Below are 72089 nucleotides of genomic sequence, written 5' to 3'. Positions count from 1 at the left end.
GTCTCTCTCTTTGAGTGTGTGTGTATGTGTATGTGTATGTGTGTGTGTGTGTGTGTGTGTGTGTGTGTGTGTGTGTGTGTGTGTGTGTTAGCCATGGAGGCACAGGAGTGGTCCATCGGAGGTGGCTGGGGAGGTGCTGAGTTAAAGGTTTCTGTTATTATTTCCTCTGCTGTCCTCAACTCTGAAGCAGGCAGCACCACTATGACTTTCAGAACAGCCAGCACACGAATACCCCGTATAAAGGAGACCACATCATTAGGTGCTAAATATATGTTTATAGTGAAATAAAAACAATTTTTATCTCTGGCCTTGTTTTACAAGCGGATGCGAGCAAGAGGAAAATACTGACAGCCAGTCTTCCAGGAGTGTGGATTAATGAGAGTGCCGTAATTGCTATATGTTTGCTTGGTGTGGATTCAAAGGTAAATCACAGCAGAAGTAATTAGATAATTATTAAAGTGTGCATTTAATCTGCAAGCCCCAGGGAATATTACACATGAATTCATTGGAGCCTGTTCTGCTTCCTGTTAAGAGCACGTGCTGCCTCCAGGGTCCTCTGCCAGGCTGCTTCGGAGAGAGCAGCAGCTTGGGATAGTGCCTCTGCCTCAGGTCATGTCTGGCTGTGCTGCTCTCCACCAGGCTTTGTGAGGGCACCTTCCCAGGAAAGCCGACACTCATCAGAGGGCACACCAGTCTGTCCATCATCATCTCCTTTGGCGTTTGGGATAACTCTCTGTTTCCTAGAAATTTGCTCTGAGGCTAGAAAGCCACTTCCCATGAGAGGCTCCTCTCTCGACTCTCTCCTTCCTGGTCTGTCAGAGCCAAAAGCCCTCCAAGACAGGATAGCGTGGAGTGGTGGGATTTAATAACTATACTGAGAGCCCATGCTCACTTCTAGGCTTGTCTTGAGAATAGCCAGTAAAAGGGAAAACACTCGCAAGCACAGACAGCTTTGATTTGTTTGTGGCTCACGGAGTTCTGACCCTCTAGTTTCCCTTCGGGTGCCGTTCTCATCTCCAGAGGCCAAGGGCAGTGGGGTCGAGGTCAGTGGTCCATAACTAATGTGTTTTGAAAAGACCACCCCCACATCCCACTCCTAAGTCCTGTACTGAGATGCGATCACTAATCACGTGGAAAGACACTGGTTTAACAGCACATGGAGAACAGACTTAAGTAAGGGGTCAGTGGATTCACTCATTGTGTGTGTGGAGACTTGGTAGAAACGCTCCCTAAGCCTAAATGTGTGAGGACCACGCGAGAGCTGACGTAATATCCTGCCTTGAAGGCTGGAATTCTCCTTTTCCTATATCCAGCCCTGTGGTGATAAACAGGCCCATGGCCCCCCTGAACCTCTTCTTCTCACCTGTAGCACCATGTGGTTAGGAGGAGTCAACCGTTAACTAATGGAGTAAGTTGCAGGCCCTGTGCCTAGAAAATCCATAATAACGGTGAGCCAGAAAGACCTATGAAAACACCTCAGCTAGAATCCAGCTATCAACTGCCAGAACCGAGTCATTCTCTTCCTCCCAGGGAGAAGCCTCTGGAGAGGCTGAGCAAGGAGAGGGGCTGACAGGCACCCCACAGTCCACTCCAGAGTCCATGGTGACAACGTCATGCACAGTGGCAGTCAGTCCCAGCTGTCTGAACCTTTCTAGGAACATCCTGCCATGAAACCCAGGCTCCTAAGCCATCCTTAGCAGCTCCCCGGATCCACCTTACCTTCTAAGAAGTTAATTATATATTCAATGGGTACCAGGGCTTCTGTGGGCTGGTTTCACTATGACCCAGTAGTCCCCGAAAGAGCCATGAAGCTGGTAGCAAAACTACCAGCCATAAGCTACTGGGACAAAAAACTATAATAAAAGGTTAGCATGAGGATGGCCACTAACTCTTACTGTCACACTCTTTTTTTTTAACATCACCTAACCAAGGCAAGTTTCTAAGCATAAGACCCAGGTTTTCCCGTCCTCTCCAGACTGATATTCTAGATGATACTTTAGACACTTGCTCCAGACTTTCTCCGTGTGAATCTCAGACTTGTTGACTTAATGAGCTCTGCATTTATCTTGCAGGAAGGCCAGCTTGACCCCCCAGGCTTATGTCTCAACTAGGACATAGATATTTGCCTTCCTTCACATACAAACTGTGTTCGAAAATTAAACATCTGCTTCTAGTTCCTGGAGTGTGCTGAACCTACAAGGGAATTAGAAATCAGGAATAGACCCGGAGTCTAGCAGCTACTAAAAGCAAATATGGCAGGCTCATGTAAGTGAACTCCAGGATAGAAGAGTTGGTCCTATGTGAATGACTGTCCCCTGAGCACGTGTTCTTGCAGCAAGCACTAGGTATAGGTCGGAAACAGTGACCTCGCTGCCTGGCGAATGTCCACAGCAAGTAGCAAACCAGTTCTTGAAGCTCCCACTTTGCCTCTAACAGTAAACCTTATATCCCCAACTATCACTACTGCAAGAGATAAAGTCATCCTATAAGCTCCTGGGAGGTATGTCTACTTCTGTATCCCTTTCACCACCTCCATGTGTATCTTCAGGAGCACTGGAGAGAATGTAACACCGAGCTAGAACTCACGACTATGTTCTGTCCTGTAGGAACATGTCAAAACCGGATCCTCCTGAGAGCCATGCTGGATGCCCTAACCGACACACAAGTGGGGCAAGGGAGGGAGGCTGGACCAATGGAGTCCCTGGCAGAATGACCCAAAGGACCTGCCATGCAAGTTGCCACAGGGTGAAAGGACATCCTGTAGTGTGGTGTCCTCCCCTTCTCACCTTTCTTTCCCTTCAAATGGATGACAGAGAAGCTACACTTTCCTGCATACCCAGAACATGCTGGGGTACAAAGCAGAGAAGCAGGGAACTGTGGCCATCTTGAAATCAAGGCATGAGGCTGTGTATGGAGCGCACACCTTAAGCCCAAAGGAAACACCATCAGCTTGCCCTCCACTTCCTGGTTATCCACCCGAGCTCTGTAGTCTGCAGACAGTTGTTGTTGGTATGAGATTCTAACAGAGCCTCTGGCGGTAATATAGTGAGGTCTGCTTTATGGGCAAGCACATGCTCTCCTTCCACGTTCTCCCAACAGCCGCTTTCTCATTACCATTGCATATCAATATAGACATGGGATCCAGATTTAACCAGAAAGTGGGAAGCGCATGCATCCATTTGGGGAAGGAAAGAAAAGCCTGTGGAGATGGATTTCTCCTCCTCTTCGTAATATGATATGTCCCACAGCAAGTTCAGGCGTCACTCCCAAAAGAACAGTTTAAACTTACAAAATTAAGCGTCTTAGAGAGCTGTGTGCCTAATGAAGATGTGGGCTCAGGGTATCTTTCAGGTGGGCACAGGAGGCAGAAGACACTGTCCCCACTTCACATCATATACCCTATCTGCCTGACATGGGAGGGCAGAGAGATTTTTTTCACCTCTGCTTCAAGCTGCCTATCCCATGGAGACCAGCTCTTTATCTCTTCTCTGCAGCAGGGAAGTGGCCCCTGAAGGGTTAAAAGAGACTCGGAATAAGGCCTTCTTTATGGTCATTTAATTATGAAATATTTAGGTCAAAAAGAGACCTTAAAATGTAATGAACAACATCTATCTGTTGTTTGAACTTCTGCAGACATGGCATAGTTGGTAAGAATGGAGAGAAACTCCATATGGTTCCTGCCCCTGAGCAGCTTGCCCCTCAGCCTTGGTGGGATGGGAGATAATATGGCATGAGGGAGCAGGAGATGGCTGCTGACCTAATTATTGGGTATAGGTAGAGAGGGCTCTGCTCTTCACTCTGCCTAGAAATCTGGTCTACATTCCCCAAGGTGAACCAACAGAGCCGGTGACGATCCACCCATAAGTCGCAGCATGGTCTCCTCCACCTGTGAGCTCTCTCCTATGGACATATGAGGTCAACATGTGTCTCCTGGCCATGGACCTTTGGCAACAGGCACAGGGATTGGGTATCTGCGTCATCCTGATGAAGCTTCTGGTTGAAGAATCGCGTTATTTTCCTTTTAGACAGACTGGCCCATTGAAGGATGGATATTTGTAGAGATGAGGTAGACTTGGGGATGTGTATACCTCAGAACCACCGGGAACATGTCAACATTGGGCAGAGGGAGATGACAATCTTGCTAGGTCAGTCAGAAGTGAGAAATAAGAATAGGCCAACGGGAAGCCAAAAATACAAACCGACCAACAAGAGATCAGAAGTGTGTATGGACAAGCTGGAGGTTAGAGCTGTGAATAGCCCAACAAGGAAATAAGTAACATGAGTCCATGTGAGGTTAGAGATGCACGTGTACCAATGGGAGGTCAGAAACAGGAGTGGGCCAGTTTGAAGTCAGAAATATGAATAAACCAATGTGATGTCAGAAACATGAATGGCCAATGGGAGATCAGAAACATGAGTGGGCCAATGAGAGATCAGAAACATGAGTGGGCCAATGTTAAGTCAAAAACATGAATGGCCAATGGGAGATCAGAAACACAAGTGGGCTAATAGGTTAGGGAAGTGACTAGTAAGCCAGTGAGAAGCCGTGGGAATACAACATGAGACTAAGCACCTAGGCGAAGCATGTTCCTCTCTTGCCTGGGGTCCTGAAGGAAGGTGTATGTGGAGAGAATAAGCCTTAGAGAGAGAGAGAGCTGTCTTGATCCCCAAGGCTAGCCTTGCCTGGATCTCCCTTCACCTACTTTTTTTTTTAAGACACTGAGTATAACCTTGTGAGATCTGCCTTGGAACTCCAGACAAGGGCTGGATCTTGCTGGGCAAGGCCACTTCCCACTTCACTGGGGCCAAGAAGGCCCTCATGCCAACCAATGTGGAGGAGTACTGGCTAAAGAGTCTGGGATTCTCCCTTGGGGAAGGTGGAGCCCAGGCGTCCCCGCACAGATGAGTTCGGGGAGTGGGTGGGAGGATGCAAGCTAAGCGTCAGGACTATACCCAAGTCACCTCAGAAGTCTGTTTACACGGCCAGTGAGCTGTGTTGAGAAGAGCTAGTGTTGAAATGAGGCTATTGATCACCCTTCTAAATACTAGATAATGTCCTTTTAAATATGAGCAAGTAGAGCTGGGTGTGACCACATGCACCTTTAACCTCAGCACTTGGAGGACAGAGGCAGACTGATCTCTATGAGCTCAGAGCTAGCCTGGTCTACATAGGAAAACCAGTTCAACCAGGGTTAAGTAATGGGGAAACCCTTTTGTTAAAAAGTTTTTTTAAAAAGTATGCAAATAAACCTCATATCTATTGTTTCAATGAGCAAATTTCTGTGACTTCCCACCCAACACACCCAACAGACCCTCCCCAGTCCACAGCCCCGCGACCCTCTAGCCACAGACCTTCCCCAGTCCGGTGACCCTCTAGCCTCACCCACAACCCATTTTATAAAACCTTAGAAGCTCAGGCTTCCTGCGAACCCTAACGACTCTCTTCACTCTGCATCACGAAGCTATGCCTCAGTGTGCATGGGCCACTCGGCCTCCCAACAGAACTACAAGCTGCTTCCCCCAACACACACACACACACCCTTCACTCTCAGCCCCTCACCTCAGGCAATTAACAGCCGATGAAGGAAATCTTGATGCCTTTTAATTTCCATCCCGGTTGATTTGACATCCAAGTTTATGCTGTTATTTTGTGGTACGAGCAACAGGGGCAATTTAAATTCAGGAAATTTCATCCATAGGTGCCCGCATTTACATTTCATGAGTTGCTCATGGTGAATAGAGTTTATACACTCCCTCTGAATGAGAACAGCGGTGGCTGAGGGGGCAGGAAGGAGCCCGTGAGGATGCCCGGGCCACCGCATAGCAACCGCCAGGTTTCCAAGGGCAGATCGCTCTCCGACCCTAAGCAACTGAATGAGAACATCAAAACATGCCTGCTTCGAGACGGCTAATGCCCATTAGTGTTGGGGACTGTTACCTCGATCAGGAGTGACAGAGCCCTAATTATTAAGGTAATTAGAAGTTATAACACTGGCAACATGAAAGGGAGAAGTTCCAGAGCCCATTAACAATGTTACTTTAAGTGATCTGGCTGTGAGCTGTTCAAGTCTCTAATTACATTACACGTCCATCTTCAAGGGTGATGTGATTAACCGACGGGCGAGGGATTAATGTATAGTGACTACTGTGTAAGCGCTGTAAGTACTATTTTCACAGGAATGGGCTTCACGCATGTCATTGAGTTTTCTTCCACTAAACTGTACACATTATGTCACCTCCCCCCCAAAAAAAACCCCTGACCTTGATGCATTCATATGCTTTATGCACAAATATTCTGTGCTCTCCTGTCCCAATGAACTTGCTTCTTTATGTTGAGGGCACAGTCACAGGAGTGTAGCTAAAGGTAAGCCCAGCCGTCTTTCACTCATGAACAAATGCAGGTGCGATTTATTGATACACACAGAAGGTTAGCAATGCAACTCCCCTCTCCCCTCCCTCCTTCCCCAGGCATGTAAGTTACGAAGGACATCTTTAAACAGTAAATACGCCCTTGAGTGTTTGTACTGAGTACTAAACGTTATATAGCGTTTATCACTGTGGCTCTCCAGAACACTTTGTCACACTATCCAAACTACTTTTCGTAAGACACAGTAAGAGGGTCAGTGAGAGGGCTCAACAAGTAAAGGTGCTTGTCACTAAGCCTGTTGGCCTGAGTTCGATTCCTAATATTAACAAAATAGAAGGAAAACATTAACTCCAGAAAATTGTTCTCCAGCCTCCACATAAATGCTTTGGCATACACACATACACACACAAACAAATATACACATACACACATGAACACATACATACACATTCACACACACATACACACACACACAGGCTTGCACATTTAAATAAAATAATTAATTTAATGTAATGTAATAAAAATTTAAAGACTCAATAAAATTTACTAGTCATTTCTATGATAATTTTTAATTAAATTTTATTTAAAAAAAAAAAAAGATTAGACTCCCAGAAAGGACAGTTTCTTGAACTGCTTTTTAATTTAACATTTAATTTAACTGTGCTTGTATGTGTGTACATGCAGGCACATGCTACCATGTGTGTGTGCAGGTCAAAGGACAGGTTGTGCGAGTGGGTTCTCTGCTTCCACTTGTTTCTGAGCTAGAGTCTCTCCTATCCCTAGTCTGCATACTCCAGGCTAGCTTGCCTACAAACTTCAAGTCAGTTCTCTAGGCTGCCACCTGTCTTACCATATGCACAGTGGGGTTGCAGATGCACACTGCCACATCCATCTTCTCTATGCACATGCTGAAGGCTGAACTCTGGTCATCATGCTTATGTAGCGAGCACTTTTACCTGCTGAGCCATTTCTCTAGCCCTCAATTTGCTTTTCCTGAGAGCTTGGCTTTTAGTTTTACACATCATTAGTCTTTCTGAAAATCATCTACTGGTGCATGCTAACGCATGAAATGTGTGGCTATGGAAAACCATTTCCTTCATTCAAAACTGGGCTGTCTCTATGCTGTCCCCAATATGCTGAGATGCAAGGCCCACTCTGTGGCTCCCACAAGCAAGATGATCTCATCCTCTGAAGTCTGACTAATGTTTGGTGTTTTCTGCAGCCAGTGCTGGGACATGAGTGGCATTGGGGTGGCCTCTCCTCCCTTGCAGCTAATAGGCAGCTCCTCGCCTCTCCTAGGGTCCTCTTTGCTGCATGTGTGAGTGGTAGGAAGGTCTCAGAATTTGGGGGAGATACCATGTACCCAGGCTCTTACTATGCCCTGACTGACACTGTTCACTGGGAAGGGATCTATAAAAAGCCATAAGAAAAAGCACAGAGCCTCCTGTGGGCATCCTGCTGCTACTCACAAAGTCCCCCCACCCCCAGGAGCATCTGTCTGATCCCCACTTCCCTCACGGATTCCTGAGGCTCTGGGAATGACACATAACTAGTGAGAAAGGACACAGGTCCACCAGGGTCTGGTGATGATAAACAGATGTGGCCATAGACTCCACTCAAGGCTTTGGATTCCCTCTCACCTGTGAGCCTGAAAAGTGGTTATCTGCATTTGGGTCTTTTTCCTCACATAAAAGAGCTATTTGATACCATCCCACACCACTATACTACAGTACAGTTAGTTAGTTAGTTAGTTAGTTAGTTAGTTAGTTAGTTAGTTAGTTCTTTGCTAGTTTTATAATGTGTTTGACCAGATTCACCCCTCCCCAGCGACTTGAAGACCTAGCCTTCCCTACCACCCAACTTTGTATTTTTTTTTTCTGGATATGTGGCCCTTCTCTGGATCATGGTCACCCAACCAGGGGCAACACTCTTAAGGAACACTAGCTGTCTCCCAGCAAATGGTGACGCTCTTCCATTCCAGGTGGGATTTCATGTCCACTTTCCATCTTCATGCAGGGGAGTCTCATGCAAGACTTGAGCTTGCGCGAGTCTTGTGCGTGTCATCATGACTTCTGTAAGCTTGTGTGTGCAGCTTCCCTGTTGTGTCTGGAAGACATTGCTTCCACCTCTGGTTCTTGGTCTTCCTGCCCCTCTTCCACAATGATATCTGAGGCACCCCAACCCATGTTCTCTACCTCCATCCAGACATGGCCCAGCACAGTTCCAAGAAGGCTTCTAGATGGTCAACCACAGCCATCTGCTTGTTGAGAGAACAAGCAGAAATACAGGCAGGAAGCAAACACAGCCACACAAAGAGAGGATCCATCTGTGGAGGCTGAGTGTGTCTGCAAAGGCCACTCTGTCTGTCACTTTGCTTAGGAGATAGGCATATATCTGGTCCTGTGTGTCTAGGACACCTGTGACTGGCCCCAGGGACTTGCCTGTGCCTAGCGCTAGACAGCTCTGGGTCCTACCAGGAATTGCAGCTTGCCCAAGTGCAGTCCTGGATCCAGATGTTCAGGCTCTTGTTTCACCTAAAATGAAATTTCTGAGCTTTGAAAGTCTTACCATGAAAAAGTGGGAAGTTGGTGAGGTGTGCTAAAGGAAAGTTTGGGTGCACAGGGATCCATGTATTATATTGCACAGTCCCATCCCCCCCCAAAAAATGTACCCTTGTTATTTGTCAGCTACAAGAGTGATTTATGAAAGGCAATCTTAAAAATCCCCACTCCCTACCCAGATGCACAGTTGATGCAATGGACTATATATGCATCCAATCTCAAGAATAGTGTGCATGACTCCATGAGCAGGCCTGCGGTACATCACACACACACACACACACACACACACACACACACAGAGAGAGAGAGAGAGAGAGAGAGAGACAGAGACAGAGACAGACACAGAGACAGAGAGACAGAGAGAGACAGACACAGAGACAGACAGACACAGAGACAGAGACAGACAGACAGAGACAGACACAGAGAGAGACAGAGACACAGTGAGAGACAGAGACACAGAGACAGAGACAAAGGGGCAGAGACAGAGATAAATCACTCAAGTGTGACTGATCCTGAGACCTTGCCCGTCTCACCACTTGGCAGCTGTTCATGCATGGATGAATCTACATAGGCCAAGAGGGTGGAAGTCACTCCACAAGCACACTTCAGCTACACACAGATGTTCTGGTTTCTCCTCAGTGGCCAAAACTGCCCCATGTGGACCCCCAAGAGTCTCTGTATTAGAGCTTCCTGCCTTCCTGTGTTTAGAGGCAAGTCCATTTCTCTGTTTCCAGTTAATCGAAGGCATGAGAACAGCATCTCCATGAGCGGAGTGGAAGGGAGTTGGTGAGCATCATGCTTGCCCATGACCTCTGACCTCTGCTTATGTTGCCTCTCCATAAATGCAGACAAGGTTTGTCTAATGTGACAAAGTGTTAAACTTTGTCACTAGAGCATTCACTTGGAACCCATGGGAAGACCTGGGTCATAGACAACCCTGTGAGGTGTATAGAATTTCTTAACTAAAAATCATTGACATTAACATTCAGCACAAAAGTGCTAAAAACATCTTCATTTTTGAGAATATTCTGTGGGTAGCACACAGAAAACACTCGGCGCTCAGGGACAGAGGGAATGGATGCAAGCTATGCGCTGGCGAGGACACCCTTGGTACCTCTCCCCTTGCTTCTTTTGCAGCCAAGTATTGACTAAGATAAGATCACAGACTGAGCCCTGAGGGACTTCCACAATGACCATGTACGTGGAGGTGACTCACATGGAGGGGAAGAACAGACTCCAGGTTGTCCTCTGACCTCTGTGTGTGCACCATGGCATAGGCCCTGGGCATTCATCTCTCCACACCACTTGAACTGTTTTTTGAGGCAGGTTCTTGTGTAGCTCACTCTTGCCTCAGACGGACTCTCTCTATAGCTGGAGATGCCCTTGAACTCTTGATCCTCCTGCCTCTGCCTCCTACATGCTAGGATTTCAGATCTGCATCACCACACCCTGGTGTGTGTGTGTGTGTGTGTGTGTGTGTGTGTGTGTGTGTGTGTGTGTATGTATGCGTGTGTCTGTATTCATGTGGCACATTAGCAGCACAGATTGCATCAGCCCTCACAATTGCCCTTTGTTTGAGATAGATGTGTCACTGCTAAGCTAAAGTAGACGGCCCCCAAGCTTTTAGACACTCTCCTGTCTTCACTCCCCATCTCCCCACAAACATTTGTGGTACTCTGTCTGGCTTTGACAAGGGCTCTGGGAATTGGGACAGGCCTGAGTTGATACCCAGCACGCCGTCTCTCCACCCCTCAGCCATTCTCAAACACTCCAGTCATGGCTGCAAAGCACACGCCCATCATTTTGCAGCTATGAACCCTGTGCTAAGTCAACATTCTCCCCGGCCCAGCACCTAACATCCACCATTTTGCTCTCTGTCTCTATGAAGTTGACAACTCCTTCACACAGCCTGTGTGCTTCTGTAACTGGCTTATCTCATTTGCTGTAACACCTTTGAGGCTCATCTTGGTTTTCAGCTCTGCTGGCCCTCATCTGTCTTTGAGCTGGGTAGCATTTCTAGTGACAGGTGGTGTCTTCCTCTGTCTAGTAGCTGTTGTGAATCTGGGAGCATGGACACTACTTCAAGACCCTGCTTCCTGTGGTTTAGGGGTCTGGCCCTCACAGGAAGCTAGCTAACATGTAGTTACTTTATTCTTGATGTCCCTGTGTGCTGCCCTAGTGTGTGCCGAGCTCTGGGTGACGTTCCACCCATGGCACACAGGTGACCATTTCTCTCTACTCTTGTCTACACTCCTCTCCTGGCTGATAACCATCCTAGTGGATGGGAAAACATGTCTCACTGTGGTTCTGGTTCGCAATTCATGATGAACGGCTAGCGATGCTGCACCTCTTTGTATAATGTGTTTAGTGGCTATTTGTAGCTCATTTGGGAAGAAATGCCTCTTCAAGTCCTTTGCCCATGTTTTAAATGAGTTTTTCTGGTTGCTCTTGCGCTGTGGGAGTGCTTTATATATTCTGGGTATTAACCGTGATCCCATTGTGCATGTGAAGAGCATTTTCCATGCCTTTCAGAAGGTTGTCCTTTTTACCCTGTTGACAGTGTTCCTTGGTGTACAGTATTTTTAATTTGTTGCTATTTAGATTATTTGTTTTTATTTCTGTTGCTGCCTGTGGTTTTTGTGTATGACATATCTGAATAGTTATTAGTGAATTCTGATGATTTCAGGTATAATAATGATGTCACTCATATCTTCTACAACTCCTCATCTCTTGGAAGATGCACGCTGAAATGCTGTTGGTGGACAGTAAGGTCCTGGGTTGGCTTTATACCCCTGAGGGGTATGGGATGGAGGGCAATGTGCAGGATGTGACTCAGGGGCTGCACTGGGCTTTGGGGTTATGTTCCTCCATGAAGAGGTTAGGAAGTCCGAAGGACCCTGAGCACGTGAACATCCTCCCCAGCTGCACGATGTTGAGAGAAGAGTCACAGATCCACACAGGACTGGTCGCACAGGCAGGAGCTAGACCAGTCCCCACTGTGCTCTGAGCACATGCTTTAGCATCAAAGTTGTCATCTCCCCGGGGAACCAGTTCTGTAAGGTCAGTCTCCCAGCTGCCCTTGCTCTACAGGGCAGGAAATGGAAGCTCAGAAAGAGTCACTTTACCAAGGTCACAAAGCTGGGAGTGTCAGGGCAAAGGTCAGAATTCAGAAGTGACTGGACACAGAACTACTCACTCGGGGCTAGGCTCCCGGGTTCCCTGCTGACAATTTTCACTTCCCCTCCCCTCTGGCTCCTGTTATAAGACAAATCTATGAGGTTGGACCAGTCAGTCTTCCTAAGTGTGTGACACAGGACTAGCTCCTCAGAAAGCCATAGAGCCCTAAGGACACACGTTGAGTCCTTGATGAGTCCCTTGTGCCCACACACCCCTGGCTAGCACAGGACAGCCATATGGGGATGCCACTCACCTGGGGCCAGTTCCTATGGCAACACATGTGGATGCTTCTCACCAGCAACTTTGATATGAAATGACTGCCCAGACTTCAAATGTGAGCCGGCTCCATGTCCCTTCCGGAGCAAGGGGTAAGGAATCAGGCAGGGAGTGACCAGGTGGGTGGAGCCTTGTGGTAGGGGCTGGGTTTATTTTTATTTGGGGGCTATCTCTATTCTAATTAGATTTAGCACATTTATAAAACAACCACCCTTATGGGATGAAGTATGGAGCCACCACACACACAATTTGTGGCGCACCGACGACATAAACCCACATTTTAAACACATTATAATTACTAGTTAAGATAAAGCCAAGGCAGTCCCTGCTCTAAGTGTTCATTTCATTGAAAGCTTCGATAAACACTATATTGTGGTTCTGGAGTCGCTGGCGTGGCTTATCACACAGTGATGACGTGACCAACCACTGTACAAACAGGATTTAAAACATCTTGCAAGTAATATGCAAGGATTCTCCAGATACACCAGTTACACAATGTCGGCATCTTTCAAAATATCAGTACACATTAGCAATGCATTCACTTCCTGGTTTTAGGCCTTACTCCTTTCTGTTAAAAAAAAAAAAAAAAAAAAGCTTATAGAAGACACCCATAATCATATGCACAGCCTCCAAAACAAATGAATGGAGAGTCGCTCCTCGACGCCTTTGGCACGGATCTGAGAGAGAGCCTCACGATATTGTGCATTTTCAACCCAGCTCTGCTTTTTGCTGGAATTGAAGCCAAAAAGCTTTCAAAACGCTGCGCTCACCAGAACTGGAGGAAACAGCCAAGGCAGGAATTAAATTCTGAAGATGCGCTGTGGCTCCAGCCACCCCTCTCTTTTATTGTCTCTGTTTTCATTAAAAATACAAATAAAAAATGTGTACGTCCTAAAATGAGGACGCTGAACGCTGATATATTACAAACGAGCTCGTCTTCACAAGTGTGATGGCTCCTTATTTTCTAGGATTTTACTATTATTATTATTATTATTATTATTATTATTATTATTATTAAACAAGTGTGTTTTCTGCAAGACTGGAAGTTTATATTCCTAGTGGGTTTTCTTTTCTCTTCTTTTTAATTGAATTGTGGTTTGAAGGAAGGAAAACTAGTTATAAATCTAAATTTCCTAAATTGCAATTTTGTGGTTTCTTTCCTATGCTTCCCTGAGAATCCAAAGATTCGGGAGGTTGTAGGGACTCTGAGTGTCCAACCAGCTCCTTGAAAACTAGAGCAAAGCGTTGCTTCACCCGAAACTGAGCTCAGTGCCCTGGGCGAACCCTGGTTCTGTCTGGATGTGGCTGGAAGCTCAGGAACTATTTAGTCAATGTCCAGTTCTTTCTGGCCAGGCCCTGAGAGACTATCACACACTTGAGGCTTCCGTGGTGAAGGAATCTGCTGCCCCCAGGACCTGCTCGAGTCAGTTCATTGTTCCCGAAGTTCTGAACGATTTTAGTGAAATCACTACATTTTCTTTTCCTTCTTTCTCTCTTCCTCTCTTTCTCCCTTTCTCCCTCTCTTTCTCCCTTTCTCCCTTCCTTTCTCCCTTTCTCCCTTCCTTTCTCCCTTTCTTTCTCCCTTTCTTTCTTTCTTTCTTTCTTTCTTTCTTTCTTTCTTTCTTTCTTTCTTTCTTTCTTTCTTTCTTTCCTTCCTTCCTTCCTTCCTTCCTTCCTTCCTTCCTTCCTTCCTTCTTTCTTTCTTTCTTTCTTCCTTTCTGTCTTTCTGTCTTTCTTTCTTTTAATTTCTGATCAGCAGTTCTTGAACTGTGGCAAGCCACATAGACACCCAGGGGCCTCAAATCTCCAGAAAGATCCTTGCTGATGAACTGCATTCAGAATGATGCCAAGATGACCTTTGCCCTGTCCCATGTGCTGACACTCTGGGTGATGCAGCACACATAGGGTGAACCACTGGGACCAGGGCCACATCCAGACAGAGGCACCCACCAGCATAGTCCTCGCTACCCATGTTCATGATGGAAAAGAAGACAGAGGTGCTTGGAGCTGAGAGTGCCATCAATGTGGCTCCTCTTTTTGTGTGTTTTCTGGCAGAGTCTCGTGTATCCCAGGGTGGCCTGGGACTTGCTATGTAGATGAGATGGCTTTGAAATCTTGATCCTCCTGCCTCTGCCTACTAAGTTCTTGTGCTATCACCTCTGGTTTATACAACGCTGAGAATTGAACCCTGTGTCTTGCATGTGCCTGGCAGGCATTCTACATGCTAAAGTGCATCCCCGTCCCCAAACTACCAACCTCATGTGCATGCCTGTATGCCTATGAAGGCCAGAAGTTGACACTGCAGGTCTTTCTCTTCTACTCTCCACCTTATTTTTGGACACAGGGCCTCTCATTGAACATGGAGTTCACTGTTTCAGCTATGCTGGCTGGCTTGGGGGGCCCTGGGATTCTCCTGTCTCCCATGCGCACACGCGCGCGCGCGCGCGCGCGCGCGCGCGCGCACACACACACACACACACAGTGCTGTGGTCACAGATGTCTTCTGTCGCTCCCATTTTTTCATGCGGATGCTGGAGAGCTGGAATCCGGTTGATCCTTGTGTTTTTGAAACAAGCACTTTTGCCATTTTGTGCTGATATGCTTCCTCACCAGGAAGGGGACAGTCAAGACATGGCGATTTGACAGAGTTTCTGCTGAAAATGAGAACCATGGATGTTGTTTATGGAAAGTGGCCTTATCTGTGGCCAGTGACAGTCTTCGATTCACCACTGGAGGATCCGGAGTCTTGAAAACTTATCTCCGCCACAGTGAGACCAGTAAGACCCTTAATCTATTCTGATGAAGCTGGTGGGGTCATCAGAGAATCTATCCTTGGGATGTTGTGCAGTGACATGTGTGGATGACAGGATTTGTACCTACTTTTCAAATGACTAATGTATAATGTCACAAAGTCACAAATGGGTGAAGGATCCATTCAAAATGGAGGACGGATCACCACGGACATGCGATATGCTTCAATGTGGCCTCAGGTTTCACAAGCTGATGCCCTTCAAGGCCCTAGCACCCACCACCCTGCAGAAGTGATGTGTCTGCAGTTATCAAGAAGACAGAATGCACACACAGCAAGGGACTGCATGGTATTGTAGAAGACTCTACTCTCCTCATTTCAACCAAAACAATATATTGCAATAAGCAACATTTGTTTGGGGTGTGTGTGTGTGTGTGTGTGTGTGTGTGTGTGTGTGTTCATATTTTAAAACAAGATTCAACAAGAGTTGAAGATATGCCTCTTTTGACAAAATGTTTAAGCAAGGATGAGGACCTGAGTTCAACCCTGGGCATCCACATGAAAAGCTTGCATCTGCTCTTAGAACCTGCGTTCTGGAAAGACAAAGACAGGTAGATACCAAGAGCTCCCAGGACAGCCAGCCTAGACTCATCTGTGCTTCGTAAATGTGTACTGTTGATGTTTACCTCCCAATTGATAAAAAGCCTGGCAACCAGACAGGACTAACTAGGCTGATAGCCAGCAAGGCTGGCTTCTACCCTGCAGGGACCATGCCACTCTCAGCAGAAGCCAAGCCCTCTGCTTATCTCCTCTGCCCCCGTGACCCTACCAGGGGCAGAACCCTACTATAGGGTTTGACTGAGCTCTGGGTCAACTCAGGAGATCTGTGGTTACAAGGAGCCCCTCCCAGCTGCCAAGGACTTTTGTTTGTTTGTTTGTTTGTTTGTCTGTAGGTAGCATCAATCTTGGAAAAGAGCACACATGGCCAAGACAGATAATGTAGAGGAAAGGCCATTAAGCCAGCAGTTCAAAGACACTGTGTACTGAGTCTCCAGCACAGTAGTGTTGTGTGGAACTGTCCCCCTCACAAGCAGCTTGAGTGTTTACCCTCTCTTCTTCCCAAACAGTCACCCCATCCACAAGACACTCTTTGATCTAGTACCTGCGGCTCTGTTCCTTCATGCACCAGAGGAAAAATGAAAACTTTTTTAAGGTTCGGAGGGAAGAAGGAAGCTTGGAAATTATATCAAGTGCAGATCTGTGTGCAAATAAAGTACCTGTGTCCAAGCCTTTCCTTGAGAGATAGTCCGGTGTCCTTGACCAAGCCTGGAAGAAACTGAGGGCATGCCCCTGTCCCGTGGGTGTCTGGCTCTGCTGTTGTCTAATGCAGTGTGTTCCTGTGACTCTCAGCCTTCGATCAGTGCAGCTAGCTATGTGTCACATGACATAGACTCCTTATTTCCCACCCAACTCTGCCTCTGTTCCCTCTGCTCCCCTCCTCCCTATGTGAGTAAGAACGGGTAGTATTTTTCTCTCTGTGCCTGGCTTATTTTACATCCTATAATGTCCTCTTGGGTTGTCCATGCTGTCACAAGCGACATCACTGCCTTTTGTCATTTTTTAACATTGAATAGTACTCCACCACGTGTGGTACCATTACATCCTTATCCTTCATCTGCCGAGGGACACCTGGAGAAGTCACTTCTCCAGGTAGCAATTGTGAACAGAGCCGCAGTTGAAATGCTAATCCCTTAGAGATAGTGGGTTTATACCCCTTATATCTAGTGGTTATGCAATTATTCATTTGCTATTTCTTTGGGAAACTCTATGGTGGTTTTTTTTTTCATAATGGCCATGTGCAGTCATATTCCCACCAACAGAATTATGGGAGTTTATATCTTCCCAAATCCAGCTTCCCAATGGTGACTATGGAGATCATATTCCTATTCATCTTACGGGCAGACAGCAAGGAGCGAACAAATGAAGGAGCCTTTGCATTGCTGTATGGAAATAACACTAAAGATTGGAAAGCTGAAATTCTCAATGGAGGCAGACTGCCAACAGAGAGAGGCCACTGGCCAATGTCAAATCTCTGTGTCCTCCGCAGGTCTTCCAGGCCCTAAACAGGAGGCTGAAGCTTTGTGCTCCCAGAGGAGTCTATTTCTGCCCACTCTCAAAGCAAGGAGCAGAGTTCTCTCTCCTCTTTCCTCTCTAATGAGAGGTCCAGTCTTTCTCCCCCAAAGAGCATCTGGGACTCAGGCCCTGAGCAGAGCTGTGAGCTGGCAGAGAGCCAAATTAGTGGTTTTATATAGACTACTCAGGATGGCTCTGATTGGCTGGATGCATTTATCCAAATGCAATTGTCCAATAAGGACCAATCAAAAGAAAGCCTGTTGGCCAAGAGAGGGAAGCAAACACCCACCAAAACAGGGGAGAGTTTTCAGTCAGGGCAGCTTCTCTGAGCCTTTTAATTCAATGCTTCAGTAGAAGCAAACCAGGGAAACTGGATGTATTGTTGGGTAGTGTTAACTGTCAAAATGGCAGACTCCAGAATCACTTGATGGGAGACAGGCATGCCTGTGGGGGATTGATTATCTTCCATGTGGTTTAATTGAGGTGGGAAGACCATCCACTGTGGGCAGGACCATTCCTTAGGCTTTATAAAATGAAGAACGTGAGTTGGACACTAGTGTGCATTGATGGCTCTTCTGCTTCAAGGCCCTGCTGCCCTGACAGCCACTCTGAGGAACTGTGCCTTGAACTGTTAAGTTGTTTTTATGATGTCCTTTATGATGCTATTTTATCACAGTAGCAGAAATAGAAAAGTAATGATATGAGCCCCTTCCGTTTATCTCTTGATCATTTTTGTCTCTTTAGAGAAATGCCCACTCAAGTCTTTTGCCCATTTTTAAAGGCATTAGTTTTTCATGCTTTGTTGTAAAGGTTCTTTATAAATTTTACCTACTAACTCTCTGGTCAGATATATGTGTTTTTCCCATTCTGTGTGTTGTCTTTCTGTTTTACTGTTTCCTTGTGGCAAATTTTAATTTGATTGAACCTTTATTTTATACCACACACAAAAATTAGCACACATACACTAAAATGTCTCACACACACACACACACACACACACACACACACACACAGAGCCCCCTCTATTTATTGTTTCCTTGTGGGTTAAACTTGCAGCATGAATAAACTCACATCACCAAGACCAAAGCATATTGTGGTCCTCCCTTCTCCCCCAGAGCTCTTGGCCACCAGCTCACAAGGATAAAGGAGACAGAGTCAAAGAACAGCATTCAGAGGCAGATGAGTATGACTGAAATGACAGACTTCTGGGATCAGTTTCAGAGAGGCAGCTCAATTTTATTGGGGTGAATCAAGGGCTATATAGTTTTGGATAAGGAGATAGAGGTTTCCATGGTGGGTAGGAATCGGCTAGAGCTTAGGGTACCAAAGAATGTCTCATTTGCATGGAGAGACATTCCAGGAACTCCAGGTGCTTGGACAGGTTTTTATTGAGCGAAAGGAAGCTGAACCTGCAACATCACCAAGGTTACATGACATTCCTCAGGTAAAGGACGTGGAGGTCAGGCTACCCAGATCAGCAGGGAAGAAGAAGCCCTCCTAAGAAAAGGGAGTCCTCCATCTTGAGCCAAGCTCAAGAGATCTGTCTGGACATGGGGGGCTGAGACCTTTAGCAACAGAATCCAACACCATCTGTTCCTAGGTCGTCCTCTGGGACTCGTAACTTGTATGGATTTAGATTCTAAATTGTGGTCTCTTATTCATTTTTAGCTATTTTTTGTGTGTGGTGTAAAATAAAGCTTTATTGTCATTTTCTGCATGTGAGTGTCCCCTGTCCCTAGCATGACTTGTTCCTCACTCTGTGTCCAAGTTTGCTTTTCCATGACCAAATGAAACTTGAAGAGGAAAGGGTTTACTTTACTTTACAGGTTACTGCTCATCGTGGATAGAAGTCAGGGCAGGAACTTAAGGCAGGAACCTAGAGACAGGAACTGAAGCAGAGGCCAGGAAAGAATGCTGTTTCTTGGCTTGCTCCTTGGTTCTCTACTTAGACTCAGCCAGGGATGGTACTGGCCACAGTGAGGTGCACCTTCCGACATCAATCGTTTATCAAGACAGTTCCTCACAGGTATCACCAAAGACAACTTGATGCAGCCAATCCTCCCAGTTCCAAGTCCTTCAAAGGATCCTTGGCTGTGTCCGGTGGACACAATGTTTTGTGTGATGTAACTCTTGTTGAATATTAGTTGACCCCACATGTTTGGATCTATTTCTGTGTCTCTGTCCTACCAGTATCTCACTGCTGTGATAATGGCGGCTCTCTATGGTTTTAAATCGGGATGTATCGTGAAGTCAACTTGCTTTTACTTTCTGATTGCTTCCGCTGTGAGATTCTTTTAGAGTTCTGTGCAAATTTTAGGATTTTTTTTTCTCGTATTTCACATACACTCATACCATTGTAACTCTGGCAGGGATTCCAACAAGCAATTCTGTGCATCGCTTTGGGTGATGTAGATATTGTCACCCTAGTTCTGACTCAAGCACAGGATGTCTTTCCACTTGTTTGTGGATTGTTTTTCAATTTCTTCCATCAATTCTATACTTTTCAATATGCAAACCTTTTACCTCCTTACTATGGTTATTCCTGGGTATTTTTTGTGTTATAAGTGGGGTGAATTTTTTTCTCCTTAGCCATGTGATTAGAGGAATTCCACTGACTTGTCTGTGTTGGCCTTGCACACTGTGACTTTGCTGGATTCATTTATTAGTTATGTAGGTGTATAGAATCTACGAGGGTTTTGCAGATAGAGGGATGTCATCCTCAAACAGAGGTACACAGCTTCTTTCTTTCTGACCAGGACTGTTTTCTCTTGTTTGATTGTTCTTGTGAAAGAGCCCAGGGTTGCGTTAGTGGAAGTACTGTAGAGTGGGCATCCCAGCCCATGGTGGGCTTCAGTGTGAAATCTTTCTCTTTCTTCCCAGTTGGTTATGAAGCCCTCTGTGGCATTTTTCTCTGTGTCGTGTTGTGCTGTACTATACTCCTAAGACTTCATCAGAGAAGGACATCAAACTGCACCAGGCATGCTTGGCCCTCCTTGTGTTGCTGCGACCCCACCATTTGATTGACCTGCTCTTGTTGGATCTGCCTTTCGTGCCTCGGAACCTCACTTGGAGATGATGAATGACCTTTCCTGTGCTGCTGAATTCAGTTCACTAATGCCTCACTGTGTCCCTCGGAGGCATTGACCTATGCCTTTTTATTTCTGTAATACTGTGTGTGTGTGTGTGTGTGTGTGTGTGTGTGTGTGTGTGTGTGTGTGTAGTATGTGTGTGTGTAGGTACATATGTGTATGAATGTGTGTAAAGATCAGAGACAACCTCAAGTGTCATTCTTCAGGAATGCTGTCCAACTCCTGTGAGACAGGGTCTTTCACTGGCCTGGAGCTCACCAATTAGTCTAGGCTGGCTGGCCAGCTAGCCCCAGGGATCAGCTTAGTACTGAGATTACAAGTGTGCACCATCTGGTGCGGCAGTTTACACGTGTTCTGGAGATTGACCTCAGGTCCTGGTGCTTGCCCAGCAAGCCCTTTACCAACTGAGCCATCGCCCCAGCTCTGACTTCCATTTCTGGTGGTATCTTTCTCTGACTCAGGGGCCAACAGAGTGCTAGCCGTGTGGAATGTGTGTGGGTGGATGCGTTCCCTCTTGAACTACCTTTTAAGAGTGTTTCAGAGTCATCAGTGGCCTGGGGGTGGAGCTCAGTGGCACAGCGCCTGCCTAACATGCACAAGGTCCTGGGTCCTTCCCTGGCACTGCACATAACCATGCAGGTTGGAGTATTTCTGTAAATGCTTGCAAGGACCCCATGGCACCAGGCTTTTCTTTGTTGGGCTGTTAACTATCACTTCCATCTATCGTTGGTCTTTTTAGGCATCCTGGTCCTTCCCATGTCTGTCCCTCGAAGCTCTTTCTCCAGGAATTTACCCATTCCCTGCAGGTCATCTGGTTTGTTGGCCTGTCGTTGTTGCTAATGGTTCTTTAGGATCTCTTCACCCTGAGGCATTGGTCACAGTGTTCCCAACTTTCATTTCTCACTTTATTAGAGTCTCCCCTCTTTTCTCTCAGTCTAGGTTGGGGGTGTTGATTTTGTTTGCTTTTTCAAACTATCAACTCTTGGCTTTATTGATTTTTTTGAATGAATTTTCCACTTGCTTTCTGTTCTGATCTTTGCTTCCTTCCCCCGCTGGATGTTGGGTTTGCGTGGTTTTCTTTTCTAGCTTAGTGTTTTCCCGACTATCTGTTAATCTTCTCTTGAACACAGGCATTGGTTCCTGAGAATGTCCCTCTTGCAGCAGCTTTTGCTGCATCCCATAGGCTTTGCCGTGTCTATTTTGTTTGTCTTAAGGTGTGTGTGTGGTGTGAATATGAGTCTGTGTACATACTGTATGTATGAATGTATCTGTGTGTAGTGGGTGTGAATGTGAGTCTGAGTGTGTATAGTGTATGTGTGAATGTGTCTGTGTATAGTGTTGTTGTGTGTATGTGTAGTGTGTATGAATGTGAGTATGTATGTAGTGTGTGTGAGTGTATAATGTGTGTAGTGTATGTGTAGCATTTGTGGAATGTGTGTGTGTGAATGTGAGTGTATTGTATGTAGTATGTGTGTAGCTATATGTGTGTGCAAATGTGTGTATATATGTGTGAGTGTGTATGGATGTGAAATGTGTGTGTGTGTAAAATGTGGTGTGAGGAGCAGATATGAATGAGTATGTCTGTAACTGAGTGTGTGTATGTGTCTGAGTATATATATATATGTGTGTGTATATATATATGTGTGTGTGTATGTGTGTTGCATGTGGATGTAGAGGTGTATTTGTGTGTGTGTGTGTGTGTGTGTGTGTGTGTGACTAAGTGTGAGACATGAACAACTCAGGAGAACGGGCAAAGCGCACTGTGGGCATTCCGACCATGGAGATTATTAGGGAGATATGTTGAAATGTTGGCTGGCACCTCTCTTACCACAGTGATTACCTGAGTTGATCTGGATAAGCTATCTGTAGATCGCCTTCCTCTTTCCTCCCTGTCCCACACTGCGTCCCTCTCACAGTCCTGTGCTCTGTGGAAGAGGATGGTGGCCTTCCATGATGGACAAGGACCATGCTTCAGGGGTAGACAAGCAGCTGTGTTCCCCTGCTGGGACCCCCAAGCAAGCTCTTGAGAAGAACAAGATTTGGGGGCTCACAGTTTGATGCCATCCATGCAGTCCTGTAACAAGTTGCACACAGTGGCGGGAGCATAGAGCAGAGCCAGGAAGAGAAGGTGGAGTCACAGCCCTCAGTGGCATGCGCCCAGTGATCCGAGGACCTATCTTCAGCCCCACACCCTCAAGGTCCACAGAGCTTCCCAGTTACACCACCCTCAGGACTATACCTTTACCACATGGCCCTCTGCAGACATTCAACATCCAGCCTTACAAGCTTTTATTCTTTTTGCTATGATTGGTGGGGCTTTTTCTTCCTTATACATTTCAATCTGCTGTTCATACCTATGAGACATTTTTATTTTAATACACACACGCGCGTGCACTCACATACATGCACGCACACATGCACACACACCTGCCCTGAGAACATCAAGGAACACAAAATAATGAAAAAAAAATATATATGTATGTATATGCAAGCCAAAGCAGAATGATGGTGAGCTGTGCCTGATCACTGGCTGCAGTGTTTCTAGGAAGCTCAATGCCTGCCAAGCCCGCGCTGCATGGTTACAGTTCCTCCTCACTCTTCTGATTTGAAAACCTACAAGAAATTTTCTGGGCTAAGAGGAGATTCACATGTGAACTGTAGAATTGGGAGCCTGTCCCAGGGTGGCTACTGGGAGAATATGTTGTTCCTGAACAGCACAAGAGGGTGTCAGACTTGTGAGTATGTAGTTCACGCTGAAGGGATCTGGCAGAGATGACCACAGAGCACAGCAGCACTTGCTTAACTAATACACATGCACATAGACAATACATGCGCACACCAAGAACACACATGCATATAGATAGCACATACACGTACATACAGTAACACACATATGCACACAGATAACACATGTGCAAACAGATAATACACACTTATGCACATAGACAGCATGTATGTGCATACAAATAACATGAGTGCACAGAGATATCACATGTGTACCCAGATCCCACTTGTACACACAGATAACATGGATAACATGTACATATTAGTAACACATGAGCACATGAATAACATGTACACACAGCACACAAATGACATGCATGCATATAGATAACACATGGACACATAGATACACACACACACGCACCTCACACAGATGCAGGTTTATCAAGAGAGAATCTAAGTACGGGGAAGTGTTACAAGTGTTGATTGTATAATTCGTTCATTCAGATTTTCTGGAAAAGTCTACAATTTTTCAAAATAGCACAATACAAGAACAGACTATCTATGTAAGATGGGGATGTATCATGTCTGCAGAGGTGTTTGCTGTTCTGGGTCACATATCCAGGGAGATGGATGCAAAGGTTCAGACATCCGTGTGGTGCCTCCCTCCTGCCCTCCCTGTAGGCTCCTGGGTACATGAGTTGGACCCTGTCTCCCTTCCTGAAGGTATCTTTAGCCACAGTGATTCCCTCAGATCCTGGAGAGCCAGCTCCAGCAACAGCTGAGAGGGGCAGGAGGGTGCCAATGGACACTGCTGGCTGGCCTCTACTGGACATAGACTAGAGACCACTGGCCTTCTTGCCCTCTCTGCTGAGGGGAGGTCCTGTTTGGATACAGTGAAGGGACCAGACAGACGCACAGTAGCAAGTGGACACAGGAACTCTTACTTCACTCTGAGAAAGGGTCTTCAGAAATACAATGGAAGTGTTTCCTAGAGGATAAGGCAGTGGTGGAGGGAGGCATCAGAGCCAATGGCCAGCAGCTCCAGGAAGAACTCTAGACCCAACAGCATCACTTGGAGGGGACCATCCTGAACTCTGAGGCTCCGACCTCCTAAGGCATGTCTCCATTCTGATCACTACGCTGTGCTCCAGTGCCAGCAACAGGCCACCCTTCTGATGGCAATGCAGGACTGGGCACCGGAGAATGGAGCAGTGTGGGCAGCATCAGGCAAGAAGCTGACTCCTCACCCAAGGCTGCCAGAAGTCACGGACATTTGGAGCTAATGTGGAATCCAAATTTATCAAGGGTCCTGAAGAGGCTTCTCTGTGGAGAGGCATGGTTCTGTCAGTCTCTGTGGCTGTGTCAAGCCCCCACGCCTTCACCATAAAGTTATTTGTCTCTCACACACTTCTGAGGAATGAAGGCCTCTGAGCTGCTGTGTTGGGGTCTCCCTATTTGGCATCCTGGCTAGATGGGTATGCATGTGGATGGAAAGATAACCAAATTCTAGAGAGAAGCCATCTCGGGGAAGGAAAGAAATTTCAGAAGATGCACAGACTGGCCCAAGACTTTGCATGAGGCTTACGGTCTTCCAAAGTATGTGGTGTCTGGCACAAGACAGAATTCTTGTGGATGTGGACAGATCTTCTCACCTAATCAACTATATCCACACTGCCTCCACCACAAACCAATGCCCACACTGCCTCCACCACAGACCAATGCCCACACTGCCTCCACCACAGACCAATGCCCAGCAGTGAGGAATTCACTCAATCACAACTCTGCTACCCAGGCTGGACCCAGAAGTCTACTCCTCAGATGACCACACAGTGAGCAGGATTATAGGTAACACTGGACTGACTGAGTCAGGGAGAAGGCCTGTGGCCTCTGGAGTCAAGCAGGCCAAGATACAAGCAGTTTCTAGAACAGATCAAAGGAACCAAGAAGAACATGTGAACCCCACATGGTCAGCACACATAACATGGAAGACAGCAGATAGGGCCCAGCCCAGACAGCAGATGAAACCTGAGGCCTCAGGTCTCAGCAGATGCCAGCCAGTGCCTCATGGGTGTAACATCCCTGGAAGGGCATCCCAGAGAGAACCAATCCCAGTGTATCATGCTGTCCCCAGTATTCACTCATCTAATTGTGTTAATGACCCAGAGGCTTTCTGCCAGCCCCTGATTAAGCTGTGATACCACGCACACAGCAAAGATCTCGAATCTCTCTCAAAATCACAAAGATGTGGTCTTACCAATGTACAAGGAGAGTTCGGGTACTATTTTGCTTTCATAAGAGATAGACAGCAAAGGGGGAGATGTGTGTGAGGAGAGGAGACATGGAGTACCTGGATGCATACCTAGTGGGTGGCACAGGTGGCTGTGGAGAAATGTACCCATCATCTATGAAACCTACCTAAGGATATCCTCAGACATCCTGCAAAGTTGGTTTACATGCCGCCAACCCCTCTGGGACTCTGAGGTATGTTCAGGCCCCCTACCACACAGGGTCCTTGAGACCCCAGAGCAGAACTCGTAGATGTCTGTGTAGGCATGAGCACAGGTGACCATGCTGTCACAGGGCTTCAGGTGCCAGCGTACTTGATACAAACTTCATGTTGCTTAGAGATCATCTTCAAGGGTAAAATCCCTCTAAAGCACTGACCTTCTAAGACACACAGGTGGCTCTCTTCAGTGGGTCCTCGGCTAGTGGTGCCTCAGGTGAGACCTGACAGAGCTACAAGAGAGGAGGTCTAGATGAACATGCCTTGTGTTATGTACAGAATCTCCATCTTTTTCCTGTAGTGTATGTTTCCAAATGGTCTTCATCCTCTCTGGGTGTTTGAGGCTCCAAACTACACCCTTCCACACACACATTCACACATACACCCCTCTAAGAAAACCATTTTATCACATGGGGTAGATGTCTATCCCTGTCAGCAAAGCCTTTGTTCTCAAGGGGTCAGTCTGGCTTACCGTCATACCCACAGAGTTTCAAATGATGTCAAAGCTTGAGCACAATGCCAGCATCGCCAAGTCACACAAGCTAAAGTCAATGGGTGGGCAGCTTCTGTATAGGGCTACACACGGGTTTGTTTTTATTACTCCCTGCGTATGGAGGAGTCTTAGTTATCTTCGACTCGTGCTGGATTACTGCCATTAGGGAGAATGTGGCTCTCGAAGGCCCATCCTCACTCACAGGCATGGCTAAGAGAATGGAGATTAACAGTGGGAGATGGAACTGTCTGACAGGGCCAGAGGAAAAGCTACATGCACTGATCATCTCAAAGAAAAAGCTATAATACTGTAGTGGGTGTGGTGGGCTGGGGGCTCTGGACCTCCCTGAGAAGTGGGTTGGCTTTCCTCCTGAGACTAGAGCCTGCTTAGGTACCTGTGTGCATCAGGGCTTCAGGACTCAGGGGTCCCCTTCCCAGATGCTTCTCCAAGGCTTTGGTGGACCAACCTCTCAGAAGAGTGAAGGGTGGGTCTCCAGGGCAGCTCTGCTGCTCCCAGGTGCTGGGGGTCAGGCAGGTGCTCTCCATCTCATCACCTGAGGTCAGCTTACTCTTATTCCAGCCATGGTGTCTGATGGCCTTCTTCTGTCAGGTCACCTGATATCTGTCCATCCCTCCATCCTGAAACCCATTCCCACTGGGCTTCCCCGGCCCCTCAGCTCACATTCTCCAAAGCTCCACCTCCTCTGTGAGCTGTCCTCACTTCCTGACTAAAACCACCTCTCCATCTCTCTCCAGCTTCCCCTTCTGTAATGTCCACCTGCTTTGTCAATGCTCAGACAGTTCATATCCACAACTGAAGCCTGTCCACACTGTGAGAGCAGCTCTTGTCATGTCCTCAGCTGTGTGACAGACATCGCAGACTAAACTGAGCTCCACCATACACCAAGCCTCTCTGTCCCATTTATCATGGCTAACAACAACCCTACCTGATTAATTTTCCCACCACCCCACTAACTCACTGTTTCTCTGAAAGCAGCCTCCTCTTCTGGCTGACAAATAGCTTTACTCTTGGTCAGTGTATGGTTTCCCCACCAAACACAGCCTCTATGAGTGTCTGGCTGTAATGATCTCCACAGATCTGGATGACAGGCACAGACTTGGGTGTTCAATAGAGAGCATGTGGAGAATTCAGGAAATACAGTTTTGTGCCTGTAAATATCAGCTGAAAAGAAATGACCTACAAATCTTGCTAGATCCTAGGTCTCTTAATTAATGTGTTTGTGTGGAGGGTGGCGTGCTTGGGATTGAATCTGAACCATGGCTTCAGGCAGATCACTCTACCCCTGAGATCCACCCTGAGACAATCTCTTAACTGTTCATGCAGTCATTTCTTCTGTGAAAGAGGAGACACTTGGGCGTTGCTCTGGGGGAAGCACACACTGGATGCTCTTGCTAAGGAATTCACGGCAGATATAAGTATCAGAGTCCTGTCCTAAACCAGTACAATCTCTAACTACATTCTAAACCAACTCCTACCCTTATATTACGAATAAGTATAGCTCCAGCCCCTTATCAAACATGCTTCTTATTGAAACAGACAGAAATCCTTGATTAAAGCTGCAATAGGTCAAAAGGCAGGGACCATGGGGTGCCAGTCCCTAGTTAGTACATTTATAATGTGAGCCCCATACTTAAAGCTCAGAGAACGTTGTGGAAGGGGGTAGTGGAGATTGTATAAGAGCTGGAGGACCAGGACAGCAGCTAAGAGACTGTCTCATCTGAAAAAGAGAGAACATGAAGTGGGGAAGAGTGGGTGTGGATGAGGAAGTGGGTCTGGGAGGAACTGGGGGAGGGGCAATGGGGAATGAATATACCCAAACTACACTGTATGACACTTTCAAATAATTAATTAAAATATGTATAATTTAAAAACAGACAAACAAAAAACCAAGCAATCATACCAACCTTGGGCACCCACACCAGTGCCAGCTCTGTGCTGCTCTTTGAATCAAGCAAACTCATGTGGCTGGTGGCCCCAGCAATGGACAGCTAGACAGAGCACTTCTGCCATCATAGAGAGTGTTTTGAAATCTGACCTTTTGAATGATCCTCTGTCTATTTGGGGGAATAACATAGAGTTACAGAGGAAAGGAAAGGAGAGAAGACTGCGTTGTCTTCCTACACGGCAGCAGCGGAAACGGCAGGTGAAAGAAGTTCTCTCAGTGAGTTACTCTGCCCTCTGCTTAGATTCCACGTGGATGCACGTGTGGCACAGACCAGCAGTGAAGCCACTGTGGCTCGTATAGTGAGTTGTCCCCCAAATGTTTATATGGGCAGAGTGGAGAGGTCACCACAGCTAACGGAGGGAACTCGGACCTCACAGTCTTCCTACAGGATAACTGCTCCCAGCAAATGTCACCGCCATTTTGAGCTTAAAATGTTAAGATCTCTCTCTCTCTCTCTCTCTCTCTCTCTCTCTCTCTCTCTCTCTCTCTCTCTCTCTCTCTCTCTCTCCCCTCCTCCTCCTCCTCCTCTTCTTCTTCTTCTTCTTCTTCTTCTTTTTCCTCTTCCTCCTCCTGCTCCTCCTCCTCTCTCCTCTCTCTCTCTCTCTCTCTCTCTCTCTCTCTCTCTCTCTCTCTCTCTCTCTCTCTCTCTCTCCCCGACCCGCCCCTGCATCAAACCCCTCTTTCTCCTTGTCTTTGTTCTGCAGCCCAGCCATCCATGTAAGCCCCCTCTCCATCTCTCATTGGAACGATCTCAGAGGCCCTTGTCCAGTCTGGTCTCTCTGACTTTCCTTTGGGTTTCGTCAGGTCAGGTCTACTTCCCGCAATAGGACAACAGAGAGCCCGCCATTATAATCACAGTGTTTGCTGCATGTTTGTAGCAGCATGGCAGTGGCAGAGGCTTGGGGACTAGGGGAAGGACGACTTAATGAGCTTTCGCCCCACTCACACCCAGAATGCACCCGGGTATGCCACCACACATCGCTCACCCCAGGCTGCCACCAAAAGGCCTAGCTTGGTTAGTATGGAGCTTTTTTAAATGGCTGCGATGCCCTGTGCTCTCTGTATTTGGCCCGTTTGGCTGAGTGTGAAGATGAAGAACCCCAGCTCGTGTGTAGTCATGGTGTGTCTATTAAAAGCCTCCGTCAAAACAATGGGACACGTGACTCTGGGGTGAGGCCCATACCCAAGCCAGCAAGAGTCTTCCCCAGGAGAAAATGTCCCACAGCACAAGGTGACCTCTCAGCCTTGGTGTAGGGCAGTGAGAAGACAATGTCCCCCCTTGGAATCTGCAGTACAATCCTGTCTTTGGAACCCAGCCCAGGAAGCTCCAGAATTAGATCTGCCATCCCAGAGAATGGACTGTGCTTCGTCATGCAAGGGCTCATGCCCCCTCGGAAGGAAACTTCTCTCACTGACCTAAGTAACTGTGCCTCCAATAGAAATGATCTGATACAAGTATAACCCCACTGAGTGAAGACTCAAAGCTGGAGAGATGGGTTATATTACTCCACGCTCCTTGCCAACGCCTGCAGCCCACGCAAGCACATCCATCAGAGGAGGTATTAGGCAGAAATGATTTTCACTGGGTCATTATTGAGAACCAAGTTTCTTGGTACTGATACAGGTGTCCTGACATTTACCACCCCGCTATGTGTGAAACAAGGACCTAAGATACAATTCTTGGCCATCAGAAATGAACCCGTGAAAATGTCTTGGGCTCATAGCCTGTCTTAGTCAAGGTTTCTATTCTTGCACAAAACATCATGACCAAGAAGCAAGTTGGGGAGGAAAGGGTTTATTCAGCTTACACTTCCACATTGCTGTTTGTCACCAAAGGAAGTCAGGACTGGAACTCAAGCAGGTCAGGAAACAGGAGCTGATACAGAGGCCATGGAGGGCTGCTGCTTACTGACTTGCTTCCCCTGGCTTGCTCAGCCTGCTTTCTTATAGGACCCAACACTACCAGCCCAGGGATGGCACCACCCACAATGGATTCTCCCACCCTTGATCACTAAATGAGAAAATGCCTTACAGCTGGACCTCATGGAGGCATTTCCTCAAGGGAGGCTCCTTTCTCTGTAATAACTCCAGCCTGTGTCAAGTTGACACACAAAACCAGCCAGTACACGGCCTCACCCCAGAAAAAAAAAATGATATGAGCTCTCATGGGGATATGCAAATCAGAAACATGCTATTAATAGCTTTATGAAGAAATTAAAGAAAAGTAAAAATGTGAGGGAAAGTAAGAAATTAAGTACAGGATAAAAGAAAAACAAACAAACAGAAAACACCTCAAAACTCCCAAAAATTGGGAGGAGTCCCCAGGGGAGGAAAAAGCTGTTGTGTTTCCTTTGTCTGGGTGTTTTATAATAAAACTGTACAGAGGCTGAGGAAATCTCCATTGAGATTGTTTAATTCTCTGGACTCTCATTGGCTGAGCAATGGGGGGTTGTGGGGAGAGGGGACATGTTCTCTGCATGTCCCCCTAACGCAACCAGGGAGATGATCACTCAGGATTCTGTATGTCACACAAGGTTAAGGGTGACTAAAACCTTCCTCTGAGGATCTCTGACTCAGCTCTGCTGCTGAAGATCTGCCAACTTAGTCGCTTGCCACCATCGCTGCAAGTATCTCAAGTGCAGTTAATTATATGAGGATCTCTTCGTTGGCTCGATTGCGAGATCTGTTGTTAGATTTACCATGGCAGGGAGTTACCCGACCCCAGCCACCATGAAGTAACTACAGTCTTTCTCTTCTACCTCATATTTAGCTCCTTATCTATTTAGCCTCCTGTTAGAAGGTCAACTCACAATGTATCCTATCCCATTAGCTGCATTAGAAGTAAGTATATGTGGATAAGAATAGTGTTGTCAGTGGGGACAGGGTAGGGGCACAGTCAGCCTACATCACTTGCCCAGAGCCCTGTCTCTTCTCTCATCTATCTAGCTTGGTTAGCTCTTACCCAACCAATAAGCCCTTCCATTCCTCCCCTCAGGCTCTCCACATTAAGCCTTAGTCTTCCTTTAACCACAGCCTCTGTTCCCATGACAACACATGTGAGCCACTTACACCTATCTCTGTAGCCCTTCCCCGACTGTCTCCTCTGGACAAATCCTGCATCCATACCTCCTCTGAGATGGGCCAGTGGTCTCCTGAACATGCAAGAGAAGATATGAGTGTAATATGTACGCAAACAGCACCTCTCCTTGAACTGAACCAGACACCAGCAGTTTGGAAAGAGGGCCAGTCTCTTGTCAGGATGATATCTTCAGCTTTTTAAATGAAAGGCTGGGTCCTTATTCCTCATCAACTAACCAAATAATCGATTTCTTGCAGGAAGATGAGGTATTTTATGACTCCAGCTTACTAAAGTCACAACAGTTTAAAGCTATAAAAAAATAACAGGAAGTAGTTGGGGGGGGGTGGGTATGATGACACAGGCCTTTCATTCCAGCACTCAGGAGGCAGAAACAGGCAGATCTGGGAAAAGACCACTGCTCCAGCTGCCTTCCCTTCTCCAGTAGTCTCACACAGACTAACAAGGTTGTGCTAACACTCACAACGTGAGCATGGGTCCTTTGTTGTGATGATCCAGGGAACTTCAGAACATCTTATCTCAGTCTAATTTAGTCATAAGTCCATCCATTGATTCTCTTTTTGAGACAGGGTCTCCTGTAGTCCAGGCTAGCCTAAAGGCCACTACACAGCAACAGACGACCTTAGACTTCTGACCCTCCTGTCTGTGTCCTGACTGCTGGAATTACTGATGTGTAGCACATATATGTTATATGTGGTTCTAGAATGGGACCCAGGGTTTTCATGCATGCAGGGTAAGCACTCTGCCACCTGAGCCACAGCTGCAGCCTCTCGGTGGATTCCTAATTGTGTGTTCATATTTTTCCTTTCAATTTTTTAAAAAATATATACAGATCACACAGCCCTCACCATGGTTTTCCTACGTGGGTCAGGGTAGTTCCGGTTTCAGCGTCTCTTGCTCCTGACCATTCTCAGTATGCTGGTATTCTGTGTCTTTTGATCTGATAATATTGGACTCTGAGCTTATAAAGTATGTCTTCATAGTAAGACATATAAGCTCATAGTTTATAAGCTCATACTTTCACGCGAGGCCTTGGACTGTGTCTTTCTTGAAAGGAACTCTTGAGGCTTCTCTAGCTCACCTTGAGAAGTGGTAGTCTGGGGTCAGTTGCTCCCAAAGTCCAGCCTTGAAGCTGTCCTCATGAGGGGAACCAGGATTCCGAACCCAAGGGACGTTGAACCATACCAGGGCCCCACTCCAGAAGTGCAGCCCTGCAGGATGCAGTGACAGCCCAAAGCTGAACTCTCAGTTAGCAAGACCCTCAAATTCCACAGCACCTGCCACCATCCAGGTTTCACACACCGCTTTCCATTTAGTAATGCCCAAACCCCGAGTGGCCCCATGTGCCAGGCTCCTGTCTCTGAACATAGGAGCCTCTTTCAGATTTTTGGTGCAGTAATTTTCTACAATCTTGCTAATTCTTTTGTTGCTAAGTGGGGATTGGCTGCCTCTCATTCATGGAAAACAATGCTATGGCTGAATTTTTGTGAAAAGAAAAGGCTCTTACTTCAACCTGCAAAGAGTCAGGCAGCAAGCATACCCCACTCTGTCTCCCATCTGCTGGTAGAGAACGGACTTACGGGAATCATGAGGGAAACTGCTTGAGGGTGAGTGCAGATGTTGTCATGCCTCTTCATGGGTCATGTGTGCCATAGTGGGGGGGATTATGTTCTCCACAGGGGACTTTGAACGTGTGACATCAGAAGGTCATCAGCTGGGTGAGCAGCCTTTGTCTGAGCATGATCAGCAGGGACAGCCAGCTCCTAACTCGCCCCTAACAGGTTCACAGCGCTTGCTCTTTGTCTAATCTGTACCTGCTCCACTTCATTGCCTTGACTTTTTATTTTGTTTATTTCACATTTGCCTGACTTCTTGGAGTGCCCTCTGGGAGGGAGTGTTTGAGAATTACCTCGCCTGCTATTCTTGGAAGCTCTCTTCCTTCAAGTGTGGGAATGGTCCTACTTATTTAGAAAAAAATCTCCCAAAGCCCTGTAAGATTTTTCCAAGTGACAGCACTTCTGGTGCATCATCTACCTAGCTATGGGCTCCCTGCACTCTCCCACAGCCCATCCTGCTTAGCGTCTGCATTTAAAGGGCAAGGAACTGTGGCCTGGAGATAAACAATAGTTGCACCCAGAGCATGGGAGAGCAGGATGCTCACAAGGGCCGCTCTGTTTCGAACCCAGACTTGACTGACTCAGAGCATATCCTTCCCTTGAAGTTGGAGGCAGGTAGGAGACTAAAGACTGATATTTCCCTCTTTTCCGTGAGGAGAGACAGTTATTCAGGATCTGAGTAGCAGCTGAGAACAGCCAAGAAACCAATGGATCAAAATAGGCTCTGACTGCTTATTCTGTACAAATCACTTCAACCATAAAATTTGACAGCTTGTAAATAACGGCTGGAGAAACCCAGAGAGAAGAGAAGTAAAATTAATTTGAGGCTGATTGTCCCAGGCCTGTGGCTGTAACCCCCAATTCTCTGCACCCCAACCCAGAACAGCCTCTCATGGATACTCACTTCCTTTCCATTCTCCTCCTTTCTCAAGCAGCGGCTAACGAGGGACCAGTCTGTTATTTTAGGAAGTATATAGACTTGAAAGTAAGTTTATAGTTTTTAATCAGAGAAGCTAGTTCACCGTATTTTTATTTTTCAAGGGCATGGCTGCATGGGATGGCAGTAAGTCAGCAGGCATTAAAAATGTAAATATTGAAAATGTTCAGCTAAGAGATAAAGGAGTCTGACCCCGAAATAACTGAGGAATTGTCTTGGATAGTGGGCTGGGAAGAGCATCATAATGCATTTTATCATTATTTTAAAACATAAAACCATCAATCTTTGTGTAAAATGCCGAGTTTAAGCACACATTCCAGAAAAGCATCAAAAACAATAATTAGAAATTTTTATTCCCTTCTGTTTGGGGATCCGTTGATGAGCCTCCACAAAGCAGCATGTTGCAGAGACTGCCTCTAAAACTCTTCCAGGAAATACCAGTCTCTGAGGAAAATCTGAAAACCTGTGTTGGTGGTCCTGCCAACACATTCATGAGCACATGCACACACATGCCCACACACATGCACACACATCCATACACATTATATATACATATGCATGCATATACCTGAGCACAAAATGCACACTTAGAGGCAGGCAAAGACACACACATACACACATGATACATGCATGCATAATATGGTTAGAATGAGAATGGACCCCACAGGCTCATATATTTGATCCCCAGTTGGTGGAACTGTTTGGAAAGGATTGGAAGGTGTGGCCTTGTTGGAGAAGACGTGTCACTAGAGATCAATCACGTATGGCCTTAGTATTAACTGAGTGGCTCCACGTGAGATAACTCAGCTACCCAGAGTCATGAAGGGAGCTGTGGAGCCCTGGGAGGCAGACAGTGCTACACTAGGTCCCACTGCTACAATTTACTCGCATGGGTTCACAGACATAGCGTGCATCACACCCTATACCAATACATGCCACACTGCACCTACCCCAGCACACTGAAAAGCACCATACTGTGTGTCCTGTGGAAACTGGCCTGTCATCTGTGCAAGGATCAGCACAGAAACACAAGAAGCATGAAAACTTGAAGGAACACAAGACCTCCAGAAGGCTAACAACACCCAAGGAAAGAACAGCGGGTTCCTTGGAATGTAATTAAAATTAATTTTGAACAGGGAATTCAACAAGATACAAGAGAATTCAGTGAATTTAGTGACAAACGTTACATATAGTATAAGAAATGCAGTAGAGACTGGAGTCCCAGAAGTGAATCAGAGTCCTAGGGCTAGACTAGGGAGTTGGCAAGATGCCTACTGAACAATCAAGAGGGTGAAAAGCCAGGTGCAGAGTTGAGTGTAATCATGGTGCTGGATGCAGGAGATAGATAGATCCTGTAGTCTCCAGGACATAGGTGAATTCCAAGCCAGGAGAAACCCTGTCTCACAATAAGCAAACAAAGGTGGATGGTGGTAGCACACACCTTTAATCACAGCACTTAGGAGGCAAGCAAACAAATCTCTGTGAGTTTGAGGCCAGCATAGTCTACAGAGTAAGTTCCAGGACAGCCAGGGATACACAAAGAAACCCTGTCTCAAAACAACAAAAACAAACAAAAAGCAAAGTAGATGTTGGCCTGAGCAACGATATATACACAAGATTGATATATGTGCACACATGTGCACATAAACACACACAGTCTCAAAACTGAAGAGCTCAGGGGTTTTTTGTTTGGTTGGTTTTGTTTTTTGTTTTTGTTTTTGTTTTTTACAGTGTGTAGCCTCAACAACAAACAATATCTAACAGGCAAGAAGGAAGAACTTATGAACTTCACTGCTGGTCTTTTTAAGTGACCCAGTCAGGCCAAAAACAGAAGAAAGAAAGAAAGAAAGAAAGAAAGAAAGAAAGAAAGAAAGAAAGAAAGAGAGAGAGAGAGAGAGAGAGAGGAAGGAAGGAAGGAAGGAAGGAAGGAAGGAAGGAAGGAAGGAAGGAAGGAAGGAAAAAAGAAAGAAAGAAAGAAAGAAAGAAAGAAAGAAAGAAAGAAAGAAAGAAAGAAAGGAAGAAAGGAAGGAAGGAGGGAGGGAAAGGAGGGAAAGAAAGAAAGAAAGAAAGAAAGAAAGAAAGAAAGAAAGAGAGAGAGAGAGAGAGAAAGAAAGGAAGGAAGGAAGGAAGGAAGGAAGGAAGGAAGGAAGGAAGGAAAGAAAGAAAGAAAGAAAGAAAGAAAGAAAGAAAGGAGGGAAAGAAGGAAAGAAAGAAAGAAAGAAAGAAAGAAAGAAAGAAAGAGAGAGAGAGAGAGGAAGGAAGGAAGGAAGGAAGGAAGGAAGGAAAAAAGAAAGAAAGAAAGAAAGAAAGAAAGGAAGGAAGGAAGGAAGGAGGGAGGGAAAGGAGGGAAAGAAAGAAAGAAAGAAAGAAAGAAAGAAAGAAAGAAAGAAAGAGAGAGAAAGAAAGAAAGGAAGGAAGGAAGGAAGGAAGGAAGGAAAGGAAGAAAGAAAGAAAGAAAGAAAGAAAGAAAGAAAGAAAGAAAGAAAGGAGGGAAAGAAGGAAAGAAAGAAAGAAAGAAAGAAAGAAAGAAAGAAAGAAAGAAAGAAAGGAAGGAAGGAAGGAAGGAAGGAAGGAAGGAAGGAAGAAAGAAATTAATTAATTTTATGAAATAATAGGCAGAACCTTCCAAACATTGAAAAGATACATTTTGTATCCAGGAAGCTCCAAAGACTGAATCAAATCAAAAGATGTCAACTTTGAGGTATATAGTAACAAAGTATCAAAAGTCCAAATCAAAGAAAATTCTAAAAACAAGAGACAAATGTCAAGTCTTACGTAAGAACTGTAGGGAAATCCCCATTAGTGTAACCACAGATTTGCCAGCTGAAACCTTAAGGGCCAGGAGAGAATAAGGTGGCACACTCTAACTCTTGAATAAAACAGAATTGGTAACCAGATATTATACTCAGTAAATTTATACTCAGTCTTTCAAAAATGAAATGAGAAGGCTGGAGAGATGGCTCAGCGATTAAGAACACTGATTGCTCTTCCAAAGGTCCTGAGTTCAAATTCCAGCAACCACATGGTGGCTCACAACCACCCGTAATGAGATCTGACGCCCTGAACAGTCTTGCAATAAGTACATAAAGGATATAAATTCCTTAGGGCAAAATCTATAAAAATTACTACCACAAAAAATACATGAAAGTATAACCATTACTAATAGACAATATATACAAGAGAATGATACTTCATCAGTACAGAGAACCCTTAGACCAAAAACATGAGCAAGAGAAGAATAAAGGGGCTGGAGAGATGGCTTAGCAGTTAAGAGCTCTGACTGCTCTTCCAGAGGTCCTGAGTTCAATTCCCAGCAACCACATGGTGGCTCACAATCATCTGTAATGGGATCTGATGCCCTCATCTGGTGTGTCTGAAGTCTGTGACAGTGTACCCATACATAAAATAAATAAATAGCTCTTTTTAAAAGAGAGAGAAAAATAAAGATGTGCAAAACACACACAAAATAAAATTACTGGAATAAGTCCTTATATAATAACCTTAAATACAAGCAGCTAAAGTTCCCAGTTATAAGAATTAGACTGGCTGAATGTAATGATAGGAAGGGGCTCAATGATATACTGCCAGCAAGAAACTCAATTCCCCTAGAAAAGACACTCAAATAGAAAGTGAAATATAATTCTTTACAGAAGAAAGAAAGAAAGAAAGAAAGAAAGAGAGAGAGAGAGAGAGAGAGAGAGAGAGAGAGAAAAGAAAAGAAAAGAAAAAAAAGAAAAGAAAAGAAAAGAAAAGAAAAGAAAAGAAAAGAAAAGAAAAGAAAAGAAAAGAAAAGAAAAGAAAAGAAGGAAAAAAAAAACACCAGCAGGAGCAGCTATCCTTATGTCAGAAAAAATAGACAGAGCTTAAAAATACTATAAAAAGAAACAGTCACCATATAAAAACATCAACTTAGTAAAAGGAACTCAAAGTCATATATATACATACTTCTAATATGGAATACTCGATTATATAAAACAAGCATTATTAGCTCAAAAGGGAAAGATGGTGCATCAAATACAACAAGTTACCCGAAGAGACAGATAAATGGGTAAAGGAAATATGGTGTGCACACACAACAGATATGCAGTGTGTAGATACAACAGGAATGGGGTGTGTACATGCAATGAGAGTGTGGTATGTACATACAATGGGAATGTGGAGTTTACACACAATGGGAATGGGGTATGTGTACACAACAGGACTGTGGTGTATACATACAGTGTGAGACTATTCTGCCACATTAACACAACACCTTGTCACTTGTGGCAACATGAACAGAGTTAGAGGGCACTATTAATGAAAGCTGGGCTCAGAATGGTTAACACTATGTGCTTCCATCTACATCCTAAAACACTAAAATGTCAACGTCATACAGGTCAAGAGACTGGTCACTACAGGCTGGGAGTGCTGGATAAAGAGAGGCTGGAGGACAGGACACGAAGGATAGCCACCTGAGAAAAAATAGGCTCTCATCTTCTACAGCACAGCAAGCTGTTTACAGTTCAGGTTCTATGCTGGATAAAGAACAAGAGGGAAAGAGTTCAAAGTTCCTGAAACAAAGAAAATGCCCATTGTTTAAGGAGACTGAAATGTTAATTGCCCTGAAACTATCACATGACACTTCAGAGGACAAACCATTTTTTTAAATAAATAATTTGACTGAAAAAGTACGTCAAAGGCCACAGTATATGTATTCCAGTAAATATATCTCATCTTGCCTAGGCATCAAAATCAGTCATGTAGCTTTCATTCCAGGTTGTAGCTCATTTAAAGTAGAAGATTCACAACCAAGACTAGTGAGTTATCTGCTGTTGTCATGGGAAATCTTTATGACCAATAATGGGAAAGAGGGAGTAAAGAAAGAGAAGAGGGAGAGACGGGGAGCAGGAGAAATGGAGGAAATCCTCAGCCGGTGTTCAGCTATCACCTTCTTAAATCTCAAAAACATGTGTCTTGGGCCATCAAGATGGCTCAGTTGGTAAAGCCACTTACTTCCCACTGAGCCCAGTGACCCAAGTTTGGTCTTCAGAACACATATGGCAGACAAAGGGAACCTGCTTCTTCACGCTGTTGTCTGATCTGCACACATACCACTCCACATGCAGATAAAGTAAATTTTTGTTTTTACTTTTTATTGGTCCTTTGTGAGTTTCACATGATGCACCCCAATCCCACTCATCTCCCCTTTCTCTCTGTCGCCCACCATGCTTGCAACCTCCCCGTCAACAGAGAAAGAAGAAATCTCACTATGGAGGCTGTAGTGTGTCACAGTGTGTCCCACACTACACACATTTGTCCACACTTCCTTGCTCGCAAATGTTCACTGCGATGACTCGTTGGTCTGGTACGGGGCCTCTAACTTCTGCTACTCTATCGATACTGGAATCTCACTGGTTTCTATTGTTGCCCTGTGTCATGGAGATCCTGTAGTTTTGGATCTGTAGGACCAGCCCCTTCATGTATCCGCAGCAGTTCATTGATGGAGTAGATGTTGGGGTGGGCCAATTCAAAGCCCCGGATCTGGGCCTGAGAGGATCTGAGCTGCTCAGGCCATCCACTCTCACACCCTTGGGGCTCTGAGCATCTTTCTTTATGTGTCTTCTCTCTTAGAATTATGCGATTTTTCTTGGGATCATCACATTAATTGCTCTTACATTTCCTTCCCCCTGTTAAGCCTACCTGGCTCTGTTTGTACTGAAGCAACTACACTTTTTAAAGTTCTGTACAGTCCAACTGACTCTTTAACCATTTTTTCACCCACAGAGATCCCCATTCTGTCCCCCCACTTGTTAATTCTCCAGTTCCCTTCTATTTTCTGAGGGTGTCAGAAGCACTATAGTCTTTGCTGTTTGTCCCATGGCTGGTTTCTGTCCCTTACTCTTTCTTTTTTAACTGTGGATCATGCCCTGCATCTCGGTCTGGTGATCAGAGCTCAATACTGGCCTCTGTGAGTGTTCTCTAGAGACCCTGGGCTCTAGGGACACCCCCTCCTCAGTGCCAGCTGCCAGGACAACAGGAAATTTGGTCATGGAGTGGTCACCATGAGCTTGGCGTCACAGTTTGCCAGGGCGTTGTTATCCACAGAAGTCACTTGACCTTACTTGACTGTCTGTCCTATGTCCCATGTGTGTCTTTGCAGACGGACAGTAGTACAGCAGGCTTAGCAGCCACACATGATCCTATCTTCAAGGGCTTCCTGGCTTTTCTAGTTGTCTCTGTCAGCCTTAACTTACAACCTGGCAGGCCCTGAAGCCTGATAGTGGCCTCCATTCCACCTCCAGTTTTCATGTTTCAGTATCAACTCGCAGCCAGACTTGGTTAGTCTCCCTTAGGCCTGAAAAGCTTCATCCTGAACCATCGCCTCAGGAGGGACCTCATGAAGACTCCCAGTGCTTCAGGAAGGTCCCAGGACCTTCTCGCTTCTGGGTCACCTAACCAAGCTCTAGGAGCTCAGAACTCTGCTTGTCTCTATCTCTCCTCGGGTTTTGGTCTTCTGTACCAGAGAAAGGAGATTTCCTCAGGCAGCATAGAAGGCACAGCTAAGTTCATGAGCTGTCTTTCTTTCAGTGACCATGTGTAGGATGTGGCCATCCCCTGCTGTAGCATGGTGGCTTCCCATAACCTGTCATTGTCCTCTGCAGCTACAGGGTATATGCGATATGTTCTCCAGCAGAGCAGTTTCTCGTGGCTGCCCATCCCCGCCTACCAGCACGAACTCAGTGAGAGTCCACTGGGAACACAGAGCAGTACAAGCGCTGAGACCTTCAAACTCATGAAGCTCGCGGTCTAGGAAAAAGCAAATGCCAAACAACCTCAGAAACAGAGCTGTGGCTGGCGCTGTAGTGGACAAAGCTTGTTGATAACAGAGGACAGTGAGCACTGGTGCCCCGGTGCTGCCAGGGAGAAGACACTTCAGACAGGTCACTGTCTGAAATCAAGTGAGAAAGCCAGACCTGAAACCACTGCACAGTTAAAGGGGCACCTGTGGCAAGGCATAGGGCAGTCTGAAAGAGAAGGCTCTGGGGTAGGAGAGGCACGGGGGTGGGAGGGAGCATCTAGAGCGAAAACCAGATGTGGCTGGGCGGGTGATAGAAGCCTGGTTATTCCACCCTTGAAAAGGAGGTCCAGACCATAGTGTCTCCAGCACCATGGAGTCTGGAGACCCATATTGCTCAACTTGGGTGCCAAAAGCCTAGCTTGTGTGCATCTGCTCTGAATGAGCCTCCCCAAGAACAAACTTTTCAGAGTATGAGGAGACAGGCTGATGAGCCAGGCCTTCCAAGAACCCATGCTCTATGGTCTGGGCTGGATCTTCCCTCCCCTTCTAATCTCCAGATGAGGAAATCCTGCCTGCTGCCTCCTTTCTCACTAGGAGCCTGTCCTTGTGCTCTGGCAAGAGTCAGTTCTTTGTGGCTTAGTTTCACATCACTATGTGGCTGTTTATTTTTCTTGGGGAAGGGGTTAAGGTTCTAGAATGGAGTGTGTTTGGCCAGTACTCAGAGAGAGTTAAGACACAGAGAGAGTTGCTGTAATGGAATAAAAATATCCAAAGGGATGAGGGCAGATTACAGGATGACATGTGCCAGCTTCCAGGTACAGCCTGCTCCTGTTCATTTATTTTCCCAATAAATCTTTATATACCGAGAAATGTCTATTAGAGCATGTCTCAATGGTGGAGTATGTGTATTGCCTGTACATGTGAGGTTCCTGGGCTTGGGGGCTGGGTATGAGAGAATGATTTATCCTAGGTATCACTCTGTAATTTGAGCTTAAACATTTTAAATTATTGAAGGAAAGGTTTCAAATACAGTTTCTACAGTCCTTCACATGCTACCTAGTTGCTTATTTCCTTGTCCTCAAAATGGGAAAAGTTTGCCTAATATAAACAAATGTGGATTGTGATAACCCACTTCTGCCTCCATTAACTGGTGATTCAAATATGTTCTCTTAGGCAGGAAGTAATTAATATTCATACTCATGTCATACTTTTTGGAACTCTCTTAAAAGGAGCCAGGAGAATCAGAATTTTTAAGGAGATTCTGCTGCAGCAGAGGAGAGGCATGCATTTTTAGGGTGCAAGATTCCAGCAGGATACATAGCTGCACACACTAGATGCAGCTAAACGCCCATCATCGGGTGTAGATATAACCTAGCTGCTTAATGTCGCGTTTTATTCAGCCAAACTGCTGAAAATAAAATGTATAGTGTGATATATCTCAGCCATATATTGTGTACAGTTTGTATATAAAAAAGAAAGAATGATTAAAAGTCGATGAGAGTGTTTATAAATCTTGATTGCTTCATAATTTTAACTTTGAGCAACATTTTTATCATAATTATAGGCTTTCTTAAAGCATTTATGCAGATTGTTGTTGCTCAAAAGGGGGTTTATTCCATTTTGGTGTAAACTACACTTTTTTTTTTCTTTATGAAATCACTCTTTGGGTTCCTAATACCCAGTACTCTGCCAGAGCTGTAGAACCAAGTGACAGAAGGCATTTGTCCCCATGGCGTGCATTGTCCCATAGTGCCCTGACCATTTATTGCCTATGGACACAGGGTGAGATGAAGCAGTCCCCACAGTGGCCAGCACTTGACATGTGGGGTACTCCTGACCCCTTTGCCCCACATTTGTGTCCCTGTAAGGCTAGTGTACTTTTGCACCCAGTTCATAGATTAAGAAACTGAGTCCTGAAGGCTTAACCAATAACAGAATGTCTCTTTGAACATTTAACCTGGGAAATAGACCTAGGAACAACCAATGACACTGTTTTTTTCTAGCCTTGCAAAATTGAGTTCCCCCAAAAGTGATGTAATCTGTATGGTATCATGTCATGATAGCTACTATTGCTAAACCCAATAGACACGGTGTGACTAAGATTCAAGTTAAATCACTCAGAGCCCTCAGCAGCTCATGGATTTACTGCTGGGGCAAGAGAGGTGGGAGAAATGAGGTTTTTCCCTTCGAGAATTTTTATTTTGCCACATGATCTATAAAGAAGCATCACCAGAAACAAAACACAGAACTATATGAAAAGGAAGCACAAGCAGGAACTATCCCAGAAAAATACCTAGTAGACACCACGAAACCCACCTACAAATCTCTCCATACTCTCTAAGGACTAAGACTGATCTTGTTTTCAGTTCCCCCATCTCATCCCAAGGCCTAGGATAATGCCTGGTACAGAGCAGGTGATTTACATCTATTTATGTAGGAGTGAGTAAGTGAAGGATGGGTGGATGGATGGATGGATGGATGGATGTGTGGATGGATGATGGATGGATGAAAAGATGGATGGATGGATGTGTGGATGGATGTGTGGGTAGATGGGTGGGTGAATGGTGGATGGGAAGGTGGATGGATAGATAAATGATAGGTAGATAGATAGGGCTATGAGGATGAATGGATGTGTAAATGGGTAGGTAGAGAAATTGATGGATATGTGAGTGAGTGGGTGAATAAATAGGTAGTTAAATGGCTATGTGGGTGGATGGATGGAGTGATGGATGAGTGGATGGGTGGAAGTCTGGATGGATGATGGATGTATGGATGGATGGATGGATGAGTGTGTGAGTTTGTGGGTGGATGGGGTAAATAGACAAATGGGTGAATAGGTGAATAAGTGGCTATATGCATGGATGGATGAACGATGGATAGATGGTGGATGAATAGGTAAATGGATAGATGAATAGGTAGATGAATATCTGAACCAAAAAGAACAAAAACTAAACAAGGGGTTTCTATGAATAAAATATGATGTGGCTCCTTTGTACAAATTCACATAATGAAATAAGCCTTTATCAATGGGATCAGTATAAACCTTAAGATACAGTCACTCTTATTTGAAACAAACAAACGAAAAGACCATTTGAATACAAGACAATGTATAACCAGGTACCCTATTGTTACCATTGTTACCATGGATGGCATGTTTAAAAAGTCCCTGAGAAGGGTTGAAGTGCTCATTGAGACTTAAAGACTAGCCAGAGTTCAGTCACTGCAGACAGACACTGTCAGTGCGTGGAGGAAGTCTACCTACAGCTGGTGCCTGGGCAAGCCAGTGGGATCTCCATAGAGAATCTAGGTGCTCCCGGTTTGACCTTCTTCATTGTTTCCCAGCACTGAGATCTAAAGAAGACCAGCGTGTGAGCACATGAGCCCAGGAGAGGCTCTATGAGCAAAAGACCTGGTGCTTTGCATCAGATAATCCCTTTGTTTCTAGCAACATTTCTGCAGTGTGGGGTCTCAGCATTAGGATTAGTAAACTAAGGACCAGAGAGGTTGAAGCCAGCTACTCTCATACAGCATGGAACACAGTCAGGCTCCAGCATGGATTATCTTAAGGATGTCCTCCATTTCTTCATTTAGGAACAAATGAGTCAACACCTGTGGGGTGTTGAGGCTTGGTCTTTTACTATGTATTGTAATGCTAACTACTGGCTCCCAAGGACTAGAGAATCTACAGGAAGACCCAAGTAACTCTATGTGACCTTGCACCCCAAGTTATCCCTGATAGGTGAATAGAGATGCCTACAGCCTATAGCTGAGCAAAAGTGGGGTAAGCTGGGCTTGAGGTTCCCCGGCTTGGCATCTGAGGAAAGGGAGGAGAAGCAGGAGAAGGGAGAGAGAAGGAAGATGCCATGGGTTAGGTGAGTCATGAGAGTACGGCCGTGAGGGCTGGCCAACTGAAGTTAGGAGTAGCCCAGATGGAAAATGGCAAGTTATAATTTGGGGTTATTAATAGGGAAATAGATTCTAATAGCTTAAAGGGTAGATATATGCCCAGCTCTAGTGCTAATTAAGGCTCATTATAATAATAAAAGTTGTGTGTCTTTTATCTGGGAACTAAATGATCAAAGGTGGCATAGAAGCCCTCCATTGAGATTAAATATTTTCTATAACACTGGGGTTTCCACCTCTGTTCCAGGTGAGCCTATTCAGTGACTTCCTTCCAGAGACTGAGAAAAGTCTGGAGGCTGGTCAAGGCTTTCTCACACCAGTGTCAAGTCACCTGGCAGAGCCAATAAGTGTTAGAAATGTGACAGGGTTGTTTTAACTTTCAAATGACTTTATGTTAATTATAAGTTAACAGGGCAGGTGAAATGGCTCAAAGGGTAAGGCTTGCCACCAAGCCCAACAACCTGAGTTCAAGCCCCCGGACCCACAAAATAGAAGGAAAGAACTGACTCCTGTCAGGTGTCCTTGGATTCACACTGTAGTATGAATGTGCCACAAATAATTACTTAGCTAAAAATTGAACCAGCTATAATGAATGGTACATGTCTGTAATCCCAGCACTTGGGAGGAAGAGGCAGGAAGATCAGGTGTTCAAGACTACCTTTGATTGAGTAGAGAGTTCAAGACTGGTTGGGATAACATGAGAGCCTGTCTCCTAAAGAAATTCAATTACAGCTGAATATAACAATTGTATGTCATAAATATTGCTGACAGTGTATTGTGCTATTCCTACCATGTTGCACACCATATGCCTGTATCTAAGAACTCATCCTGTAAGCAACAGGGCTGAAACTCTTCACCACCAACAGTGCTTGCCCTTTGGAGAGAGGAAAAAAGTGCAATGCAAGCCCTGTTCAGCTGGGGTAGAGAACAATTCGATGTATAAGTTTCATTCCTATTCAACAGTCTTTGAGGTTGGGTTTGGTTGCATCTTGTTTACTATATGGGTTAAGAACTGGGAAAGAACTGGAAAGAGGAAGAGGAAGAGGAAGAGAAAGAGGAAGAAACTGCATCCTGTATCCAGTTAAACATGAAGATGTAGCCAGGCAGTGCTGGCACATGCCTTTAATCCCAACAGCAGGCAGATCCTTGAGTTGGAGACCACAGAGAGAGAGACAAAGAGAAAGATACAGAGACAGAGAGACAGACAGAGACAGAAAGAAATGGAGAGAGAGAGGCATACACACGCACACTGAAGTAGTCCTGGCCATCTTCAAGGCTGACTTCCTATCATCTGTAGCCTTCAAGCCTCTGGCCCCAGGGTGCTAACCCTCCTGGATTTGCTGGGCCTGAACCTCACAGTTTAACCTGGAACCCTGTAGTTCTTACCAGCATCTTCACTGTACATGGGGACATTGAGCAGGAGTTACTGCCCCTTCCTCCTGAAGACTTGCATCCTTCAGGTATAAGAAGTGTATCTAATGAAGACCTGCTCCTGTCAAGCATTGCCCTGTGGCAGGCTCAGATGTTCTTTGCACTGTTGGCACTTATCAGGGATGCCTGCTGAAGGGGACCTCTATCCTGTTTTAACCTCTCCTTCCAGGAAAGCAATGCACTGTGGGAGATCTGTGATTAAGAACTCAAACGGAAGGTTAAAATATGTATCATGAGTATATTCCAAACTAATTAATCCTGCAGACCTATGGAAACTGTCTTTTAAAATCTTATAGACCAGCCTGATGTGATGGTGCACACCTTTGATCTCAGCACTTGGGTAGCAGAGGCAGGCAAATCTCTGAGTTTGAGGTCAGCCTGGTCTACAGAGTGAGTTCTAGGACAACTAAGACTACACCAAGAAACCCTGTTGCTTTCCACCCCCCACCCAATTAAAATGTCATTAAAGTCAATGGCACAGCAACATGCTAGGTATATTGGCCACTGTAATGGTCAGTTTGTATGTTTGGGGGTGGTTGGGGTGAGCCTTGTTTTTACTGCAGTCCCTTAAAGAGACCATAAGGAAACATAAAGGTCTGCGTCAACTGTGTGCCCTTCATCCAGCACGAGAAAGACTAGGTCTCAAGCTGATCAGAGAGTCATAGGGTTGCAGTGACAGAGCACTGGTCACCATTATAACATAGACACTGGCTAGAAGGCCAGGATGTCTCCCACACAGGACACTACAGCAGAAAGACCAACTTTCTGGAGGGAAGCCCTGAGAACCTCTAAATCTTCTTAGACTGCATTTTCTGATGCAATTTGAAAATTTTATTCCCACCGTCTAAGTTCATGTATAAATCCAAAGAAGAGGAGGAAGGGGAGGAGGGGAGAAAAGAGGAGGAGGGAGAGGAGGGAAGAGGAGGAAGATAGGAGGAAGAGGAGGAAGAGAAGAAAGAAGAGTGGGGGGAGGAAGAGAAGGAGGGGAGAGGAGAAGGAAGAGGAGGAAAGGAGGAAGAAGAGGGGGAGGAAGAGGAGAAGAAAGAGGAGCTGACAGGACAAAGAGACAAAGAAAAGTACACTGCCTGCCAAGGTGTCTGGTATCCCGGGTACGAGCCAGACTTAACCTGAAAAAGACAGATTCAGACAAATATTTCCGAAGGAGCAAAGCCCTGTGATTCAAATTTTTACTGCTGAATAATCCTCTCCTGGTGGAGAAGAAAGAGTAGACACCCTCACCCAGTGAAGTCCCCAGTGAAGAAATACAAAAGCCACAGGGTTCCCCTCCAATTGCTAAAAAACAAAAACAAAAACAAAACAAAACAAAAAAAAAAAAAAACCCACACACTTAAAACCATGGGTCCTTGTGTCTGACCTGCTGTTCAGATCTTCAAAGAAAGATCCTGTTTGTGTGCTGGCATGGAAGGCCAGCCTCTGAAGGCCTGAACAAAGATGTTCGCTTGAGCCTTGAATCCAGAACCTCCACTCTTTGGTCCCTCCACGCTTCCCATAGCAATTGACAAAACCAGGTCTGTGTCAGACTCCCAACTCTGGCGCAGAAAAACAAACACCGAAAGCAGCCGCTCTGCACTAGGCTCCGAGCCTCCTTGGCTCTGGCCTGAACACAGCCAGGCTTAGGGTAGGATCTGACTCAACCACAGACCTTTTGGAAGTTTCTGCGGGCTCAGTTTGTCTCCTAAAGCCTAGAAAGGCTTGCTATAGCATAGCGGCCAAGGAAAGCTTGTGGCCTGTCCACCAAACTCTTTGCAATGTCCCTGATCGGCAAAGAGCAGCCACGGTCTACAAAACCAGAGCTGGGGACTGCATAGAGAAGTCTAGAGAGGCATAACATCTGCCCACCCCCACGACCTGCAAAATTGGTTGACCACGAGCTTCTCCCTGCCTGTACCAGAGAGACCCGTCCTGGTTTGGACAAACTCCCAAAGTTGTGTGTCCAGTACCTAGAGCCAGTCTTTGACTTGTAGAATCCTGCACCTCCCCTGCACCGAGGATCCGTGTGCACATGAGCTCCCCGTGATGCGGGTTAAACTCCACTTCACAACCCCCATTGATACGGGTTTGACATCTGTTTGCCAGAGTGTTTTGCACTTAGGCTAACACCCACTATTAAATGACAAAACTGTGACAGCCTGTCAAAGCCAGCTGACTGGCAGCTGCTCCGCTCACAAAAACCATTCAAATATTTGCAGGTTCTGAGTCTTTACACACTGTTGTACCCAATCTTTCAGTGATTTAACATGTAAAATATAAGTCAAAGTTTTAAAGCTGGATTCCAAAATGTTTCCATTTTCCATACAAAAGGGAAGCGCTTCCCGGTGTCTGCTGGAACGACTCCAACTCCAAAGTCTCCTCATTTCCTGCCCCCAGATTCCTGCACAAACCCGGGTTTTTGAGGGGGAAAAAAACCCAAGGCCAAATTCCCTCTTCTTGGTGTTGCCGACATTTGGAATAACTGAGCTAAATTATTTAAAACTCCAAGGGAATGCAGTTTCTCGGAAAGAGACTGAAGAAAAGCAAAAACAAACAAATAAACAAAAACCCAAAAATGAGTCACCAAGGACTTCCGCCGGTTTTATTCTTCCTCTCGGTCAGACCAACGTGTCTTTGGGGGAAAAGCCTTGCAACTAGAGAAAGGATTCCTGGACAGCTCCTCGGCTTCGGCGATCCTCTGCACACTAAATCCAGTACTGCATGCACACCGAAATCGCTCGGTCCGATTAAGAAATAATTTGCAAATGACAAAGTGCTTGCCTAGATTAAGATCCACGGAGGGAGAGTCATGTGGGGTTTTATCTCTGAGGTTAGAGCCAGACTCGGATCTGCGGAAAACCTGCAGCTGCAGGGGGAGGGGCGCGTGCATTTGTCCAGGAGAGTGTACTTCAGATAAGTACACACTGCCAGCACCCCGACCAGGTGAGCAAACACTGGTACTGTCACGTGTGCTGTGTTTGTACAATTATATATATATATATATATATATATATATATATATATATATATATATATATACATAGTGAATGTCTTTCCTTAGGTTGAGAGTGAATTGTAAATCCTTTGGGCGTCATCATCCCTTTAAGAAAAGAAAGAAAAAGAAAGTTTGCTCCTGGAACATTTCCTAGGTGTTGCAGAGGGTTTGGGTCTCCAGTCCAAAGTGCTGACACCTTCCTGCAGTTAGGGACCAAAGGGGAGAGAGAGAGACCTGGAAGCGAGGAGAAACTGAAAGCCAGACTTGAGCGGCTGCAGCCGGGCTCCTTCTCAGAGCTTCTCTCCTGAGCTGCGTCCCGGGCCGTTCGCCCTGCTTAGCGGTGGGCTGGTCGGCAGCTCCAGCCTTGCAGAGGCCAGGGTCAGGGACCCGCCAAAGGAGGGGATTACAGAGTGTTGGGGTCTCCCCCCCCCCCCATGCAGACAGGCTGGCCACGCAGTGGCTACTGTCCCTGAGAGTCCCGCCCCGCTCCCTCTCCCTGTGTGCACCCTGACAGACTCCTGTCTGGGCGATTTTCCTTTTCTTTTTCATTTTTTCTTTTCTTTCCATTTTCTTCTTCTTGTCTTTTTTAACCTGGAGAGCTTTGTGTTCACACACTGATCCTTAGACTCTGTCTTTCCTTCTGTTGCTGCCCTTAGTAGAGCGAGCACTGGAGGGGGGTGGGGTTGAGGAGCGCATCGTAGGAGGGGGGAAACCTGCCCTCGCTGCTCCGGGGGAGGCCTGGCGCGGCGCCCACGTCCAAGGTGTCCCCTCGGCGAGACAACAAAGCTCCAGCCGAGAGCAGAGCTGAAAAAACCCACTGCGAGGACGCGGTGGGGGCGGAGGGGGCGCGCCGCTCAGATCCCGCGCAATGACCGCGCTGACTCAGGAGTGCGGGCGGGGGCGTCCCTCCTGCAAGAGGTAGGGAAAGCCGGAAAGCCGCTCCAGGTGACAGTCGCTGCCCGTGGGATGCCACAAGTGACTGCTGACAGGGATAGGGGGTGCGATCGTCTCTGGGGGAGGGGGAGATCCCTATGGTCCCAGGGTCCCGAACCTCTGCGGTCGGACCAGCGGGAGGGGCGGTGGGCGCCGGCGAATGGGGAGCGGCGGGGACCCGGCTGGGGAGCAGCTAGAGGAGGGCGAGCAGCGGCTCCACCTCCCCGCTCGGCTCGGCGTCCCAGCTGCTCGCGAAGCAACGGCTCCCTTCTATTCACTGCCGAGCAGGAACAAAAACGCGGCTATTTATTAGAATACTTGTTTGGTATTGTTCAGTGCCACACAAAAGGCGCTTCATTATGTGGCGGGATCCCCCTTTTCCAGAGAGAAACAATAACCTGAAATTGTCTTGCGAGTCTTTTCTATCAATAATAAATTTCATTTTCTTGTCTCTCTCGCCTGCAGTGTGTGCGTCTGCGAATGTGTGTGCCGAACGAGGAGCAAGGAGCTTGTGCGAGCGAGTGTGCGAGCGGGGGTGCGCGTGTGAGTGTGCGTGCGCGTGGCGCGGGCGCCGTCGCTGCTCGGAGCCTGGCCGGGCCGGGGTCCACGGGCTTCAGCGCGTGCGCTCGGCCTGCGGGGAGCCCAGGTCCCACGCGGCCCGCAACCAGACAGGGCTGCGAAGGTGCAGGCCGGCCAAGCGCTGCGGACCCGGCGGGCTGCAGGAAGAACTAACTGTAAGTGTGTCTCGAACTCGCGCGCGGGGGCTCCATCAGCCGAGCAGGGATTGGTGGCGGGAGAGGCGCGAGAATGGGCGCGGGTCTCCATCGGTACTTTCCGGGAGGTTGTGCAGGGTGCTCGCAACCTGCTGGCCTCTGTGGAGAGTGGCCCGGTAAGGGGGGTGTGGGGGGGAGAATGAGCTTCCGAGCGGCCTCGCAGGTCCATTGGTCATTTTCTTATCTGTAAGTTCACTCCTCCCCGGGTCCTCAGCCTTTCGGATTGGCCACCGCCCAACGGCCCAACGCCTTGTCTAGGTGGGTCGCCCTTCAAGAAGGAGAAGAAGGGAGATCGAGCCCTGTGGCTATGGGGGCAAGATTTAGTGGGTGGCGGTACTCCTTCAGGTCGCCTGCCTCTGCCCCGCCCCCGGCCCTACGGAGGCCAGGCTGCGGGCTCTTTGCCACCACCCGAGGCAGCGTCGAGAACTAAACCCACGGGTTGAAATTACCTTCAAAAAATTAACATGTTGAAGCGTGTGCCACTTAGTGAGAGGTGTTTTGGGCAAAGAATCAATTTAACTTTGACTGACCGACAGACTTGACTGTATTAATTCTGCTACCAAAAAAAAAAAAAAAAAAAAAGAAAGAAAGAAAGAAAGAAAGAAAAAATCAATCAGCCAGGAGCCCTCTACTCGCAGAGTGCCTTTGGACCGGGTCCCTGCCCAGCAGCCGCACTGGCGCGGTGGAGGTCGTGCGCCGGCGAGAGGAGGACTCCTGCAGTCTGATCTTGAGGACTGCACGCCTCAAGAGCCCTCCCTAGGTAGGGGTGACCCTGGCATAGAGGCCCAGCCTAGGTGGTGGCGTCCTCCCTCGTCAAACGCACCATTAGGGTTTGGTTTGGGTTTTTTGTTGTTGTTTTTGTTTTTTGTTTTTTTAGTTAAACTTGTACACACTCAGAAGTCTCTAGGCCACCGCTGACCACCCTCATCTGCAGCCTCTTTTACCCGGTTCCAGTAGCAGGCAGACGGAAGTAGTCAGCGACTTTCAGAGGTGAAATGGATTTTCGGCATGGGCTAGAGTCGATGAGCGAGCAAGGCGGACAGACACAGCAGCATCGACCTAGGCAGGGACCAGACAGGCCGCCTCCACTGGCAGGAAACAGGTGTTTGAAGGCGATAGAGGCCTCCAGTCAATTAACCCATTAAAGGCCCGCTTTCTGCCATTGATTTCCTGCAGTGCGAAACACACACACACACACACACACACACACACACACACACACACACCGGCTTTCTGGATGTGCCTTTGTGGAAAGCTGGGGTTGGAAGGGATCTGCTTTCATTGCACCCTGGTAGGTTCAGAGGAGGCTTTGAACCTCCCGCTGGAGAGAAGAGTCCTGCTTGGTCCTCTGTAGTTTTATCTCCTGCAGCTTGGCGGGTAGGTGTCACTGCTAGGAAACACCCTCACTGGCCACAGGCCCAGTAGAGCTGGGGTGTGAACACTGACTGTGGTCAAGTTCAGCATCCTCAGGAAAGAGGAAAGAGAGTTTCCCTCTCCTGCACTCTGGCAGGTTTCCTCACCTAGGAGTTTTAGGACAGAGCAAGGCAGGCCGGGTAGTACTACCTGAACAAGGACTCCCACGGGAGATGTTTGGGCGCTCAGTGAAGTTGAACAGAAAGCCACCGGGTGGTTTCCTACTGGGCCCTACTAAAGCGATTGAGCCTGGGAGTTAAAGACTGAGGAAGAGGCTGGAAAGGGGGACTGGGGTGGAGGGAAGTGGTCCCTCAAGAGAAACCTCCCGCAGGTGTTCTGCCCCTGAGGTTTGTCGTCTCCTGCTCCCAGCAATGAGCCCAACCCTGCAGTTGGAGAGAGAGAGAGAGAGAGAGAGAGAGAGAGAGAGAGAGAGAGAGAGAGAGAGAATACTCCATGTGGCCGACCTGAATCCCAGAGGGAGATGGGATGAGCTGTGTCCAGTCTGTCTTCCAGGAAAAAGATATGCCTGAGCATTCAGTTAGACACGCAATTTTAGATATCTTGAAGACTGAACAAATGGGGTTCAAACACCCCTCTCCTGCTGCCTGCTAGGGTTCTTTGTCCTTCTGAAATCCAGGGTCAATGTCTGACCCAGAAGTAGCCCTTCCCTGAGGGAGAGATGAGGCATTTCTGGGGGACAGTAAGGGGTGCTGATCTGAGCCCTTAGCCAATTTTATGGGGAAAAAAAATGACCTCTTTTTCCTTTCACACCTAAGTTAGTACTCAAAGGCTACCGAAAACCCTACACATCTTATGTATCTATCCATCTATCTTTATCTCCATCTCTACTTCTCTGTCTCTGTCCCTCTCCACCTGTGTGTCTCTGTATGTGCCTTTCTCTGTGTGTCCCTCTTGTCTTCTTTCCACTCCTCTCCTCTCCTCTCCTCTCCTCTCCTCTCCTCTCCTCTCCTCTCCTCTCCTCTCCTCTCCTCTCCTCTCCTCTCCTCTCCTCTCCTCATCTCTCCTCTCCGCCCCTTTTCCTGGAGCTCCTTCCCAAAGTGTCCTGAAGGGCATCTGAGCCCTGGAAGGTGGCTTCGATCCTTCTCGACCCTCCTGTCCACAGTGTGCTGCTCCCAAAGGCTCCTGTGCACAAGCAGTTGTCAACAGGCCTCTCTCCCCAGGGAAATCTGATTTCTGCTGCTGGACCAGCTGCTTTGTATCTTTGCAAGGGGAAGATGAATGGCGTTCAGATGGGGCCAAAGGGTCCTCCATTAGCCCCCTCATAGAGCAGTAAAGCCCTTCCCACAGCCTGGAGATATTCTCGGACCCACTTTTCCCGTTAGCTACTTTCTGAAGTAAAGCAAGGCACATGACTGAAAGGGCTTGAAATTGTGTCAGAGTGATGTTTTAATCTCATTGAAAAGTGTATTAAAGGACAAGATGTGATTTATGTGAGCTGTTCCGATGAAAGGCGAGATTGGAGTGGATGGGTTTTCACTGGCGTGAACCTCCTGCCATGTTTATATTGCAGCCCGTGTAGCTAATCTAATTTGCAATAACTGGGATGGCCTGTAAGGGGAAAAAAGCATCTCTAGTTTCACTTTATTCCTCTTCATATAGAAATTCCTCATGACTTGTCTCCTCTTGTGAGCAGTGCCTTTTCTATTTGGGGGCTAAATGAACGAGAATGTGAGAGAGGGCGGTCATACTCCAAATGTATGCTTCATGGACACCTTTGGGGCTGTTGAGCCTCGCTATAGAGCTGAAACATTGTTTCGGGCAAAGTGGAAAGGTTATCACCAGCCCTATGTCTCAGCTCGCCTTGCCTTCCACTCCCCAGGCAGAGCAGACTGCAGGCTTGTCTGCTTAGCCCAGAGTCTTGCTGTTAAAGGTTTCCTTGGGAATGTCCCTTAATCGGGCACTTTCTGTTCTCCCTGGTTTACCCTCTGCAAATTTTGATTTGAGCAGGCTGTGAAGCTCAACTCTTCAGAAAAGTTTGGTCTTGTGCACAGGCTTTGCCTGGTCTTAGGGAAAAGCCCAACAGCCCTCCCCTGGGAGGAGAGCTTTGAATCCTTATGATCACATCTAACTTAACCAGCATTCTTTATCAGGAAGACACAACATGCATTGGAAAATTACAACTTTTGCACAATGTAAAAAAAAAGGTGTATTCAAACTGTTAATTACGGGGGGTTGAGTAAATGAAACTTTCACAGTGACCCATTTAATTTTGCAGTAATTGCTGACAAAATAAGACACGGATGAATCACAATACAGTATATTTATCTTGAAGGAGAATATTGTGCTGATGTAGTTAAACCAAAGAGTAAGAGAAAATTTTAAGAACGGCGGCAGAAAATTTTAAAGTACATAAAAATCTCGCCCTGAAAACATCTGGGTTAAAACCGCAGAAAGCGCAGCTTCCGTCCATGGCTTTTCTGAAAAGCGCAACCAAATTACAGAGACTATGTCTCTTCTCAGAACCCGAGGCTCACCGTGAGCCCTCTCCTCCGGCAGGGTCAGATTCTGACTCCCAGGCTTGAGCACAAATTTTGAGTGTATTAGAAATCTAGAGGCAAAAGAATGTAGGAAAGACATTTCCAACCCAGGCAGAACGCGGCATCTGTCGGATGCTGGGTAGAGCCCCCGATGGCAAGCTGACCCTGAAACAGCATCTCTAGCCCAGGCCCTACTTGGCAGAGAGAATGGGAAGCGAGAGGAGGGGTCACAAATTGCTTCGCAGGCAAGTGCAAACGGATTTTTGCTTCCCCCGTTCTTTTTCAGGAAGGGAAGCTGGCCCACACCCTCTAATTGTTAACCTTCTCCTTTAGCCCAAGGCCAAGTAACGGCTCAGCCAAGAATTGAAGAGGGGAAAAGACATTGGGCACAAGCCTGGGCACCCACTAGAGCTGCCCTTTTTCGGTCGGCAAGGACACATGGGTGAGGACAGCCTCCGGTGCCACCAGAGCCCGGCACACCAAGGGTACCCGCGGTAGAGCTGCTTCTGCCGAGTGTGAGTGCCAGGGGCGCTGTGGACACCCAGCCGGCACTCGCGATGGGTGGGAACCCAGGCAGCGCTTGTCTTTTCAAAGGCCACTGGATGGAAAGCCATAGCGGCTGCTTGGGGGCTCAGCCCTCCTTGCAGGCATGGGTTGGGACCCAGTAGAGAGATTCGGAATTGGGTGCCCAGGTGCACTGAAATTCTTGTCAGAAAATTTCACGCGACGAAGCGGGCGCTCGGTTCCAAACCCGCGAGGCCTGGCACCCGGCGGCGGCCCAGCCTCGCTGGCATCTCAGTCGCCTCTTTCCCTAGTACCCGCAGCTCCGGGGAAGAGAGGGCTCGATGCCCCCTTGGGTTCCAGGCTTTCCCCCTCTCTTTCATTCATAAACCTGGTGGCTACAGACGCAGCTTGAATATTGACGTCTCTCCCCCGACTGCTCCGCCGTTAACCCAATTACAGAATTCATCAAGAACTGTGTTGAATTATCTCTTTCCATACAGTATCAGCATTAGCCTAATTAAAAGCTATAATGTCTGATATAATGATTAAATCGTTAGCTCTGCTGTAGGGAAGCAATATTTTGTTTTCCCTTCAATTAGAAGCTGATTGAGGTTTTCAGAGCAGGTCAGCTGTGAAATTTGAATTATATGTGTGAGTACTGCTCACAGGGTGAGCCCCTACTCGAAGCTCCCAGAGATTCTCCGAATGCTTCCACCCAGAGAGCCGGGAGGCAGGCACGCACACATAGTGCAGCTCCGGATTGTGTGTGCCGGTCGCCACGAGAACGGCTGGAACCGGAGCCTGACAGCCTAGACTTTATTTTCCCACAGGCGCTGTTACAAGCGGCTCTCTAAACTCAAAAGAGAGTTTTTGCTTTCAACCTGAGAGCGGCTTAGGAGAGCTCGGTTCTGTGAGATGCTCATAAAGACACTGATCGTCCAAAGTTCCTTATTTGCTAGTGACTCTCTTCCTTCGTGTCCACCCCCGACTTTCCCCCTTTATGCGTTTTGTTCCTTTCCCCTTTTAAACAAACCAGCAACAACAAACTAACCACACAGATTTGAATTTGGGTTCTTTTTTGGTGTTTGGGAAGATCCCTCCTCCCCAAGTTAGCCCAGGCTGGGCCCCATGAAATCGTCTGAGAGGGCTTGGAGACGACCCAGGAGAAAAGATGCCCCCTTAGAGACCCGGGTCAGAGGCGCGCGCTGAAAAGCAAACACCGAACTGCGGGCTGTCAACCCTCCAGTGACGCTGTGGTGGCAGTAGTTGGGCGAGGGGCGCCTCCGCCCCACAGGTGAAAGCCCATGGTGCTCAGCTCCGCGAGGACAGAGAGGGTGGTGGCGGCCAGCAGACGGCGATCGCGGCCCGCACCGCTGCAGGGTCCGCACTGACAGGCTTGAGGCTTCGGGCCCAGTGTGCAGCCCTCTACTCCCTGCAGCAGGTCCTGAGACAGGGACTCCCAGCCTCTCAGATGCACTCTGCTTCCATTCCGCCCTGAATCTGCGCCTCCTGTTGGCCGAGATGGCCTCAAAGATCTCTTCCGACGTTCTTTATCTCTCCTAAGTTTTCTCTGCCGCTTCTTCCTCCTGCTGCTAACTCTTTCTCCTTCTAGTCCCGCCATAAACTGCCGGTTCGCTAAAGATCTTTCTTCAACTATTCCCTCAGCCTTGTGAGGGTACATCAGAGCCTGCAAGCCTTTGCCCCGGGGAGCTCCCAGGAGACACCTCTATGTGTTCTCTGTCCTCCAAGTGTCTCCACCAGCCTTGAGAGAATCATGTTCTGAGCATGGCGAGGAGGAGATTGTCATCAGAGCAGATAATCTGAAACCCATATGAAATAATTTCTAGTCTTGCATGGTCCTCAACGTACCCAACTTGTTCGGAGCCTGAGAGACTAATGCTGAGCTTAAAAGCCCATATATAGATGTATCAGAGCCAGCCTTCAAAAAGAGGGACAAGGGCTTCTGTCCACAGGGGCCCTCTCGGTCTCAAGAGCACAAAGGTATGTGTAAAGGAGCCAAAGTATTGGTTTTTTCTATGTCAGGGGTTCGAGTTGAAAGTGTTTAAAACCCAGGACTTGGTTTATTTCAAAGTCAAGACTATTGTGCAAGAGTGTAGGCACATAATTTCATATATACAAGCCTTCATAATTTATCTATGAGCACTGACATATACAAGCACCCATACCTGCACACAGAATAATTTCCACAAGTCAGCAATAAGCTGACTTGAATTTTTGAAGAATTATAACCATAGGTTGAATAAAAACTTAGCCACTTTGTAAAGTCACTCTTTGGCATTCTGAGCAGTGGCACAGTGAGATTTTTGAGTTGCTGAGAGAACAAAGATTGGTCAGTCAACAGTGAAACCAATCCCTTGCCTTGGGTTCTGGACTTTTCTTAGTTTTACTTGGACACAGTACAGTTTTCAAATCCTAAAGAATATAGTTTTTAGGAAGGCATTAGGCTGGAAGGCAGCCCCACCCAGCCTTTGGGGAGATGGAAAGCAGACAGGAGTGTTTATCAAACTGGTTGTAGACTGTTCTTTTTGTGTCTGTGAAGCCATTGGGGAAGTGACTATAGATGGGGAAACAAGAGGAGGCTTCCAAAAGCTGTCACTGACAGGACTCTCTGCTCATACCAGGATGGAAGGCACAAGGATGTCTGGCACACCATGCCCACCACTGCTTAGTTGGCACAGACTGCAACCACCAATCTTCTGTCACTTGGCAACAGGTTACACCTGCATCTCTGATTTCATACTTTTGCAGGTGGGCACCCATAGGTTTTGCACTAGCTTGGACTTGCTTCTGCAGAATAGTTCCCAGAATGCCAAACACCAACATGGCAGTATGCATTGTGATGCCATTTACCTCCTATTTAGATGTCCTAGAAAACAAGAGTAACATCCTATTTGGAAACAATGTTCAGCCCTATGGTAGGAAGAAATGAGACCGTTTCAAAGTCATCTATCCAAGTTTCCTAAGGCATAAAGCATTCCTGCAAAGCTCACTGGAGTGCAGGGTGTTTATAAAATAAATTGCCCCATTGATATGGAAAATAATGTGCCAGGCTTGATTTACACAAAGCGTTTTCAGGGGGTCTTTGGCTATTTAGTTTAAAATCTAAATTGAAAAGCACAGGAAAGAAATCTTTCAATTGCTAAGTGGATAATATAGTTTATAATTTGTAAACCGTTTCCTTTATTTCAGTCTTGCTGACTTGCCCTAACACAGCGGATCTCCCTGCACACCCATCACCTCCTAAGTTATCCAAGGAAAATGGTTCTACGGCATTCTTAAACAATAGTCCTATTCGTTTTTGTTCATTTACAATGTAACTGATATTTGTAGGTAGTTCGTGAAACAAATCAAAAGATTTAATAAACTTGATGGCTGAAATAAGAAGGTAGCTGAAAACTAAGTTTATGACCTAGATGTTTATAAAAATATGGAACGATGTTTCCCTTCTACCACAATTCTATATTATTTGATGAGTTTACTAGTAAGTGCTGAATGGCCTGAAATGAAAGCTCAATCGGCTGAGGGCTGCATTTGCTGCTGTACTGTGCTGTAACAACCTGAGATGAAAAAAAAAATAAAATAAACCACTGTAATAATCATAGCAAGGGAGCAACGGTGTCAGGAAATTCGCAGCCTCGGATGTTTTTGTTAAGGGGGGGGAACTGTCATATGTTCACCGCCCAACATACTGGAACACCTATATTCTTGCTATTATCCGGGTTATCTCTGTCATCAGAAGAGCCTCTGGATTACACACGAGGCGGTCTGCAGGCATCTAACTAGGCTTGCTTTACCCACCAGCAATCTCCCGAAGCACCTACATCTTAGAAGTAGAAACTCACCCTCTATCCTCTCCCCTCCCCACCCCGCCCCAGGATATCTGAAGAACTTGTAGACTCTAAGGGTCTTTCTGGAAGAAGCCTTTACAATAACTCCCCATCTTTTTTTGGGGGGGGCATGATGGTCTGATCCCAAGTAGCCTGGGGTGGGGTTGGTAATCTCTTGTACATCCTGGAATCATACTTGTTCTGAGATTCATGGATTACAGCCATTTGTGTATGCCTTGATCATCCCCAGAACTGGCCTTTCTTTTTCACAACATACGAAGAAACAAAAACAACAACAACATACAAAAAGGCGGCCCTGTCACTGGACCTTCCAATTCCGTTTCAGCGCCCGCACCCCCACCCCCACCCCCGCAAACCGGAGTTCACACGATTTTCAAAATCCTTTGGCAAACAGCTTCTGGGAGAATCGCTTCAGAAAAGCATAGGTAGGTATTTTTTTGCTGTTTCCACAAACTTTTTTTTTACTGTCGGAGTAACAAGATTCCAGCTAGATCTTGGTTTTGACCTTCGCAGAAATTCAAGAGGATAAAGAGTAAATTGGCACCTGACTATAACACTCCGCTCCATTAAAAGACACCCCCTCCCCCAAGAAAGTTCGGGGTAGATTAGGGAGCTAGGAGCACTGCACCACACAAAAACCGCTGCACCTCTTGCCACGGAGACCCGAATTATAGATCCCGAATCTGTAAAGGCCTTTGCAGGCTCTGAGAAAGCACCGAGCGCCAGGGGTGGGAGAGACTGAACGGCCCCGCTTGGCCTGAAACCCAGCAGAGGTACTTTGGGCCTAAGTCCCCCCTGGGAGGATCTCCCCCGCACCGCTGTTATTCTGCACTCCCGGCTGAGCTGAGTGCAAAGTGAGGCCTCTATTTCCAACTTTCCCCTTCCCAGCGGGCACAGAGTTGGCTGGCTGGGGACAGGGGAGGAGCTGGGTCTCCAATGAACGCATTTAAACACGACCCAGGGCTGTATTCCCCCCGCCTCCCCCGACAGCGATTCTTTCTTCCTCTCGGTTTTCAACCCAATCGTTAATCATTCGGAGCGCGCGGGCGGGGAGAGGCGAAGGGGGCGAGCTCTGGGTTCGCCGCCGCCGTTGCCGTCGCCGCCGCGCGCGCGCGCTCAGGAAGCAGTGTGGCTGTGACCCCGCCCCCCCGCGCCCCCTTTTCCCCCTCCTTCCTGCCCTTGCTCCCCCCTCTCTCCTCCTCCACCTCCTTGCTCCGCCGCCCGCGCCCAGTGTATCTACTCCCTCCCCACGTCACTCGCCAGCGCGCCATGCAAATCACCGCCGCCGCCGGTTCCCATTGGCCGCGGCGCGCTCATTTAATGGCAGCCCGGGCCGGGCGTATGGCTGCTGGGCCCCCCGCGCCACCGGCCCCGCGTGCGCCTCCGCTCCGAGCGCACGGCCTCGGGCAGGCAGCGGACAGCTTGTCCTGGGCACGGCGGCACAGCTCTCTGGCTCTCTGCTCGCGTTGGCACTCCCACTGCTGTCCCTAACCCCCTCCCTGGCTGCACCGCGATCGCCCCCTCCGAACCCCCCTCCGAGTCCCCCTCAGCGCCTGGCTCCCCCCAGGCACCTGGGACCAGCACATGCCCAGCGCACGCGGCGCACCGCCTTGCTAGAAGTTGCGGCCCCAGAGTTGGAAGCCGCCAAGGAAGCCAGCACAGGAACCGAGACTTCGAGCCGACAAGAGGAGGCAGCGAACCCCGCGTCGGGCCCAGGGGCACCGCTTCAGACCCAGAAAGTGGAGCCTCAACTTGGCCACGACTGCACCTGTTTGCACAGTTCAGCCCTGAGAGACCGGACTGCGGCAGCGGCGACGGCGGCAATCATCCTGGCCATCGGCCTCTTTGGCAAGTGGTTTGTGCACCCGGAGAAACTTTCCACCTGCGAGCTGGACCCGCGCTAAGTGCGTGTGCTTTTGCCTCTTTTTTTTTGTTGTTGTTGTGGCCTCCACCCAACCCCCTTCTCTCCGCTAGGCACCCACCCCACCCCACCCCCAGTCTCTCTGGGCTGATCCTCTCTCCACCCACCCACCCCCACCCGGCCGTCTATGCTCCAGGCCCTCTCTTTGCGGTACCGGTGAACCCGCTAGCCGCCCAGATGTACAGCATGATGATGGAGACCGACCTGCACTCGCCCGGCGGCGCCCAGGCGCCCACGAACCTCTCGGGCCCGGCCGGGGCGGGCGGGGGCGGTGGTGGGGGCGGGGGCGGCGGCGGCGGCGGGGGCACCAAGGCCAACCAGGATCGGGTCAAGCGGCCCATGAACGCCTTCATGGTGTGGTCCCGCGGACAGCGGCGCAAGATGGCCCAGGAAAACCCCAAGATGCACAACTCGGAGATCAGCAAGCGCCTGGGGGCCGAGTGGAAGGTCATGTCCGAGGCCGAGAAGCGGCCGTTCATCGACGAGGCCAAGAGACTGCGCGCGCTGCACATGAAGGAGCACCCGGATTACAAGTACCGGCCGCGCCGCAAGACCAAGACGCTGCTCAAGAAGGACAAGTACTCGCTGGCCGGCGGGCTGCTAGCGGCCGGCGCGGGTGGCGGCGGCGCGGCCGTGGCCATGGGCGTGGGCGTGGGCGTCGGGGCGGCGGCAGTGGGCCAGCGCCTGGAGAGCCCGGGCGGCGCGGCGGGAGGAGGCTACGCGCATGTCAACGGCTGGGCTAACGGCGCCTACCCCGGCTCGGTGGCCGCGGCGGCTGCGGCCGCGGCCATGATGCAGGAGGCACAGCTGGCCTACGGGCAGCACCCAGGCGCGGGCGGCGCGCACCCGCACGCACACCCGGCGCACCCGCACCCGCACCATCCGCACGCGCATCCTCACAACCCGCAGCCCATGCACCGCTACGACATGGGCGCGCTGCAGTACAGCCCCATCTCCAACTCTCAGGGCTACATGAGCGCGTCGCCTTCGGGCTACGGCGGCATCCCTTACGGCGCCGCGGCCGCCGCCGCCGCCGCTGCGGGCGGCGCGCACCAGAACTCGGCGGTGGCGGCGGCGGCAGCGGCGGCAGCCGCGTCGTCGGGTGCCCTGGGCGCCCTCGGTTCTCTGGTCAAGTCGGAGCCGAGCGGCAGTCCGCCGGCCCCGGCTCACTCGCGGGCGCCGTGTCCCGGGGACCTGCGCGAGATGATCAGCATGTACCTGCCGGCCGGCGAGGGTGGCGACCCGGCGGCGGCAGCGGCTGCGGCGGCCCAAAGCCGGCTGCACTCGCTGCCACAGCACTACCAGGGCGCGGGCGCGGGCGTCAACGGCACGGTGCCCCTGACGCACATCTAGCGCCGCGGGGACGCCGGGGACACTGCGGCTTAAGGCCGGCGCCCCGGCGACGAAGAGCGAGGCCTGCGCCCCAGCCTCCGGAGCCCGACTTTGTACCGAGGTCCCCGCGCTCTCGATAAAAGGCCGCTCTGGAGAGCCGAGCGCCAGGTGACATCTGCCCCCATCACCTTCCCCAGGACTCCGAGGCGCTGACACCAGACTGGCCTCTTAGACTGAACTTTGGTGTTTTCACGAGACCTTTTGTACAGTATTTATCGTCCGCAGAGGAGGCCCACAGCGTTTTCTCGGCTCCGGAGGACAAAAGACAAAAACCCAGCGAGGCGATGCCAACTTTTGTATGACTGCCGGGCTCTGTAACTTTTCCCGGGGTTTACTTCCCGCCGGCTCTTCTGCCTGAGGCCGAGTGATGGACCTCGAGCCCTTCTCACTTGTTATAAATCTAGTAAGGCAGATCCAAACATTTACAAGTTTTTTGTAGTTGTTACCGCTCTTTTGGGTTGGTTGGTTAATTTATACCGCAATCCCCTCTCAGACGGTGGAGTTATATTCTGGGTTTTGTAAATCTCTGTATCCAAGCATTTCCAATTTTTTGTTTTGTTTTGTATTATTTCTTGTAAATGCGTTGTGACATTTTTATTTTAGGCGTTGCGATACGGGGGGAAGAGGAGTTGGATATTGTACATAGCCTGCAAGTCTTTCATCTAAAAACAAAAAACAAAGAGAGATACCCCCAAAATGCATCAAATTTGAATCAATACATTTAAGAGAGAAAAGCCCGTTTCCCTATGAAATCGAAACGTGCTAATTTTATATGCATGTTTTATGAGTTCAAAATACAATTAGCAATCTGTTGGAGGAGAAATTATCCGCAGGGCCCAAGAGTAAGGAAACCCCACCGAGCGGAGTGCAGCATTTCCGTGGCTTCATTCGGTGGGGAAAGAGAAATCTTAAACTCCATAGATTATTTTGTAGAGTTAAAGTTGACACAGAAGGGAAGTAATTACAAAATGCTTCCTAATGGTTTAGCGTTTTAACTGCCATGGCCCTGGCTTATTTTTTCTTGCATTTCTTTCCTGTGGCTCTGCCTTTTGCATACTGTAGCAGTTTTGAGGCAGCTGGGTCTCAGAAGGAGGATGGGTTGTGCTCAGTGGTGGGACAAGGCCAAGGATAGGGACAACAGCCACCGCCAAGACAGCGTGCCTTTGATTTCTCTGTAATTGGAATTGTAAGTGAAATTATCTTCTTGTGCTTCAAGGAGGCAATCCTGACCCAGACCTCACCACCACAGAGTCTCTCACCCAGGTCTTACCCCATCCCCTCCCGATTCCTCTCTGGGAAAATCCAACATAATTCTACCGATTTTCTTACACACACACACACACACACACACCCTCTCCTGTGTGGACCGGGATGCAGATTGCCAGGGAATGTAAACACAGACTGCTGCGTTTATCATTCCTGACCAGATCTTGAGGTTGTTTGATGCTTTAAATATTTTTAATTATATTTTTTCTAGGTGTTTCTTGGTATATTGCAGGTTTCCCCCCCCCCCTGGAATTTAAAGTTCCCTGTAAAACTTTGTCTTCAAGTAATCTGACAGCATTAAATATTGCATTTAAAAGTTATACTGTAGCAAATATGTTTTAAAATTAATCATGACATTAGAATGAAATTCTATTTTTGAAGGAATTTTTCTTTAAGTCCAGATGGGGAATGATACTATTTTCAGCATCCTTTCCCCTGATTTTTTTTCCCAATTTCTTTTCTTGGAATGAATATGGACTAGCCATTCAAAAGTGGACTTAATCTAGCAATTCAGTAAGACCAGAGCTCAACCTACATTGGAGAATATCTTTCAGTATAAATGCTAATATTACAAGTGACACGTGTGATTTTTTTAAAGTCATTTAATGCTTTTGCTTAAAGCCCTCATTCCTTAAAGTGATTGCAAGAGATTCAAGAATGACGCCCACTGCTTTCTGATGAGGTAATAAAAGAACAACCCCCCCCCCTTTTCCTTTCTTTGTTTTTCTTTTAGGGTTTTGCTCTGTTGTTTCTAGAGCTGCTTAGCCTGCTTAGGAGTCCAGGAGGGAGGCCACACTCTGCAGTCTAGGAAGAAGTGCCCCAATAGTCTGGGGAAATTCTAGAGAGTGCTTAGAGTCCAACCCACTTCCCCCTTAAAAGACCAAGACCTTTGCCGACTGGCCCCCAACACCACTTTGCTCTTTATTTAATGAGAATCAAGGGTGGCCACACTCACCTCTGTTTTGCCTGGACTTCTGGAGTTCCTGGTGCCTTGGCTGTGGGCAACTAAACCAGGGCTCAGTGCATAGGGGTTATGGCCACTTTAAGTGAAGCATCCCGCATAAAGTTAGTCATCTTGTTAGTACCAGACAGCTCAGCCCCCTCCCCCCACACCCCCCCAAGACTTTCAGAGTTCTGTGTTCCCTACTTGAGCTCTACCCAGTGAACAAGAACTCTTTGTGCCAGGCCTTCGAGCCACCTTCCTTTGGGTTCTACTGATGTGAAAGACAAGGAGAAATTCTCTAATGACTTAATTTGAAAACAATACAGAAGGAGGGTTGGGGGGGGGGCTTCTCTCAAGATCGAGGCCAGATCCAGACAGACAGGCTTTCTCCATTTTAAATAAATGGAATTTTCTCCTAGGTCTTACTTAGCGCCCAACTCAAGGATAGTTTCAGTACCTTACCGAGCCATGCACATTTTTGTTCAAGTGAGGGTTTTTTTTTTGTTTGTTTTTGTTTTTGTTTTTTTATGGCTATGATTACCAGATAACTCACTTCCAAAGTTCGGGGTGTGTGTGTTGGGGGGGGGGTGTTTCCTTCTATTGGTGAGATATTGTTTAAAACTCTGTGTGGAGAATGGGACAGGATCTTTGCGAAGCGTGGATAAAGTTTGCATAACTTCGTGTAGGGCGCCTGGGTGGCTTCTAACCCACGGGTAAACTGAGCAGGATGGTTTGCCTGGTGGTCGCCCCCCCCCAGTCCCCGTGCCCCTCTCCCTCCCTCTCTCCTATTCCCCTTTCTTTGCTCACTTAAAAAAAAAAAAAACTCACTGGCCCCTTTTTATTGTTGCCACTGAGGCTTTGACGCCCTCCCTCAAACGCACTAGTAGGCAGATGAAACGAATTAATTTTTTTAAAGGAGTTGCGGGCGCAGCGCGCCTGATCTGCAGATGTGTCGGGATATGACTGATAGGTCTATTAAAATCATGCGTGTGGGAGAAGAATAACACTCATATTCACGCATTTCATTTTCCCCGACAAAGACTGGGCACTGCCGAGCTCTGTCTCCGGAAAATTCCAGTTTATTCCAGAAGCCCTCCCCAGCATTCAGGTTCTGGGGACGCAGGAAAGCAAGCTCTGTCCAGCCCGGGTTCAGCACTGCTGGCTCGGGGCCCCTGAGCTCTTGTGGTCACACCCTCTCCCCAACCCAGCTTCCGCAGCGGGTGTCCGGGAGCCCTGCGGTGGAATCTAACCGTAGGTTAGAGTCCTGGGAAAGTTCAGGAGGAGAGCAGACTTGGCCTTGGCGCAGGACTTGGCGGAATTGAGAGGGCGGACGGATAGGGAAGAGAGAGGCGCAGCGCGGGCCCCCGGGGCGAGAATGCCAGAGTCCCTCTGTGCGGGGTGGCGGGTGACGGGTGGACTGGTCCAGGCTCCTGCAGCGCAGCTCAAGTCTGCCTCCCCAGCTCCAGGCTGGGAAGCCTCGCCACCCCTCCTTCTCTCCTCAGCCCTCCTCTTCTCCCCTCCCGCCCGGCCCTTCCTCTCCAGCTGTGCCTGGCAGGACCCAGCTTCACCCGCCCCCAGAACCAGCGGGGCAGTGCGGTGGCGGACAGCATCCTCCGTCCCAGGCATTGAGGCCAGGACCCCTCGGGGAGCGGGCCGGCCTCCCGTGGATCTTCCACGCTGCCTCCTGAGTTCCAAGTCACCCGTGCTTCTGTGGTTCTGCTGTCCGCTGAGGCCCGCACCTTGCTCTGCTCTCATGTCCCTCTCACCACTTTCCTGTCCACCACGTCTTCTCATCCCTGCCCTTCCCCTAGCCTCCGGTCTGCAGCCTCTGCTCTTGCTTGGCTTTTCCACCACGCGCTGCCAAGCCCTCCCTTTGTCTTGGTATTCGGTCCGCTTCCCGCCTCCTCAGCCCCTCTCTTCCCCACTCGCACGCTCTCCAGCTCAGCCGCTCCGCCGGAGGCACAGGTTCAGGGCGATCGGTGCTTTCTTCCAGCTTGTCCGTCCTTGCGGGGGTGGCAAGTAAGGGCTTGGCGTCCACCGTACTCATGCCCACGCTTGCCCAGAGGCCGTTGGGGAATTAAGAAAAGAGCGGTTTGTATTAAAGACTGCAGGATTATGGCGGAGAAAGTCCTGACCTGGGGTCAGCCTCAAGCCAAACCCTTTTACAATCAGTTGGAAAACCAAGCAGGTCCCAAGCAGGACCGCAACAAGTGGGCGCAGAGAGGGGGAGGGGAAGCAGGGTTTCTAGGCAAGCAAAGACAAGGAAAAGACGGAGTGGCCAGCAGCTCCAGGCAGAACTGGGTTCTGGGCAACAGCGGACACAAGCTGGGTCTAGGCCTGGACAGTGACTAGCTACCTTCAAAGGTTCCGTTCTCAGGGAAACGTCTGCACTAGCTAAGTCTAAGGGTTCAGCCTTGAGTACTTTTCCTTGGGATTTGAGTCTAAAGAGAAAGCTGCACAGGCCTCTGCCCAAGCGGTCCCGTTTACTTGAGTAGCAATACATAAGTAAATAAAAATAAGGGCAAGTTCTTGGAAGCTGGACTCAGTGGTCCTTTCGCAACCCCTGCATTATTTTAGACTCAGTACAGCCCTCCGTGTCTTTGCAAGCTGTAGATGAGATGGTATTGAAAGGACAGCATTACTAAGACAATTTAGTCACCAGACTTGGTTGGTTGAGTGAAATACCAAAGGGCAAAATTTACTATTTATTCACGTTGATGGAGACCGGGAACGTGGAGGGAGGCCTGAGGACAGGGAATTAGGTTTGTCTTCCTTAGCGCCCATTGGGAATTCCTACTGAGATGATACCGGTTAACTGGTAATGTTTGACAAATGTGGAAAATATATAAAAGCCCAAGGAAGTAATATACGCACAGACAAAGAGCCTATGTTTGGGTAGGACAAATAAAAATCACAAAATTGCCAAATCTTCTAGATTCTCACCTGCACATGAACAGACTCCACCAGCAGGGACAGGACAGAGCCAGTTTTCAGCGTTTCTTTGTTTTTGTTTTAAATAACAAACTCACACATCCCTGCACAGTGGGCGCACCCTGTGGACTTTCTACTTAGGTAGAAAGTAGGCTCTGAGTTCGAAGTTCAAAGTGGAAGAGCAGAATGCTGCAGAAGCAGCTGCTAAGTGACCTTCGGGGGAAATTTGTCTGTGGCAGAGACGCTGGCCTTAGAGTCTTCCTGAATGCCCTGCGGGCATCTCGTGAGGATTTAATTGCCCCCAGCCACTTCAGAACAGCCTTGTGGGTACATTAAAGACTCTGTTTGTGGAGAACAGCAGGTCACCACACGCAAAGCCTTGGAATAGTCAGCCAGTCAAATCAGTGGAAAAAATCAGCTTTTGTTAGATTTTGCAGTTTCGGGAATTAGGCATTCACTGCAGAGCTGCAGTTGTGAGAAATTGCAATGTCAGGCGCGTTCCCAGTGGGGAAATATTGTGAGTGTGGAGGAACGTAAGATTGGGCCTGACAATGGAGAAACTGACAAGAGCCATCACCCAGACAGTGTTTTCTCTCCCAGCACCCCGGAAATGCTAAGAAGGGATGCTACTTGGCAGAGGTGGTACTCCAGTCAGGTCTGCATGCTGAGTGAAAAGAGACACACACAGTGCAAGACCTGACCCCAGTTTCACACAGGCAAAAATTCCCTGTAGATTAAAAAAAAAAAAAGCCACCTAAGCATCAGCATCTGGATCTTCTAAGAAAGAAAGAAAAAAAAAATTAAAGAGACCAGTGTCTTGCTTCTAAGTGGCAGAAGTGGGGACATCCAGGTGAGCTGAGCGTATTTAACCAGTGAGCAAACTGAGCAGATTCAGGCTTTAATAAGCTAAACCTCTCAGTCACTAAGTGGAGGGCTCGCGCCTCTGCTGGGTGAAGGAGCTGGACCCCAGGCCTTGGTTTCCACACTGAACTGAAGGGAGAAGATGACTAAGACATCTGCTTTCCGGACTTGACAAAATAGAGCTTTCTCAATTTAGGGTCTGTAGTTCAGAAGTGAGGCCCAAACCACCAAGCATCGGGTTCCTTGGGACACGGCCCTGCAGAGCCCAGCAAGCAGAAGGTCTCCACGAATGGTCGGGTATACAGGTCACACACAGCCTTGAATTCAGTGACCTGTGGAACCAGGATTTTAGGAGGAAGGTGTTGCAGAGGTGGGGAAATGCCATGATCCACCGTGCATAGGAATTCTCAGAGAGCTGTCATATTTCCTGTTTGCTCAGCAGATGTCCTGTGTCATGACTGGACTGTTACCAGGTGCCCATAAGTTTCAGATCAACTGGACAAGGCTCACTGTCTCCTGGGTGAGACACGTGTCACTCAGGAGAAATGACAATGCAGTCAATTGCCTTCCAGAGCACATGAAGCCACATGTCCTGGTCCTCCCCGTGTGGAAGTTCCCCTGGGTGGTTTGCTGAACTGTGATTGCTGGTAGTGGCGATGTGACTTTAAAGAGAGCCTTTGTTAAGCTGGCTTTGGACTGGACTTGTGGTACTAGACACAGACTTGGAGCTTTGCAAGAGCAGCGACTTCTTACCCCTAGCCCTCTGACCAGGACCCAGACAGGCTGACCAGAGGGACCAAAAGAACCTGCTCTGTCTTAGTTAGGCACAGTAGGGAAGATGCTGGATGCTGGCCCTGGAAGACACTTGGAAAGCCTGTATTTCAGACAGTGTGTGTGTGTGTGTGTGTGTGTGTGTGTGTGTGTGTGTGTATGAAGTGAGCAGCTATCATAATTATTGAGATCAGAACAGCAATTTGTTGTTTGTAAAATGCTCATTTAATTCTTCAATTGGTGATTTTTAGAAGAAAAAAAAAAAGAGTACTGGGAGAAGAGTTTTTGAGTTGCTTTATTCGGATCTTGTGCCTGGAAGGTAGTGATGGAGTTCTGTTTCCTACTCCTGGCTGATTATCTCAGCCCACCCAACCACACCCCCAAATACATCTGGGATCTCCTGAAGGGCAGCCTATGCAGACCAGGGAGGGAGGCACGCACACACACACACACACACACACACACACACAAACTCATACATACACGTGAATATTTTCAGAAATGACTGGCCTGTTGGGGGCCAGTCTTCCCAAGGCCTTGTTTTTTACCAGGTAGATTTGAGTACACATAATCTGGATCAAATCACCCTCGTGTGCATCAAAACATTCCTGCTAGCCATATGGCAGAGACACCATCTATTGGTGCATACAAAATAACCACATCACTTTCCTCAGCCATATCAGATCTACATCTGTGAAATGGGCAGGCCCTGTTAGAGTGTCTCAAGGGGAGAGCTGTGTACATGAAAGAGCTGTGTGCAGATGAACTGGCTTGTCTTGAGTGATAGTGGGGTGGCCTTCACTGTTTTCACAAGTACAGCCACCAACTGCCATGAGGCTGTGGAAGAACTTCGGTATCTGACTGGCAGGTAAGTTAGACTTGAAACCAGAGAGAATGGGAAATCTTTTGCATTTTAAAATTTAAAAATGCTCAATTAAAACAATAAATCACTTATTTCAACGTTCTGGAGGGTGGGGTGGGAGGAGAAAGTGCAAATGTAGTATTGCTTTTAAAATACTATGAAATTTAGATACATCACATGATCTACGTGCTAAGGGAAATTACATGTAGCATAAAAAAATAAGAGGACACATTAGTATTCTAATGTAAATAGATCGTATGCAGTAGCTATTCTAAACAATGGAATGGCACCTAAAGTCACAGTCAAATTAGCTTTTCTGTTGCATCAAGACATAATGTAAATATAAATAGGTAAACTTAAAACCAGTCTACAGGCTACAAGTTTGATATCAATGTCAATAACCTACATTTTAAAGTGAAACTGTTAGGAAGAATTTAGTAGATTTTAGAATTTAGAAGATTTATGATAACAGTTCCAGGTGACTTCTTTAGAATTTATTTTAATTAGTACCCAAAGGGTCATCTTCCCACACTGGCTTTTACAGTCCCTGCCTTTGGCACCGTGTGAGTGAAGCTCTTCCGGAATGAATGTACTCTCAGGGACCAGAGGTCACATGGGGACAGATACCAAGTGCCTGTCAACAAACCGCATGCTGTGAGCGCCTCAGCCATGTCTGGTTTGGGATTTTAGGAAGTTGTAATTTCCAAAACAGCCAGATTCTGTGCACATCGCGGCCGCCAAGAGATAACATAATCTTTTATGTGAGATGAGTTCACAGGGCGGACGCAGGGATCACAGGACCAGCGTAGAGAAGGCTGGCCTGCTTCCGTGGAACAGTTTGGCCTTCTGAGTATAGACCAACCTGTAGACAGTGGAACAGGCTGTGTTCTCTGTGTGTAAAGCGCTGTGAGCTCCTGGCTGTGGCTCTGGCCCTGAACTGCAAGAGCGGATAGAGGAGCTGTTTGGCTTCCTGGCTAGGCAGGGGTGTGCCTCATTCCTCAAATGGTAGACTCAGAGAATGGGCTCAGAGGTTCCACTGTGGCCCCAATACCAGCTGAGTGGTGGGAAGCTTGCTCTTCCCCTCAGGATCTCCCAGAGACCTGCTATTCTCGGGCACCTGGCGAGTCCCGGGAGCTGAGTAATGGCGCAGAGCATTAAGATGGATTTTCCTTTAGAGCTGTGGCAGAACCCCTCTTTGCAGTAGACGGCTTCGGGCACCTGGAAAGGAGGTGAACCAAACGCCAAAGTATTATTCCACCTAACCGCTCAGGGAGCCTGGGGCCTGTGGCATGGAGGTAGCTAGATGCTGTGAGATCCGTGGACATGGATGTCATCTAATCCCAACAGAGTTTCCTCAGAGCATCTGGTTTATTAGCCCTCGTTGTGCGAATCTGAATGTGTGGCCTGCTGATTTGAAATCCCTAAACCCCAAACGGATCATGGTGGATCATGGCTGTCGAGGTGTCAGCGTGGAGCACAGGAGGCTGCTGAGTCCATCCCTCTGGATCGAGCTGTGCACACTGCCTGCTCCAACCTGTTCTCTACGCCTAGGGGCCCCAAGCTGCAGGTTCCTCGGGACCCCACAGTAAATTCTGAGAAACACGGCAGGGTTTTTAATTCATGGAGAACAGGCAGCTCAAAACATCTTAGAGGTCTTGTGAAGCAAGGTCCTCGCTGAAGGTACTTCTCAGCCCCAGTGTGAGCCTGGAGCTAAATGGCTGCTGGTGACATACCAGCTTTAGGAAACTTTTTTTTTTGACAAACAATTGTGGCATTAAAACTGATTCCCATGGGGAAAGTGGAGCAGACCAGGAAACCCAGAGCCAACCCCAACCTGGTGGGGCTCAGCTGAGCAGCATATGTGGCTAAAAAGCAATAAGGCAGGCATCCCAAAACTTGCGATTATCAAATGTGGCTGGCTGCAGTCAGTTATCCTGGGATGCCTGTGACCCATGGGCCACAGGCCTGACACACCTGCAGTCGAGAATTTTTATTCTTCGAAGAGTGAAGTGAGAATATTTATTTTAATCTTTGTATACTGCTTTAAAATGATTGCCAAGCTATCAAAACAGAAATATATATTAAACTGTTTGGTCTAAAGTGTATAACAAACCTAGCAGCAGGTGCTTCTATTAGCCTGGGAACCCTGGACAGGGTGAAGTGATGCACTGGTCACAACAGCATTAAGTCTCAGCTCACAGATTCATTTAGAAACATGAGTTGTTGGTTGTGTCTTCACGCACTTGCACGGCTTAACTTAAGCCGTGGGCTTGAAATACAGTTTTATTTCTCCTGCAAATAATTGCCAGAGGTGATGTATTCATTCTGGAATAATAAAGTGTTGGTTTAATTAGTTTTTAAGA

The 72089-nt window shown here is 47.7% G+C and overlaps 1 protein-coding gene across 1 annotated transcript; it reads left to right on the top strand.

The window, feature by feature from the left end:
- The first annotated feature begins 60877 nt into the window (after positions 1-60877).
- Sox1 (SRY-box transcription factor 1) lies at positions 60878-63636 on the top strand. Its single transcript, XM_021170896.2, has one exon. It carries the CDS (start codon positions 60878-60880, stop codon positions 62051-62053), a length of 1176 nt encoding a protein of 391 aa, XP_021026555.2. The 3' UTR covers positions 62054-63636.
- Positions 63637-72089: the final 8453 nt, after the last annotated feature.

This window comes from Mus caroli, unplaced genomic scaffold (genome assembly GCF_978045245.1).
Source record: "Mus caroli unplaced genomic scaffold, Mus_caroli_1 scaffold_10, whole genome shotgun sequence".
NCBI lineage: Eukaryota > Metazoa > Chordata > Mammalia > Rodentia > Muridae > Mus > Mus caroli.
This window is presented reverse-complemented; position numbering and strand designations above follow the sequence as displayed.

Coding starts and splice junctions, on each gene's coding strand:
- Sox1 (XM_021170896.2), top strand. CDS start 60,878: ATGTACAGCATGATGATGGAGACCGACCTGCACTCGCCCGGCGGCGCC.